Source organism: Neopsephotus bourkii, unplaced genomic scaffold, assembly GCF_033783945.1.
Source record: "Neopsephotus bourkii isolate Nb327-2 ecotype Australia unplaced genomic scaffold, CSIRO-AGI_Nbou_v1 NB_1080, whole genome shotgun sequence".
Lineage (NCBI taxonomy): Eukaryota > Metazoa > Chordata > Aves > Psittaciformes > Psittacidae > Neopsephotus > Neopsephotus bourkii.
The window spans coordinates 1,869,053-1,930,000 of NW_026901568.1; the positions used below are offsets into that span (position 1 = coordinate 1,869,053).

At 39.8% G+C, this 60,948-nt stretch overlaps 1 protein-coding gene across 2 annotated transcripts; it reads right to left on the minus strand.

The window, feature by feature from the left end:
* Positions 1-10,615: 10,615 nt before the first annotated feature.
* On the minus strand, positions 10,616-60,694 carry SHQ1 (SHQ1, H/ACA ribonucleoprotein assembly factor). Of its 2 annotated transcripts, XM_061362105.1 has the most exons (12): positions 60,563-60,694; positions 58,934-59,106; positions 57,594-57,658; positions 56,606-56,728; positions 55,697-55,848; positions 54,052-54,164; positions 52,305-52,432; positions 44,185-44,339; positions 42,383-42,436; positions 39,703-39,826; positions 33,234-33,354; positions 10,616-11,680 (listed from the first exon to the last, which is right to left on the minus strand). In XM_061362105.1, exons 2-12 carry the CDS (start codon positions 59,074-59,076, stop codon positions 11,035-11,037), a joined length of 1,824 nt encoding a protein of 607 aa, XP_061218089.1. In that variant the 5' UTR covers positions 59,077-59,106; positions 60,563-60,694; the 3' UTR covers positions 10,616-11,034. The 2 variants fall into 2 exon arrangements, 1 of the variants encoding a protein (XP_061218089.1); XR_009726774.1 differs by lacking the exon at positions 39,703-39,826 and having other exon boundaries at positions 11,541-11,680.
* Between the last annotated feature and the right edge of the window lie 254 nt (positions 60,695-60,948).

Genomic DNA, 60,948 nt, shown 5'->3' on the forward strand with positions numbered 1-60,948 from the left:
ACAATGCGGTGATTGAGGACCTGGACTAATCACGCCAATTGATATAAATTACCATGTCAGCTATATCGCTGCCACAGCCTGCAGGTTTACACCTCATTAAGCTTCCAAGTGCCAAATGAATCAACAGGGTTCAGCAGAACCATTCTTAATTAATTGTTGTAGCAACAGGGAGAAACTAACGGAAAAAGAGAATCAGAACTCGCAGCGAGCACTGAACACGGGCGGGTTTGCCCAAACTGAAACTGCTTCTCTGATTTAGCATTTGAGATGAAAGACACCCACGTACTAATCTCAGCCAAGAAATAACTGCCAGGGGCTGCTTTTGGACTAGGGTGGAGTGAAAATACAGGCTGGCAGCCTGGAGAAGTTTTTCATCGGGCTCTTAGTTTGTTTTGCATAGCTCGTCAGGCCCCAGCGTCTTGCTGCCTGTGAAGTCTCCAGGTTTGGATTTCCCACCCCACCCGCTGCTGGGCACCTCGGCATCTCCCGGTGCTGATGGAAGCTGCAGTTCAGCAGCTTAGTTTGAAGTCTGAGCCGAACGTGTCCATTTTTTCCTGTCCACATTCCGCAAAGCAAGATGCAAACTTACCAGTGAGGGAAGAGGTCAGGGAAGCTGTGGTCTCACCTCTGGCAGAGCTCCCAGCTTCTTGCTCTATTGAATCTGCTATGCCAGGTTGCTGTAAGGACTCGAGGCTGAGCTCAGGGGACAAAACAGCAGCAGCCACAATCAACTTGGGAAAGGACTTTCCAGTCCCTCAGCTGAAAGGATGCCCTTGTCCTCACAGGAAGCTGTCCTCCAGGACAGGGCAGTGCCAAGTCTCATCAAAGCCTGGTAGACCTGTAGCTTAGAGCTGGTCACAGAAAACACAAGCACAGCCCATGGGACTGCAGCATCTCCTGTGGCTGAACATAGAGCCAGCCTTCACAGACACTGTGCTTTAACACCTTCTTGTTGCATCTTCTGAGTGGATTAAACACAGCCCCCGTGCTCCATCCCAGGCTGCAAACCCACACCGTGCCTGCTTGCAGAGCCCCATGGCTCCAAGCACGAGCAGCCCGGGCTGGCAGAAGGCAACATCCAGCTCACTATAGCGGAGTTACACCATCACACCAGCATGCTCATGGACCAAATCCAGCCAGGACTCCAGCGTGTGCGGCTCGTGCTCTCCAGGGGAGTTTTGTGTATCTTCTTCTGCCTGGCCTCACACATGCATTACACCAGCTTAAAACCTCCCCGGAGTTCACATCTGCCTACCACACAGCTTGTAATTGCTTGTGTAATGCAGTGGTCAGTTTAGCACTCAAACCACACTTCCAGTGTTGAATGCCTACAGGTACTTACATTTTCCCTGTCACTGTCAGTCATCCAGCCCGCTTTCCCTAATCTATACATCCAATATTTGTATCACAGTGGGGCTTTGACAGCTACAGCTTGTAGCTGTCAGTTTTTCTCCAGCTTTCAGGCCCAGTTAAACTACATCATTCAGTTATGTTGTACCATTGATTAACTTGTAATTTAAGTAAGTAAAATAAAAGTTTACGACAAAAATAGAATCTGAACACAGATTTCATCTCTTTCATGCTTATAACTGGGAACACTGCAGCACAGCAAGCAAGTGTTGCTATGTCCATTTCAAGGGAAGCAGATGCCAGCAGGTGCCTGTGGCCACTCAAGAGAATGGCAGCCAAGAAATGAGTCCAAATTACCTGTCTCCTATCCCGCATCCTCTCCTCATCAGCCCCTGTTTCCTTCTTTTGTACCTGGGCTTGGATCCAGTGGAAATACCGGGGCTGTATTAAAACTCAGGGCCCTATTAAAATAACAGTCAGGAAAACCTGATACTGCAACTCCAGGCCTTTTTGCTGGACCTGGTTAGGGAGAGGCCCCCGGTGAAATCAGGTGTCAATCCCTCAGCAGCAGCAGGCAACACACTCGCAGTTCAGGGCTGCCAGCACAATGCCTGCTGCATTCCCATGCACACAAGCATGTGCAGCAGGGTCTGTCTCACATTATCAGTGCAAATATCTTCCCGTGACTTGCCAAAATCCAACTGATTCTCTTAAAGGACTGGGGCTTCACCTGCTTCCTCAGATTAATTTGAATCTTACCTCCTACCACCCTAATACATCATCATTTTCTTTAGTTTCTCTTTTTCCCCATATAAATCTATACTAAATTAATACAGCTAATGATTCGTTAAGCAAAAAATGACCTTAAACTGTATTTCTAAGCCTTGTAATTCATGTTCTAGTAACTATTGGTATTAAAAAAATAACAACTGCAGCTTGGTTTTGATAAAGTTGGGGCCAAAAATAGTTTCTGTTATAAATGTTTCATTCTCTTACATTTATTACCTCAATTGGCATGCTGACGTTTCCATGTTTGCTTTATTTTAAGGGATTTAAGGTGCATATCAGAGAATTAACAGTCCAAACAGAATAGCAGTAATAGGAATAGGCTCCCAAGACCATTTATAAACAGCCAATTGCCAAAGAGCCCCCGCTAACAGCATTCTGCAGCAAGACAGAGGAGCCCAGCACTGGAAGGCAGGTTCTTGTGTGGAAAGTCACTTCACACCTCAATTACAGCTTCTGCCAGGCACTTCAGATCTGAAGTAGGGATGCTTTCTCTGGTGAGAGGATACCATTAGTGTAAGAAGCAGCACCAAGGCTGCAAACTGAGCAGCACCTGGGGAAATCACCTCACAGGGGAACCCCTCAGGCTTGATTTTAGCCACTTTGGAAAGCAAATTGATTAACACATGTGCACGCACACACACACAGAGGCTTCCTTTGCTGCCTGTGCTTACACGTTCATTGACATCCAATCAGATGTGCAGTTAATAACAATAGCAAAATTTAGGAGTTTTCATTAGGGTCATTAAGAGCATGGATTAAGGCTGCACAAGCTTACTACTTCTGCAGTACAGAATAGATTCAGGAAAGACGTATAGCTGTAATTATTCATAACTCAAATCCCTGTGGATTTGAGAGCATAATCACGTTAGCATCAGTATCTTCTTGGAATAAAGATTTTTCCCAACTTTTAGAACCGTTGCACTCACTCTCAGTCTACATATCTTTCACTACCATGGCCAATGAAGTCTGCTGTCAGACATCTGAAGACAAAAGGCAACTTCCCACCAGCGCCCCATGCCAAATCCTTGCCTAATATTTCAGAGCAGGGATGAATGACTGGAGCGCTGCCAGGCACCTTGGTTCAGTTTCATAACTCTCCTACATGATCCTCACACAACTCCGACTTTCGATCCAGCCTGGTGTGTCACTGCGGATGGAGCCGTGGTCCTTCCCACGCCATGCCACAGCAATCCTTCCAGGAACGCTGTTTCTGCTCCTGTGCCTTTGCCTCTGCTGTTTCCCACAGCAGCCCAGATGTTGCTTTGCTGGCCTGAGCAGGGCACAGGTATGGCAGAGTTAGGAAGAAAAGCAAAGTGTTGTAACTTACACCAGGTCTTGAGGAGAGGCAGCTTCAGCTCACTTCTTCACCCCAGCTATAGGGACCAGGCACAGAGCAGTCACTCACGACAGGTATAAAGCAGCGTGGGAAAGAACTGAAGGATGAACCAAAACTGGAAAGGGCATGATGAACCAAAACTCTCAACTTTCTAATGCTGTCTTAGTTATGTGATCATTCCAGAGAGTTCCTAAACTGATGTCAGGGCTTGCAGCTCCGGAGTAATGGGCCAGGTACAGCAAAGTTAGGATACAGCCCATGGACACAAACCTGCACAGATGCACACTGTAACTCCTCACAGCACTGTTCCAACTGTTAAGGCAATTTAAAACCCAGAAGAATACACACCACAACTTTAACTTAATGGTAGTCTCTTGCCTTCCAGATGCATTATTTCCAGGACATTTCCTGTGCATTAGTCCTTACAATGGCACACAACACATCCTGGCCATCTTTTATTCCTCAGGTATTTTCCAGTTGGACTAACAAACAAACTGATCTGACGAGTTACCTGCTTCCAGCTGTTAGCAGCCTAGCAGAAATCAGCAGGAGAGTGAGCAACACGTTACCCTATTACCACTATTGATCCATCATCAATCCTCAGTGTGGGAAGGGGAGGAGCAGCTGGAGAGGCATTAAGCTGCTTGTCCAGGACAGCAAACCCTGAGTCACAGTGACAGCTTGTCCTTATGCTCTGCCTGTTACTCCCAGCTCCGCTCTGACAGTCCTGAGCAACTTCTTCCTAAACCCACAGAACAAAGTATTGCACTTTCTTTTGGCATATCATCACTGAAACCCTGATTCACAGGCTCAGGTGCTTTGACCTTGTCTGCTTGTACGCTTCTACATTCAGATCTTTAAATTAACCACCTAATTCCAGGGAACTGCTTTTAAATCCAGCCGAATGGGGCATGAATCTTGCTGAATGAGAAATGCAGGTCTCTGTAGTGAAATAGATTAAGCGCTGATACACTCCCCATTTTGTTTCAAGACTCCAGTTGCAATTGCCTGCTCTAATTTGAGATGGGAAGTCTCGCTATAGGGTAATTAAGCACTCGAGGAGCTCAGGAGAGCTGCCTGCCAGCACCTGGCAGTGGGATTCCCCTTCCAGAGGCACCTGCACTAAATGGTAATTCCTCCCCTCCATTTCCCACTTCACTCTCCAACGCTTCTCCCGGCGGCTCGGAGGAACAGATGGAGCAATCACCCTCCTCCTCTCCACAGTAGGGACCCCTGCTGCTACCCAGCGCCTTATGCAGTTGTAATACACATAATTAGGCAAATCAATGGACAATGCAGCATATTAGAGGAGGAGGAGTTACATCAAGGGAAAACACAAATCCCAATTTAGTTACTACAGGAAACGGGATATTTTTACACAGTTGCCAAAAACTGGGGGCACAAGATGAGAAGTAATCACAGCCCTGGCAGGTAGGGTGCTGCAATCAGGTCAGTACCTGGACTGTGTGGAGCACAGTTGAGGGGAGTTTGTTCTCATCTTGATATGCCTTGATTTATGCCTTAAACATCTCATTACCATTTACGAGTTGTACTCCCAAATCTATCACACGTCCATAATTAGAGAGAACGATGTTTACTGCCACTCACCCTACCACTGCCTCCAGACAGAAAAGCACAACTGCAGGTTGCAAAACGCTTGTTGCATGCAGCATCCCTCCCATCCCCTTCATGGAAAGCCAAAGCTCGCATGGCAGAGGCCGAGCACACACAGCTGCTGTCTCCTGACGAAAGTGGCTGCTGAACTTCCTCCTCCCATCGCTCCCCAGGCACAGATTTGTTTAAGGTCAATGCTGGCCCTGTGCTCCCTGCACAGCAGCTTCTCTCCTCTGCTCCTTCACTCCCTGCAGCTCCCACCCCATGAAAGGAGGTGGTGCAGACTCACCGCATCCAAGAGACAGAAGAGAGGTGTGAGAAGTAGAACAGACTGACATAAAGAGTAGGTAGGTGTGCTGCAGACACATGCCCTGTGAACAGGCAAAGCAGCAACAGGACTGATGTACAGAGGTACACCGAGAGCACCTTAGCACATGAGAAGCGGGATTCTGTGCTCAGAGTGGGGCTGTGCACAGGGAAAGCAAATCAGTGATGAGAAGGGGAAAGGCTATTAAATTTCTGGGCTCTTCAAAGAAGGTGCTCTGCCTGCCAAGAGGAAACCCCAGGGATCTGTTTCCAGTGCTAGAAGCAGTCTCGCACACACACAGTAGGTTTTATCCTCATCTCTTGACTCGAAGCAAGGCTATGCTTGGGGATCACCAGAGATCAGGGTCTATCCAAAAGACAACCACTGAAGCATTGCTCAAGTAGTGTGAGGCCTCACAGACCCCGCTGGGCAGAGGGCTAGGAGGTCTGCTTTACAGAGGTATCAATACACAGCAGAACAGGGAGCCAAGCCTTCACACACGCTTTTGTTGTGTTTTGTAAGAGGTTTCTGGCATCTGCTTTTGGCCAGGTTTCTCTAATTTTCAGGGATTCAGAGGAGCAGTGACTCCAGCTGGTGTGGCTGAGAACCACAGCTCCCAAGGCTCTGATGGCCTGCGGTCAGACACTGCTACTGACACATAGAGAGGTATTGAAGGATACATCACAAATCGTAGATTTTAGTCTCTTGCCCTTGCTCAGTCCAGGCCAATAGCAGTTTCCACTGCCAGATTTGAGCTGATTCCTTTTCAATGTATCTCTGTCATCCTTTTCCAAAGCCTGGACTTTCCTGAGCTAGGCCCGATACCCTTGTGAAACCAGGGAAAATGATTTGGAAGTCACTCAGAGCATCAACAGTAGAGAGAAGGACCAGGCACTGAGCTCCTGGGGTCACTGGTTAGTAAGGTTAGCACCTTGCTGACCTGAAACCTTCTGTCCTTTTCCATGCAAATCACTACGCAGCACAACCCGAGTAAACGAAGCGTGAAGCTTCTCCCACAGAGATGTTGGGGCAGAGCTGTCCTCCCCCATGGAACTCTGCCAACATCTTAGTCCTCACCTAAGGGACACAGCTTTTGTTCTTGTCCTCAAGCATCCTCGAAATGCCGCCAACTGTGCTCAATTGTACTGCAGCTTTTGAACAGGAGAGAACATTTAATGCAATGCAAACCAACATTACCAAACACATTTCAAGTATGATCTAAGTCAGGTCTCCATCTGCAGTTTTTGTGGAAGTGGTACTGTCACCTCTCCAAAACCTAAGGATATAAAAACAGCCTGATTTATGGGTACCACAATACTACAAACAAATTCATTGTGTCAGTGCAAAATCATGCCTCACACATGCCCACATAACCACAGGCTGCAGCCCACTTACCACTAAAAAAAGAGGGAAACAGACCCATGACAGGCTCAGAAAATACCTTAAAATTAGTGACTTGCTAACACAACTGACACCAATACCATTTGTTTGTGTGCTACAGAGGTGTAAATATCAGCCATTGCCAAAGCCTTAAGAAAAGCCTTAAGAGTTCCCATTAGCTATTTCCCTGGGTGCTGCACCCTGCTCACTGCAGACCCCCAGGGTGTGGAAACCAGATTTGCTCCATGTAAAAGCCCAAGTCCAACCACAGCAATTCCACATTCATTTTGCTCTCCCAGCTTATCTTCTCACAGTTTTGGAGTGCATTCTTGCTTATCTCAGAGACAAATGGCCTCCAAGGGGAGCTCTAAACAGCAGAGCTATTTATCTGTTTGACATGTGCTTCCCTGTTTGTTTTCTCCAGCCTTGAGACAGGAGGCTCAGGCTTTGACAATATTCAGCTGTGTCAATGGCAGAGGGTTGCTGGCTCCTTCGCTCAGTGCTGTGAATCAATTTCTTTGCCATATTTATCATTTACTGTAGTAAATCAAGTCTAATAGATGCTTTCTTCTTTTGATATAGAGCAAAGCCTTAGCAGACTTCAGAAAGCTGTTTGGAATTAAGAAAAGCTGGGGGGGTGTGGGAATATTTAATCAATTCAGCACTGTTTTTTGATTTGTGGAACATCCTGTGGGTCACCCTGTCCCTGTTGAAAAAAGGAGAAGACAATCAAACAGTTGTGTTTAGCTACTTCTGATTGTTTGCAGTTCTTACAGCACTGTATGGACAAGTGTCTCCCAAACACAAGTGCATCCACACTCTTTCTGAGCCAACTCCTGGATGCAAGGGCCTCCGTCCCTCTGCACATGCATCATGTCCTGCCAAGCAGCAGAGCCAAGGTTTGAGGGCACCGGAATCACCTTCCTTCGTCCAGGGCTCTGTTACACTTTGGCAGGTCAAGAGAGCAGGGCTGCCACCGAGAGCACAAACAGGTCCTGCAGATCCCTCTCAGCCATCCTTGGCAGGAGCAGCACTCCAGGCAGCAGAGAGGATGGAGAACAGACTCCCCTGCAATCTCAGGCATGAAGCCAGGTTGCTGCCATTTACTTACCCAGGGTTACTTACTCTCTGTAAGGACAGCTCACAAACATCTCTGCAAGGATGTGGGGCTAGGAAAGAGACCTTGCCTTCACCAGGGTCCGAGTAAGAGTGGAGATCGGTGCTGTCCCAGCGACAGTCTGCTGCAGTAGGGGAGTGCCAGGACATTAGCTGGAGCCATCTTCTCACAATCACCGTAGCTGGCTTCAGGGGAGCTCCACACCACTGACACAATGTAAGGTTGGGACAAAATGCTCTATTTAGCCCAAATCTCTAACATAAAGGTAACTGATTAATAACAAGACATTCAATAAACTGTATTCCCAGCTCTGCCTGATCTCTCTCCCAGAGCACTCCGTCCACCTCAGACAGCCCACTTTCCCCTCCTCCAGCAAAATGCCACAGCATTTCCCCCCTCAGGCTTAGATCACATTCCAACTTATTTTCAGTAGGAATTTTGTCCAGACACTGCAGTTCTGTTCCCTTCAGACTGTTTATGATGACAAGGAATAAAAGCCTTAAAACAAAGTACTGGCTGTGCTGTGAATAAGCTTGGGTGGATAAGGTGGGCAGGGGCACTAGAAAGGGAGAACTGTAAAACCAACAGAACAGACTACACGAGTTCCACATGTATGAACCAATTTCCAGCCTGGAAAAACTACGTAAGAACAATCTGTATAGATTCATCCAAATAGCTGCTCTACATAAATTTGACTCCCTTCTTACAGAACCCACAGGAGCGTAAAGGATTGAAGCATCAGGGGTGGTGGAGTTTGGGTGGGTATTTCCCCCCACAAGTGGTTCATGGATTCAGCAAGCCTCGGTTTTGCCTAAACAAGGTTGCAGAAGTAACCTTTTAGAATTGTCTCTGTGCATTCTTTTTGGGGAAGCAAAGCTGCTCTTTCACACAGACACTGCCCATCTGCGCACTCTGGGTGCGCTGGATAATGCAGCCACACATGACATTCTTGTCACCCAGTATGGAAGAACTTCCCACCCCACCACTACAAGAGTCACGTAAAAGTGCTGTTGATGGGTGTGTAACTGTTCACATTCATTATCAGCTCCACAACCACTAAGTGTGGAGTTCTGCAAAAAGGCAACGCTGAACATCAACAACTGGAGGAAAAGTGGAAGAAAGCTGGGAATGGGCCTGAGAGTACGCATCCCACAGCACGTTTCCCCAAGTGCAGATGTGCAGAGGAAGAGCAGGGCAGCAGCAGAAGGAAAGACAGGACACTGCAGATTTGCAGGAAACGAGCAGGCACCAGGATGTTTTCAGAGGCAGAAACAGAGCTCAGTTACCCAGGGTCTCAAAGGTGAGGACATCACTAGCAACAAAGTTAACATCTGTGTGCATTTACTGTGGCATCACATTGTATGGACACTGAAGATACACCCAAACGATACTCACACAGATGGAAAAGGCTCACTAATGGCATATAGAAAGCATGCTTCTAGGCACACAAAGAGCAAAAATATTAACTAAAGATGATGTCCTCACTCCAGAAGAGGCAGCCAGGCCTGCAAGTAAGAAGGTCTGTTGGAAAGAGCTCTCCTCAACAGTCTGCCACAAAATGGGAGAGCGAGGAAAGGAAAGAAGAAATAAAAAGTGCTCAAGAGCTGGGCTATTACAAATACCTATCAATTTTCACAACATGTATTCCCTAACTCACGCTGTATAGTTTCTCCAGCCCATGTTCAGCTGAAGGAAGTTTCAGAGTTCACACCTGTAATCTGGAGACAGTGGGAGGAGGGTTACTTTTTCTTAAGCACATTTCTCCCCCTCTCTCAGGCATATGCTGCATAATTGCAGCTGCAGTGTAGGTTTTATTGCTACCATTTAGAAGAGTAAGTGCTCACTGACACGCAAGATGGGAAAGGTTCCTCCCCTGGGGAACAGAACACAGAGACTGATTAAGCAACCGGTGGGTATTTAAGAACATAAAAAATATTGGCAGATCAGGGCTGCAGCTCTCACTGAACAGGAGCCGGCACAGGAACAGAGCGCGCCTGCTGCTTTCCAGCAGGGTGTAGCATTGGTGAAGAATAAGTCTTTAAGCTTAGGATTTTTATACACTTTTTAACAGCAAAAAGGTTGAAAAGTAATTACATTTGCTGCTCCAGGGGCACAAATCAGGGGCTCTTGCTCTGGCAGGCAGGTGAAGCAAACCTGGTGGTCCATGTCCCATCCTGTCTCCCTCCCAAATCCTTTTGTAGAGACTGAATAACAGCATAGAATTTGCAGCAGCCACCTGATTTCAGTAACTTATTTACAGTTAACAGAAATCAGCACAAAATATATCGACTGATTAGATTATTTTAACATTATAGAGACAAAAATGAGTCAGCCAAAGCTACATGAAACAGTGGTTAACACAGCTAGGTCTAGACAGTACTGGTTTGCTTTCAGTCCTATACTCAATTACTGTACCATGTTGTTTCTTCCATTTTGGCTAACATTACTGTGGTGATACCAAGAGTATACACAGAAAGAAACAAACAATTAGAATTCCTGGTTTTTGAAGAGCAGTAGTATCATTCACACATGGAAAGCTTTCAAAAAGCATAAAAGAATAAATACATAACAAAACTACTGAAATAATTGAAAAACTGCAGAAATATAAGCTATAACCCTTCTTATACTGATAAATTCCTTTATTTTGTACAAAAAATAGAAAATATACACTTAAAAATATTTTTCAACACTATTTAGGATTTTAAAGTTATGACAATTTTTTAAAGAGCTATGAAGCAAAATATCATAAACAACTTCATACAAACATAATGAGGATATTTTTCAAGTAAATGCCAACAGCTAAAGATAACTAAAATGATGCTACAAATCATTTCAATTGTATTTGATTAGGACATCATTCTACTACCCGATAAGCTTAATGGAAACTGTTTCTAGAAGTTTACTGAAATTACACATTCCCACATGTAGAGATCAAATGTGAGACTGAAAAAAATCTAACTATGAGGGTATCTATCATACAGTCATGTCAATTCTTTTCAAAGCAGTCTTGCCCTCCAAACTGTCAACACAACAAAGAAGAAAAATATCAGCTTCTTTCTGCAGCTCAAGATAGCCTTGGGAGCACCTCATTATAGCAACAAGCTGCATTGCTAGTGGGTCACACTGTGCTCTAACAGTCCTTTAGTCTTCATCTTCATTTGTGCCATGAAGAAAAAGCAATGGGTTTGCGTTTGAAGACACCTCTAAGTAATTTCCCTTCCCATCAGTATCTTCTGAAAGTCTGTCAGGTTCAGATACATGGTTTTCGTCTTGCTCCTCTAAAATGCAGCCCAGAGTAGCCGATCCTTCAGGCTGTTCTGAAAGTCTAATTGCAGTGTGCATTTGCTTTTCTAATTCCGCTATCAATTTTCCAGAAGGAGTTGTAGATCGCAAAGAAACCTTTGATTTTTCATCACTAACCTCAAATGTCGAAGTGTTTGTGCCCTGCCTTAATCCATTACAGTCAATAAGTGGAGCTGTCCTCTCCTCTTGAAGCGTGTCTTGTACAGAATTTATTTCCCCATCTTCACTGGTCGAGGACTCTGGCTCATCTGAATCAGAGCCTTCTGTCTCAGATGAAGTACTGCTTGATTCTTCAGAGTCACTTGTCTCCGACTCAGAGGAAGGCAGCTGTTGCCTGGAAACTCTGCCAGCAGCTTTTAACATGCTCTCTTCCTCTTGTACCAGCACTGCTGCTGCTTCCAGCTCTTCTAGTTCAAATCCTATGTGGGACTTAGTGAGCGTGGTTTTCTGCAAGGACTCAGAGAGTGCAGCCAACTTTTTTGACCTTTAACAAAGAAAAAGATACTTTACAAACAGAAGAACTTTACAAACAGAACTTTCCCATCTGATAATGAGAACACAAACCTTAAACATTCCTACTATTTGCTTGGTTTGCAGACAACTTTCTCCATCAATTATAATTGTAAAAGTAGATGCTAGAGAGGGGGGGAGATCAAAAGTATTCACAATTACTGTTATTTTGGGTAACCTTTTCCCACAAGGATAGCCAATAACCCACTGAAAGTCTATGGTGACACTTTCAGAAAAGACAGTGCTTCTTTGATGTTTCAGCAGTGCACAGCAAGGCAAAATAAACCTTTTCAGGAATGCTGATAGCATCAAATCCTGCAGTATTTGGCTTGCTGGATTAAGTTTATATACACCAATATGATCTTGTGTTACTACCCTTCCAGATATGTCTGTTAAATGCAGATGAACTGATAGAACATAACTGATCAGGTCCATCATGGTGATATATTCTCCTCCTTTCAAAGCTAGCTTGGTGCACCCATGATAGCAGGAGAGGTTCAGTGTTGTCTGTAGATATGCTCCCCCTTTCACGTATGACTCAGCTGAAATATAATTCAATAGAAATATCAGGAGCATTTAGATAAACACCTCTGATACAGTAGGCACGCTGCACCAGCTTCAGATCTTTGGTACAGCCAAACCCGTTTCCTCAGGTGTTTTTAAGTCGGCACAAGCTTTACCAGAAATGCGCATCATGGATTTATAAATAGAGAGAACAAGAAGTAAGAGAGTGCCTTGAAATGGGGGAGGGACAGAGGGGAAGGGGAGGGCAGAGGGAAAAAGGGGTATAAAATAACAAACATACATCCTGTTTCTTGTTGTAGAGTTTTGCCTCAGACTATCAATCAACTTTTCACCACTTCCTGCAACAGCAGGTCTACTGTAAATCCTGCAGTAACTGACTGGGTTTCATTTCCTCTGCCAAACCTGCTAACCTGCAAGGCATGACACACTGACACTGGAGCAAGTAGCTGATAATGTAATACATGACTCCTGCGAGGCAAAAGTTAAAGTGCTTGTTCTCTCAGTTGAACGATTTTAAAGATCTTTATATTCTATTTCCCAGGGGGCATAATTACTCAGTAGAACATAGACACGTCTTTTTTTTTTTCTCCTAAAGGAATTGTATTTAACAGTGGGGGAAGGGAAAGTCAATGCAGATTCTTTTTACAGAGACAGCATAACGTTTAATGCTAACCTTGGAATAAACCATCCTAAAACTTCCTTAGTTCAACCCATAGACTTAGAAAACTAAGAAATAAATAACTGTTTACCGGAAGTAACTGAAGCAACAAAGAGAAATTTCTGTTTCTAGGATTTTTCAATCTGAAGCTAAAAATTAAATCACAGCATCATCCCAGCAGCCTCCACTATAAACACGGGTACCAAATCTGAGAAAGCTGCTTACTTCACACTGTTCCAGTTTTTGCTGTTTGAGGATACATTTCCATTTTATTTTTGTCAAGAACTTGAAATTTTTCTTCAAAAGTTACAGAGAACTTGAGAAACTGCCAACCTAATTGGGAACACAGAAAGCATTCCCACTGTTCCATACGTGAAAAGAAGCCAAGTGATAAACAGAAAGGTTCATGAAGCGCTGCAGTAGGTGGTAACAAAGTAAGAGGCTTGCAGGGAAATTTGCTTCTTGAACACATTGGTGAGAAGCTGGTTTATATCCCAAATCGCATATTAATATCCTTTTCAAAAAGGATTTTGTGTTGCTTTTAAAACAGTTTGTTTCCTTCCTTCTAATTATACCTATGCATGCTCACTGGAGGGAAGGGATGTCATCCAGAGGGACACGGACAGGCTGGAGAGGTGGGCCAGTGTGAACTTCATGAAGTTCAACAACACCAAGTGTAATGTCCTGCATATAGGTCATGGCAATCCCAGGCACAAATACAGGATGGGGGCAGAATGGATTGAGAGCAACCCTGAAGAAGGAGGATTTCGGGGTGTTGGCTGATGAGAAAGAAGCTCAATATGAACTAGCAGTTGTGTGTTTGCAGCCCAGAAACCAACCATGTCCTGGGCTGCATCGTAAGCAGCAGACTGAGGAAGGGGATTCTCCTCTACTCTGCTCTTGTGAGCCCCCACCTGCACTCCTGCATCCAGCTCTGAGGCCACAATATAAGAAGCACATGGACCTGTTGGAGCAAGCCTAAAGGAGGCCATGAAGATGATAAGGGGGCTGAAGCAGCTCTGCTCTGGGGACAGGCTGCGAGAGCTGGGCTTGTTCAGCCTGGAAAAGAGAAGGCTCCAGGGAGAACTTTAAGCAGCTCTCAGTGCCTAAAGGGGCTGCAAGAAAGCTGGAGAGGAACATTTTTCAAGGGCCTGTAGGGACAGGATAAGGCGGAATGGCTTTAACCTGAGAGAGGGGAGACTGAAGTCAGATATTATGAAGAAATTCTTCCCTGTGAGGGTGCTGAGGCGCTGGCACAGGGTGTCCAGAGAAGCTGTGGCTGCCCCATCCTTGGCAGTGTTCAAGGCCAGGTTGGATGGGGCTTGGAGCAACCTGGTCTAGTGGAAGGTGTCGCTGCCAATGGCAGGGGAGTTGGAACCAGATGATTTCTAAAGTCCCTTTTAACCCAAACTGTTTTGTAATTCTGCGTGTGTGCACGTGTCCCCTTCCCCTGTGAGAGTTAATAATACGAAAGGACAACCCTTTTACTGTCCTACTGCCTGACTGTTCACAGGTACACAATGATCTTCAAAAGCTGAATGTGCCTTGTGACAGAGAATACTCTTTTGTACCCATTTTATATGTAGTTCATTGAGCAATTAACTGTAAGCACAACCATTTCCTCTAGCAATACATCTCCAGCTCCAGCCACCTCAGTCTCACCTACCTATTTTACTACTGCCATTATAGATAGCAAACAAACTTTGAAAGTGCTGTTTGTTCTCTCTCCTCTCCTGTCATGTCTGTCACTTTGTTTCCAAATCCTCTAGGTATTTTTTTATTTTTCCCTACTTCTGCTGTTCAGTTTTCATTAGTATTTTTCCCTGCTGGGTATTCTCAGTCCTTGAAATCACACCCTTAAAATCCTGTCCTCCTCTTTTACTGTTCTCTTATAATGCACTTAACATGTTAGATATAGAAACATGTCACATAACTGCATCAAGTATTAAGGAGATGTATGGCATCATGTATTTTCTGGCATTAATGAATGCTTCACTGCGCTCCATTTTGCTTAATGCCTAATGTTAAGGAAGAAAAAACAGTGATAGACTGATTTGACTCAACACACATTATGTTACTAAATTAGATGTGGTCCTACTGACAGATAAAAGAATGGCCTCTCTAAAGCAGCAAGTGTTTGATCACTATACACAAATGGGTTTTTATCAACGAGTTCAAAGAGAAGAAGTGAAAAGGCTGGTGCCTGACAGATACAGACATCAGTCCTACTGGGTAACTGTAAATCTGCAGAAGGAATTCTTAGCCTGAAAACCTTGGGTTAATTCCTTTGGTGTGATCAAAATACACATCAAAACAATGACAATAACTGATTTCATAAACCAATTGTGGCTTCCTTTTTTCCCCCAAAGGTTTTGATAGAACTACTGAGAGAGGACATGCTTTTTATCCTTACAAAGGATTACAGGAAAAAAAAAAGGCACTGATTAAACAGTCTGCCCTTCCCTTCTACCAATCACAGCACAAATGGATACTCTGCTTGGATGACTAAACGCCTGCAAAGGCCAACAATCCCATCTGCCCTCTTAACCTCCGTAACTGCCTTACTTCAACTCTCTCACACAGTGGTCCCACGGAGCAGTGTAACTGCCAAAACCATGCACAAGAATACATACAGTCCATGAACTACCAACCAGCATGTTTCAGGACAGGGGAAGAGAGGCAGGCCTTCTTTCTCTCTACACTGTCAATGTCCAACCACAGCAGGAATCTTCTAATAAACAATTTTTAAAATATATTTTTACCATTTTTCTTAGCTCTCAGCCACATCAGGTATTTGATTTATATAGCATGAAAGTCTCCTTTTCTGTTACTCAGATTTCTTAGTAGGCTACGTGTTTCTTCCCAACTTTCACTCTGGCCAGTAAGTCTCTTCCAGAGCTCAACATTTCAGTACTAGAAACAAACTCAAAACCTCATGTTCTTGAACAATTTATACATAAAAGCAGAAAACCCTACTTCCCAACTTTCAAATCTATTAAAAGGGAAAAAAGGATTACTTGAAGAACAGCTTGCTTCCCCCCGCTTTTCCCCTAACAGAATTAGAATTAGCTAGCTGTTCTCCTTGCTTAATAAGGTAATTACCTAAGATCAAGGAAAACAGAGTTTCAGGAGTGCATTTCACACCAGCCTTAAGAAAAGGTGGCAGCACTTTATGGACAAAACCCAAGGCAATCAACATAAAAATCAGAGCATGGAAATACTTTCAACACAAGAGTGTGGGTCTCTGAGCTAATGATTTCCTTAGCTGAAAGACAAGCAACAATTCAGGATACAGAAATGAGACACCAAAAATGAGATATTGTGTATTAGAGAGTTGCAGTAAACAGGTCCTGCTTTTTCCAAAATCTTCTGAGAAGTATTTTAGAAATTAGACAGCAAATACTTCAATTTTTCAAGTATGATTAATGGAACTGCACGATTATTTTCAGACATGCTCATTCAGTAGGCACATGTGTGGTAATGATATTGCATTATTATGGTGCTAGTGTTCTTACATAAACATGCATAATAAGCTTTAAAGGTGCTATACATGATAATTATTAGTTATCACGATATCAGTTGCTTAAGGAAAATGTTTACTTACAGGTTAAACTGAGCAAATGCATGTTTTGTTTAACATGTAACTCTGAGGAACAGACAGCAGCAGCTCAGGGCTTGCCCACATAGTCTGGAATTTAGATTTTCAGACAAAACTACTGTAGGCCTTGTCTAGGCACAGGAGAGAGTCCCTCCAATGTGTTAGAAGAAGGAAAAAAAAAAAATCTTGTTCCAGAGATCTCAGATTATAAAAGAGTAAAACTGGGGTTAAAAGAACAAATAATCACGAGATTTAGCAAATAAAGGGATACGGATAAAACAAGGGATAAAACAGAACTATAGCAACAGTGACTGACTGCAATGCTGAGACATAGGCAGCAGCCTGGGTGGGAGGACAGCAGGACACAACTTCTCCGGTTGAAGATTAATGCTTCTAAGAGCTTTGGTTCTACCTTCTGTTCCAAGGAATAAAGAAGGCACTAGAATCTGATGAATCAAGACAGCTCCTATCTCCAGAACACAGAGCTGTGAGAGAAAGATCTCACAGAAGACACATCAGGGATTTGATTGTTTCCAAGGAAGATTTAGCATGAGCTGGAAGGGAAGACAAAAAAGTCAACCTAGCTGCAGAAAGTAAAAAATAAATGCAGGTCTTGGGGGTACATCCAGCCACAAAAGCCACTTTCTTCCCAAATGTTAAAATAAGTAATCATGCTTCTGTGTACTATGTCTACCAGTCAACAGTAGTACTACAAACCAAAAGGGTTTTAAGAAGGAGTGTTAATGGACCAGGCCTTTCCATCTGCCTTACATCCAATTCTCTTGCTTTAGCAGTTTAATTATATTGAAAAAAGTAAGCAAACAAAACTCAGAGTACTTGAAAATATGGCAGCATTCTGTATGATTGGTGGCACTGCACACTCCATCACTGCATGGGAGTTATGTGTGTAAAACACTGCATAGAGTATTTGCAAACATGGCAGTAGACAGCCAAATTGGCAGCACAGTCTTTCAAAGCAGGAGTCAGTAATATTTCACCATGGAATGAAAAATGATGCTTTTTGCACAGGCACAAGCTCTAGCTTGCTTTTGTTTTGTAAACAATAGAAGGATTATTTCTACTGCCTCCTAAGTTTTCTGAAGTACACAGTGTAAACTAGGTGTAAGACATAGCAAAATACAACAGAACGTTCTCATTATCTCCCCCTGCTCAATCACAATCAAGTCAGGGTACAGTGTGCAAGTGCTGTCATGGCAGATTGAGCTGTTCTTGCCCAAACACAACACAAAAGAAAGCATGGGAACCTGTACATCTAAATCATTGCTAACAGCTTTGGTTACCAGCCTGGTGTTTGAATGTGACCTAACTGGTCCTGGAACCAAGGTGAAGCCTAACTAATCTTGGAGTCAACTTCAGTCTTGTCATTTTATGTTGTTTGAATGTGGTTAGGGCTATTCACTATGTTATAATAATAAGGATGCTGAGGAGGTACACTTCATTAGGAACTGTAGTGACAGGACAAGGGGTAATGGGTTAAAACTTAAACAGGGGAAGTTTAGATCGGATATAAGGAGGAAATTCTTTACTGTGAAGGTGGTGAGGCACTGGAATAGGTTGCTCAAGGAAGTTGTGAATGCGCCATCCCTGGTGGTGTTCAAGGCCAGGTTGGACGAAACCTTGGGCGAGATGGTTTAGAGCGAGGTGTCCCTGCCCATGGAAGGGGGGTTGGAAGTTGATGATCTTAAGGTCCTTTCCAACCCTAACTATTCTATGATTCTATGTAATGGGAATCAGTCCTCCATGCTAGCAGTGCTCTAACCTGGCCCTACAGGGCTGACAAGCCCTGTTTTAAGTGTAAACCACTTTAATTATCTTTATACCTTACAGGCAAGATAAACAAGTCTCCCAGAAACAGCAGATGCTCCAAGTGCAGACATGCCTTTGCAGTGTCATAGGTTCCACCTAATATGAAAATAGATCTGTCTTATTGTCAAGCAGCCATCTCCTGGTAGGCCTACAATTCCTTGAGATGCATTCAAATACCAACTAGCCGGATGCTGCGCCAGTCAGCAGGGCTGATAAATATAAAAATGGCAGCTATTTAACTTAGCTCCACTCAGCAAGAGCTCTTGGCAAGCAGAATCCAGCCAATAGTGAAGTTGTTGCGTTAAGCAAAAGGCTTTTTGTCTGTGGGATCACAAGGTTTTCTCAACTGCCTTAGTTTTATGTATTTACTGAATGAGAAGCTACCAAATTTAAGGAGAAAGCATCAGTCTATAATTAAACTACCTTTCTCAACAAGGCCTGACAAAACTCAGACTTACATGAGGCAAAGTTTCACAGACACCCTCTTCTTGGATAAATCAGATAAGAGTATAACCACTTTAAATGCATTCCAAATAACATACCTGGCAGCATTGCTTACAATTTCCCACAATTATTCTTTTAGCCAGAGGTATCATAAGTATTAGGACAATTCCAGAGTTAGTATCTGATACATCACCAGATAGTTTCCCTAAGTAGAACCTCAGCAGTTCAGATACAGAGAATGTGTAAATTTAGTATCTGCAAGACACTGAAATGACAAACTATAAGGGATAATGAAATCTGCCTTGCCACAAGACTTGTTGAGGACAGGCTGCAATAGGACCTGGCTAATATTTCTGCATGGACTGTCACTGGTGACCAAAAGGGGACCTGCAAAAGGGGCAGACTCTCCAGACCCTTCAGATCATCTTATTTTTCCCCTGCCCAGAGTGGTTCTTGCTGGATTCTATCCATCACTGTCTGCCCACGCACAAGGGGTACCAAGAAACACTGTTCAGTGTTCAGTCCCTTGATAATGCCAACATTAACTTCTCACGGGAACTCTGTCATGATCTTGATGAAAATCAATAATCCTATGGCAGTAAGTCTACTACTTAAGCTCTCTCAAAGCAGAAGGCACAGCCAACCATGATACCAAAAGATAAAACATAAGCTCATACAAGAATGACACAGCTGACAAAGCATCCAACTATGCTTAAATATACTTGAGAGGAAAATAAATTGCTCTTCCATCTCAAACCCAGATGTCCTCTCTAGTTCTGCACAGCTGCTTGAGCAACCAAACTGATGAGCTTTGGGAACGACTCCTGAAGTGAGCAGTTGCCTGTTAGGCAACACTCTAAGTCACTGGAACAGCATATTCTGACACTCAGAGGTGGAAATAACGTGAGGGAAGACACAGATGCTCTCAAACTGCAATAATGTAACTTCTGTTCTTTAAACCAACAGTAAGTAGCGTGCTTCCTTCAGAAAGGCACCTAACAAAGCCAAGCACCCCTCCACACTTGACATACAGCTTCAAACAGCTAGAAAGAAGAAAACAATTCACTGATTGAATTCTTATGACATAGAATTGAAAGGCAATTTGATTTTAATAAAATATTCAAGACTTGAAAAAGTCTAGGTTTGATCAACCCCGACTGGTAAAACACAGAAGCAACAATGGTGATGGCACTGAATGCAAAAGCAGACTTCATTAATGTAGAAACATCTGAAGTCAACATGCACAAAAAAAAGCACAAATGACTGAATAATAGAATTAGGTAAAAAAGAAAAAAAATATGTATCTTCCAGTTCAGAAAAGAATCTTCACAAATGGACATTCAGCTGCAATAATGAGAAACTCATCACACTAAACACATCATCCATTTGACAAAACTACTCTTTAGAAGTCATGGGTTACAAAAGAACATGAGCTTCAGAGTCTGTCTGGAGATAAGAGGCTAAGATTCAATTATACCTTTTAGCATGTGTTTTACAGGAGATGCTGTATTTCACCATTTTTATTTCACTTTCAAGGTTACTCTGAAGGAGTGCTTCAAATCGTACACTAATCCATGACCTCCAACCATAGTGAAGTAGTTTTGAAAAAGTAAGCTCAGGATCAATGAACTAAAATGCTCCAAATTAAGTTCCAAAAGAAATGCACAACAGAAAGCCTGTAGTCTTGGTGCTAACAAACAGTGACAACCACTTTGCCTATCTGCATACAGTGTGCATTACATATTATGACAAGGAATGTAACCGCACACTCATTTTAGTGCAAAGTACCTCATACACACCTTTACCCCATTCCTCACAAGCTTGGGGAAACTTTTATTTCATCTGGCCTCTGGGAACACAGTTATTCTCTATGGTGAAACATGGCTACAATGTAACAAAGCGTAACAATACTACCATGAAGATTAAGGCATGAGGTGGAAAAGAAAATACACATGGCAGCTGAAACACAGGGCAACCCTTTCACTGAAAGAAAAGGCCCTCATTCAGAAGAGCACAGATAATACTCCTTTATACCTGCACCATGAACAGAAAATGCCATACGGTTATAAAGAACAGAAAAGTCTAAAACCTATTTGACACCCCTATTCAAAAAAGGCACCTCTAGCCACAAAGTTCATTATTCCATCAATCAAACAGAAAGATGAACATGCAACATTTACTAAGTCACTTTCCAGCCTTCATTAGCTGGTTAGCTCATCATAATCCTACCTGTCTTATGACATCTGAAAGAATCACAGAATAGGGAGTACATTAACAGAGAGGAACACAAACAGCACCACTCAACAGTTTCACATGCTTAGTTTATTATACATTTTTATAGTAAGCAGCAGAACCACTAACTAACTCTGTTAAAATCTCATTAGCTCTGATCAATGAGTAAGGAAGATAAGAACAAAGCTGAATTCAATGTGTTAGTGAAGGAGAAACAGAACCATTTTCTTCAGGAGTCAGGTAAAAATGGACCTAAACTTTAACTAATCTTCTACATTATCCGCAGCAAGAAAAGAGCCAGATGAGTGTAAACACAACAGAAATAATGCAACATTTGTTCACATGATGTAGTACTAGATTAACCACTGTCCTCATAGGAAAGAAACACACACACACCACTAATGTCTGCTTCATTTCTACACTTCCTTATGAAAAGCCAGCTGCTAAAATAGTATGTGCTCAGTCTATTCAAGGTATTTGATGTAACTGCAGGTAAGAACTCATTCTTTCCACTTCTCAAGAGGATGGATTCTGCTTTTTAGCCTGAATAGCTCAGGTATATATACGTTTATACTGTTGATGTCTATAGTATTATTTCCTTTCTAACAACTCTTGGAAACCAGGCTACTTCAATCAAATTTAAGAGCAACTAGAGTTTACGATCTTCAAATTCCTACATATTTGATGAAAATAAGCAGATGTATAAATAATGACCCTCATAAGAAAAGACAAGCAGAACACAGCTATCATGTATTAGCTTGCTAAGAAGCGATGACATGCACACATTAAACATGATCAGTGCTAAAACCAGCCACTGCTTATAATGCCCCTTGCCTGGTAGAGGTGTCAGACAGTGTGGTGAAGAGATTAGGGCACAAGGCTTGGGTTTTTAGAAGTACATGGCATCTTTTTTTGCTCCCTCCCTTGTAGACATGAGACAAAGTGGGGACTGGAAAAGTGTTAACGCCACACAAAATATTTATCTTAAACATAGGAAAACCACACTATAAAAAAAAAAAAGAGAGCACTGAGTTCAGAAAGAAGTCAGGAAAATACCTCTTCCTGTAAGCAAGATGCCACCATTTCAAATTGACAGGATTAGAAGAGCAGAAATCCAGTATAAAAAGACTATTTCTAACAAGAGAAACCTACCACTTATCTTCAGGTGACAAAAAGCAGCTCTGCGCCATACGCTAATGTGGAAGAACCCAGTGGGTTTAAGGGGAACATAAGATGCTTTCATCTTGAAACTCTGGCTTTTAAAAAGCATTAAATGAATTCTGAAACTAAGAGAATGATATACTTACACTTCAATCCAACTTGCAGCCTTGTAAACATGAACTGCTATCTACATAGCTTAAAGTATTACAGTTTGTTAACCATAAATCAAATATAAAGCACAGCACCATCGTTTCAATTTAAGTGACTCCTTTTATGTTAATAAGTCTGAGTATTTCAAGTGACTTTCCCTCCGTATTTATTCTGAAATTCCACATACTTCTTTCATACTGATCTAAATATTGCATGAGTTGAACTTCACATTTATAAATATTTAAAAAAAAAAGATGAAGCTTTCCAATATAACATCTTACTTTCATTACTTGGTCTTTTTGATAAGTTGAAACCAAACTTTTATAATCACAGATTATAAAAGAAATCAAGTACAGCTTAGTTATGGAGCTGATCCTATGAAAATATTCGTAAAAGAAAACAAGACTTGGAATTAATATTGGACTATAAGAAGAATCCGAATAGTATTTATGTTTTAGGAATACTTTAACTGAGCTCAGAAGTAGCTCAGTGTTGCCAAAATAGCTTCAGAAAGTTGCAGCCAGTCCAAACATTCAACAATGGCACAGCTTCCAAAGCCATATATGATAAATACAAATAATGAAAGATGAATAGATAACTCACCACAATACAGTGAGAAAGGAGCAGATTTTATACCATGATAGAAAGTATTGGCTACGTTACAGAAACTGAACACTGACAATTTTTCTACATTAGCCCTGTCTCCCTCAAATTTCTTAACTGGCATTACCTAGAACTTGGTCTTCGCCATCACTGCTGGTGATCCAGAAGCAGCACTGTTAATACTGTAAATTATACAATTTGTATTACAGTATGGGAATGAAAGGTACTCACACAAAACAGTGCAGAAAATGTGAATTTCAGTGTCAGGATAATGCTACTAAATTCATGTATTACAAAAATAACAACAAGGACAATGGACAGGCTTAAAGGCACAATAACAAACGCATTACTCCAACATGATCCTGCCCCTTTACAATGGAATTTAACCCCCAAACAACAGAAGTCCTAGTCAGGTTGATCAGTTTTAACTCCAACGCTGCTCCATTGCTTCTGACTGAGGCCATTAACATTTGAAGGGAGAACACCACCTGCAGCCTTCCCACGCACAATCCATTTTCAACTCACATAACCCGAACGTAACAAGACGCTGTATCTGAGCATCCTGCAAACTCCTGTCAGGAAATCAGATTTTTTGCAAGGCCATAAACTGAATGGCCTGTTCCCATCCTCTCACTCCACACCCTGCTGTGTTTGTAGGACACCCACTATCAGATACTCTAGTGGATGATCATGCCCCTTATGAATAACAGTTACTAATAGTAATAATAATAGCACCACCCCCCACTGAATTGGCTGCAGATCTGTCTTCCTGACCACAACAGGACAACTTGCAGGCCATGGCCCAGTTCTCGCAAGGAGATGTTCCCAGGGAATAGTGGAGAGCAGACATTAGGCCAGAGGCTAAGTTACCATCTCATTCCACACTTGTCTCCTCTCTCATTCTACCCCTGTTCTGTCTTGAGATTCATGGGGCAATCACTGCAAGGGGTAGGTAGAAGAGACCAAGCAAGCTACTGACAAGGTTAGAAACAAACAGGAAGACATTATCAGCCTGCAGATCAGTTTTCCACTTTGATCACAGCTGTACACTCCACCTGCTTAGAGGCAACAACCACACAAGCTCATCCTTCCCCTAGTCAAAACAGAAGAGGAGTCAGCTGAGATGTGCTACTGAAAAGACATGACACAGATCACTGACCCTTCTGCAGCCATAGAGGAACTGCCTCCCAACAACTTTGGAAAATCAAAGCAGTAGCCTGAGGGGGGGGGAAAAATGGCTTTCTTCTTTGCCTTCTCTAGCCACAGCAAGGTGCACTCAGACACAGCCTGAAGGAGTATGAGCTATAGAAAAGCAATGGAATAAATAGGAAAAAAAACAACAGAGGAAAGACATCAAAGGAAACTGCAGCTAGCAGCTGGGAGGAGAGATTAAATCCCTTGTTAAAAATCCATGTTTTACAGGGCTTGCTAAAACATATATAAAGGGGAACTTCTGGTATTACATCCACCTGTCTATCACCTTTTTCAGCCTTCAGGGCTAACAATGTTTTCCTTTAAGCCTCTTAAGTCAGCGTATTACATTACTTGGGTATTGTTATTTACAAAGTGCTCTACATGCACCTACTGCTTTACAGACAATTGAAGTGACAGCTCAGGCCTTAAATAAGATGCAACATTTAATGTGAGGCATGCCAGCTCAGGATGACAGTAAACAAAAAGAAGCTGTATTAAAAACATGCATCAAAACAATGAAACAAGCGACATACAATGTGCTTGCAAATTATTAGTTGCTATTTTTAAATCAAAGAATGGAGATCTAAGGATTAAGAGCAGATGATTTGGGATGAAAATAATAAATCTGGGCACCAACATCCTACGTACTGTTTGATAGATTGGTAAACCCTTATTTAAGTTTTAAGGAAAATGATAGCATTTCCTGTTGTAAGACTAGAAAAGCCTGTTTTAGTAACATAATAAATTACACAGAATCTCAAATACTTTCTGCACCAGACCCATAGCTAGTGCTGGAATCACGAGGGTTTTTTTAGCTAGGCTATCTTGGTGGAAACAAGTAAGACAGTACAGAACTACCCAACATCCAGGGGAGAATGAGCCACCTCGTAATTCCTCTTCACTAGGAAAACATGAAATCTTATTGCTGCCTGAATTTTTCCCGTTTCCTGTTCAACTACATGGATTTTATTTGTAGTTCTTTTTTGTTATACTAAACAATGGCTAAGAACTGAAATCCATATCCCATCATGTCTGCAGACAAGTCCAAATCAATCTTTAACTTTCTTACCAATGAACTACTGAGTTCATTGGGTCTCTTGCTGTAACAGGTCATTCAGATGTGTACATTCATGGAACCTTTCTTCCCCAGATTCTCTCATTTTTTCAACATCTTTTGGAACAGACACTAGAATTAGTCTGTGGTTTAACACAGTCTCAGAAATCATCTATTTTAAGTCATGCCACTTCCTTCTCCTAAATGATACTACTCTGCTTTTTCAGCTCAAGATTGCACTCACCTTCTTACCTCTTCAGAGATAAACAGGTGATCAGATTCAAACCATTCCCAAGCACAGCTCAGCCTATTTTGCTAGAGCCGCTGCTCTCAACTGTCTTGTATTCTCCAATGTATAACTGTGATCTACAATCTTTTATTGTGAATATGCCATCTTAAACATGGCTGTATTAAAATGCACATTGTTCAATTGCACGTTGCCTGTGCAATTCATTTTCTACTTTCAACTAAATAAAATTTAGTATCATAATTTTTTATTTAAAAAGACATATACTGTATTTTCTTACAGACTGCTAAAGATATTGGACAGCACTCACAGAGACTCTGAAAACAATGGACTATCTTAAGTTTACATAGCAACAAAAGCCTGCCTTTTTACAGGCTTTTTTCATTACCCCCCCTTCCAGTGTTACCTAGAACACTGACATATTAGTAACTCCTACAGTCGGTGGTATGTAAACTGAAATATGCATAAAATGAACCTCCAAGAGAACATTTGAAGTGGCCACTGCCATTATTGGTAAAAACTCAAAAATCAGCTGGGACATCTGAAAGTTAATACAGCACTGTAGGCCACCAAAGAAGTGAATGAAAAGCAAACCTAATGTGGCATGATTACTCAAGGTAGTAAGCAAACATACTGCTGCATGCTGAACTAGCTGCCAGCAATAGTAATGCCAGTTTGTAAAGCCTGCCAAGAAGGAATTACAGTAATTACAGCAAGTCATCACAGGACAGTAAGAGTGAAGCAAGACAACCAGATAAAACACAGCTTTCTTGCTGTGTTTATGGAAAAAATGTGACCACAAGTAGCACCACGATTTTCTGGTTTATCCCTTTTACCTGCGTGGCTCTTACTAAGATGAAACAGCAAAGGAAACAGCCTTCAAATCAAAAATCTCCAACCACCACGAAGTTGGTTTGCAGGCGGTGGGGCAGGGAATTAAGTGGCTCCAGTGTATCCACAATGACAATACTACTGAAGAAGCATATTCAAAAATATAATCCTCTAACTACAAGACAGACTGAAATAATGGATTTTGTGATGGTGGCAATGGGGTACTTACACTATCTGGTAAGTAATAAAACTGGCTACATCAGAACATAATGCTGATGGCAAGGCTACTTTCAAAGCAGTAAGGTGAAAGCAATTCAGCTTTCCTCTGCACCACCTGCTTTGAATACCAAAGTTTTTAATCCAACCTGACATTACCACAGCCTTCACTAAGCCAAAGTTAACATGGGCAGCAGTGAAGGCAAAGTAAAACCTAGAGAGTTTTAACTGTAACTAGAGAGTAGGGCACAGTTGACAATAAAACTAATACACATAAAATAAAATACTACACAAGGTATACTCTGCCTCAAATGTATGAAGTGCTTTAAACATGATGTACAATTCAGTTTAAACCCACTGAGCCAAGAAGCAGGATTTTCATCCAGAACACATTACTGCTTATACCTTTGTTCTTCTGAATCTTGGATGCTGAAAATTAGCATATTCCTTGAGCATCTGACACCACTTTAAAGCACTGATTAATTTTCCTTATCTGTTAATACATTCCCTCCTCCCCCCATTACAGATTGAAAATTTAATAAACATGTTAGCAGTTCATCATTGAAAACCTTTTAGGATAATTTTGTTCCTGCATCATCCTATCTGAACTGAATGATTTCATAGCAGAGGTGCACAGTCAACAAGTTACTGTTCAGCCCTCATTTAGGAATACACTCCTGAGTTTCAAGTGTTACATGGCAATGCCACAGAGTGAATAGGACTGCATGAATATAAACCCTACAAGCAGCAAAAAGATAAAAAAACCAACAGCCTGGTTTTGCTCTATTCCAGTATTTTGAGCTTTATAAAACCTTGAACCACTAAAGACAACAAACATGCCAAGAAACAGCTGCAGAAATGGCACAATGAAAACAGCTTCTACACAGTTTGAAACACTTTGCAGAGTTCCCCAGGTCTTAGCAAATAACAACCATGGTGAATTTCTTCAGTTTGCAGATAGATGATCAGTTTCACAAATAATTTTAACATGCAACTGGAATATATGTTTAAATTCCATTTGCATTAATATAAAGATTGTAATCTTTAAGCTTCTGTAGGCAAGTATGTTATATGCTACAAAATATTTTCCAAATGTAACAAAAGCTTAAGGTAATTCTTTCAGGAAGGCTATAATGCATAAACTGTTTTCAAATGCTTTTTGCCCTACAAGCAAGGACAGCATAGGATAAGGGCAAGCTGGTCATGTGTAACAAGATACAAGGAAAATAAATAAGATGCTCTACAGAGTAGAGAACCTAATGGAAATTAGTAATAAACTCATAAACTCAGTTAGTAATAAACTCATATAGCTATGTAAATACTTACATGAACTGAAGAGAGGCTTTTGAAGATTCAGTGTGGTACAGTGTATTTAAATAGGCACAACCACAGTCAAACTACCAGCACTTCTCTGCTGATCAAATGTATGCTTTAAAAAGTGTTAGAAGGCTGTCTCAGACATTGTAACCCGATCCTTTTTACAAACAGAAAGAGATGGTAACTTGTAAATAAATGTTAAAAGTCAGACAAAGCCAAGAAAGAGGTCAGAATGAACATAAATCTTTCTTCTACCAAACTTTAACCAATGCAACAGACAAACTATGATGCTGAAGGTCGAGTTCCTTACTCCTTTGTGCATTTTACGATCCAATGTGACACAGGCAGTAAAAATCCTGGATCTCAAAGATCTTATTTTCTTATTCTGAAAGACTTGGGCTCCTTAATACCTTTGCAACATCAGGTCTTAACTCGTCAGGCCCACATTACACTATATTGATTAACACAGTAATTCAGAAAACCTGGGGAAAAGGAAAGGGGGGCTGAGCAATCACAGTCAATCTCATCACCTCAGTGACATGCTGTGAATGTAATTAATCCTACATTTAGAGAACTTCACATCCTACACATAAAGCAGCAACTCCCTGCTGGGTTCAGACTAGGTAATTTTGCAACAAGGACTAGGTTTCAATTATAACAAAGAGATGAAAAAGAAAACAGACCTATGAACCTAGCCTGTCTTTTAGGGTATGTTTCACCTGCAAACCAAGACAAGAAAACGTAACACACTTAGGAATATCTTCGCTTTAATTTAGTTAGTTCCAATAAAGACAGCAGCTTCTACAGAGACTATATAAATGCCACCAGGAATCCTGGTTTTTATTTAAATAGTCCATGCTTGAACTGGTATGTTACACCTACAGTCACCCAAATTAGCAAGATGACATTTGTCTTAGGTTGAGGAGCATGTATACTTACACATGTACACAGAGCACACATACACTAAATGAGTCTATATACCAGTATAATAAATCAAGTTGCAGATACAGTTCCAAAGGGCTTACTGAGGCAGGTCATCTCTCTCAACATACAGATCCCCTTTATGGTGCAAGTTGAAGCTACTATGATACACAACAAACAACTCTATAATTTTTTGCAATAGAACATGAATAAAAGGTGAGCCGGTAAGTTAAAAAGTAAAAAAATAGTGATAATGAAAAATATAACCAAATTACATGGGAACGTCTTATCCTCCTGCGTTCCTAATACCCATAAATCTTTGGGAAGTATACAACTGTGCATAAGTAAGTGTATTAACCCTTCGGAAACTGCCAGGAACACTAACAGCTTCACCTCAAATCCAGGAACACAGAAGATATATATTAAATTACACATTTTAAACTACACATGTATTAAAATGTCTAGTAAAGGTACTTAAAATCAGCATGGGCCTAACTGTTCTCTTATGCAGGGATGCAGGACAGCATGCACTCAACTCCTTGCCTGAAGAAGGACTCTAGGAAGCCTATCAGCCCTTCACCTAGCTATTCACGCTATGGCCAGCAGGCATCAAGCAGCTCAGCTACCAGAAGGCACATGTATGCAACAGTGGGCAACAAAAAGCAACATGAATAGAGAATAGCACAAAAGGGGATACAAAACACTGGAGAAAGGCATCAGGCTGCACAAAGGAACCTCAGCACAGCAAGAGTCAGTGGGTAAATGTCCGACTTCTAATAAAGAACACAACTCCTATGGGGTCACAGACATGTTAAGTCCCCTCCAGCAGAAGAAGAAAAGCTCTCCTGCAACAAACCCACACCCAGACTCCCCTGATCTTAGTAGCCCATATTGCAGCTATCAAGACAACCAGGGTTTCCCCAGAACTACTCCTCTCCCTCATCTCCTGCTCAAAGTAAGGTGTGAAAGATGGAGAAAAGCTCAGATGTATAATGCAAATTCAATCTAACTTCTCCTTGGAGAGACTGCCATATGTATAATAGGGGTTTGTAAAAGCTCTGACCTAAAAGGAAAAAAAGGCATGCAAAGCAGACAAATTAAATTTAATTTTATTATGGAAATGAAAGTAATAACAGAAGTGACAGCAGGGTGGATGATAAGCTCACTTAGCAGGGGGATCAAATGAAGTGATGACATGTCATTATGACCTCAGGGGTTAAAGATGCAATTTTCCATCTGGTTGCATCTGGCTTTTCAACACAAATGTTGACACCACCTGCCGAGATTTACTACAAGCTGCCTTTGTCTCACTTTTGTTACCCAGGTTAACATTTACTTCTCCCTCTTTTCTGGCAAGTTTTGCTGAGCAACATGCTCCCTTTTTTCAAAGCCTAATGAACAGTTAAAAGGATTTACATGGCTCTTTATGCAATAGATCAGATTATTAATAGTCACTTCACAAGCAGCTCAAAGAGAGACTCTAGAAACCTAGAAAGCAGGTGAAGTTAGCTTTACGATTACGAACAGGAAGATGGTATTTTAGCTATACTTGGCTAACATCCTGCATTGTCTAAGACTTCTAGTACTTTTCACTTAGTAAGAGGTACCTGAATGAAATACTTTTTCTGAGAGGGAAAAAATATAAATAGAATTAAAGCACCAGCTTGTACTCACCATACCCAAGTGACTACTAGCCACCTGCATGTGTTTTACTCAGCTTAAGCATTTCCAATTCCAGGTACATTGTGCTTAAAATAAATCATCTTTTGCCAGCCCAGTGACACATTCACTTATTCATCTAACTTAGTCACAGCCAAACTATGATCTCAACCAAATTTGTAATCAGCTACTGACACACTGCTGGCTATGAGGTTTGTGTATTTAAAAGCTAGTACCTACCAGCAGTGTTCCTCTTTTGGAGACTGCAACTGGAATAGGACTGCAGCTTCCCACCACTCGATACCTCCATTACCTTTTGCCGTCTTTTCTAAACCTACAGCTCTCAGACTTTTCTCTGCCAGCACAGGTGAGCTAAAAAGCTTGCTTCCAGCTGTTTTTAAAGTGACCATATTCTTCACTAAAAAGAACCCACAGTCTGTTTTAACTGTTTAAGCAAAGAGGCCCCAACCTCCACTAGGACTTGGCTACATAACAGGGAAAGAGACGAATCAAAGAAAATCCCTCCAAAGGTTTTGAGAGTGCCCTGGAACTACAGCTATGGAGAGGAGGAAACTGAAACAAAGAAAGTTAATGAAGCTTGCAGGGAGCAAAGAATAGCTGAGACACAACACAGAGTCTGACCAGACATGCAAATAACGTCACGGAAAGACCACCACAAAAATAGCTACACACAACTTCACCTCCCAAAACTCTTTCTCCACAAAGGCAATTACCAGAGGGATGTTACAGCCTTCTTCCCCTGGAACAAAAGCCATACCACCCTCCTCTTCAGATGCCTTACTCTCCTTGGGGAGATGGGAACCCTTGTCCTTAATGGACAAGCCACCACCCATTTCTGTATCTGTTAAGGTATTTTCTGAATGACAAGAGAACTTCTTGTTACCTTCAACATAAGGGAAAAAACCAAGTGTTCCTGTTCACACATGCTTAACTCAAGCACATGCTTCACTGCTAAACAGAACAGGAATGACTTAAGCATATGCTTAAATGCTTTCCTGATTCAGATCCTAAAAATAGGAGAGGTTTCTGCAGTTCCTCTTTCTCCTGTTCTCCTAATGACAGACAACTATTGTGCCATGTCATTATGACAATAAGATAGCTTAATTGCCCTCTTTCCAGAAGCTGTCAGTTCTGCTTAACTGGTACATAATGTATGCGTCTGGGAGTAAATGTGCTAATGTATCAGTCACTTATATCTACCATACCTTTTCCTCTGCTGTATTTAAAGTAAAGCCATGGTTTTTATGACTGACTTGCTAGATACTATACACACTGATACAGGCAGCAGTAATTTACAGTCTTATGTGAAAGATGCACAAAATAACTTTCTCCTTCCCCATTTACTTTCTCAACTCCTGTATTTAAGGTGTGGCCAAGACCTCCTCAAAAATGACAGTGTAAAATGAACTGGCTATTCCTAATTGTTCCTGTAACTGATCAGGATAGACAAATTAAAATGTTTGGAAATGTCTGTTGTTGCTTTAGAATATTTTGTGTATTGTTATCTATAAGAACATAGACATCGAAAGCATACAAAGAATAGAAATCAGCAATATATACAACATGTAATAAGCAGCTAAGAACTGAAAGCCTTTAATTCTGTAAGAAGTACTGGTGGAGTCACACCTAAGCATAAAGCTTACGCAAGCTGGCTCAATTATGTTTCATATCCCTCTTTCTGATCATGATTATTACCAAGTTCCCTCTATATTCCCTCACTGCTTCTTTTGTCTTGGGCACTTAAGTTATTTTTCCTCCTACAGTCTCTCATTAAATTGTGAGCTAGAATACAAAGACTATATTTAAACTGTTTATGAGTCTGTATGTTGCTATATTAACAAATGCACCAATGGCATTTTTTGTTTGTATTACTAATACCTTCCTTTTGAGAGAAATGTTACTTGCAAGTCATACATGTACTTTTGAAAGCCTTCAGAGAAGGCTGCTGAAGACATAAAAAGGAAGAAAAAAAATAACTGTATGAAAAACAGAATAAATCTGACAAGAAAAATGTAAAGCTTAGTAAGACTTGAACATACAGTTTTCTTTGTTTATTTAATCCATTTCTCCCTGTTTTCCTACCAATATTTCTTTTTTAAATGATTAAACCATGCTGGTATGTCTAACCAGTCTGGTTGCAGGTTCCCAAGACTCTGGAAATAAATGAAGCCATGCTGGCTCCAGTTGACAGAACACAGGTGAGATGCAGAAGTGCTGAATAGGCAGTTAGTCTGGAAGTGGCAGTCACTGTTTCCTCTCAAGTGAAGTGGAAGCCACAGCATACTGCCAGGGAGAGTGAGCTGGCAGCAAGTACAGGGACAAGAGTACACAGTGAACAGAGATCTGCAACACATTCTGCTGTTAATAATCAATTAGTACAACTGTTACAATCCATAAATCAACTGTTTCATACAGATGTAAATGGTTTGCACGTGCCTGACCGGGCACAGGAAGTTGTCATTTCTACTGGAAATCAAGATTTTAATCCCAAACTAGGAGTTGCTTTCAACCTTTTTCCTAATGCTACATGATTGCCATATAAACATTTTTCTTCCTAAGAAAGGTCATAACAGAATGAAAGTTCTCTAGAAGCTGGTCCCCTTATACCCTCCCCCCCCAAATTAAAATATTAATGAAAATTCACATTTTTAAATGTGATTCCTCCCTTCCTCCCCCAATGGTGTCGCTACATACAAAAATGCACTGAATGTCTTTGCTTATGTAGTAAGAATAGCTGGACAGCCAACGTTACTAAATGAAAAGCACCGATCACATTTCCATTTACAGGAGATGGAATTTTACTGATACTTGTTCATAGATGTAGTATGCTAAAAACATTCCCCGCATCAATAACTACCTGAGAACTTACTTAGCTTTTTGAATCCAGATGCAATAGTCTGTAATGAAGAGATCATTCAGGATATAGGCAGGGTCACTCTCCATAAAAATCTTGTGAATGTCCAGCAGACACTTCAAAACTGCAGCTTTTCCTGGAAATAGATTTTTAGTTTTGTAATTCACTAGAAATTATAGATAATCTTTACCACCTTCTCACCTTTGAGACTTTAATAACCATAATATCTACAAGCATCTTCTACCTTTAAGTTGATTCACAATCTCTGAACGGCAGTAATAGGACTATGCCCTTCAGTACCCACATCTATGTGGATGTGGAGCCTCTGAATTCAGCAGGAATCTCTCCTCAAGACTAAAGTCTCAAGGCAGAGTCATGCATGTAATTCCCTGCAGCTGAAGCAGCCCCTTCCCCCAGCCTTTCCACTTCTGAGCTGTGCTGGCCTGAACTCCAGCACAGTCATATTCTTTGTGAAGAATGAGAAAACATTTCGCTACACGCCTAACACAAATACCTGCCTTGGAAAGCAGCAAGGCTGCGAACACACAGCCTACAAGAGGGTCAAGCATGCAGGAGCCACAGGAATCATGTAAGTCAACATAAGCAACGCCATCACCTAACATCTCACCATGGCTTTAAAGTAGCAGAACTTTTCCTGCTTCTGTTAGTTACAGAGTAATTTGGCAAACTGAGCCCCCAGAAAGAAAAACTCACTTCAGGCTCAAGGTGGTGTCACTGGAGCTAGCTGATAAATACAGTAAAAGATTAAAAACTTGCATGTTTTCTCATTCTACAACTGGAAACCTTTCCGTAGCCCGTTTGATTTTCCTCATATGCAAACACAGTTTACGAAGAAAAGAACTGACTGATGTAACTTCCAGTTAGCTGGAATCTCCTCCCTTACGTTTTCTGATGAAAGTTGCTAAAGGGTTAAGCACTGGAACACTAAACAAAAATAAATAATTATTTTCACTGTTTAATGGGAGGGAAAAAAACCCAAACACCATTGAAATGAAAACAGCCACTACTGCAAATGGAATCTAATAACCCTCTCCCAAGAGGCTGCCTCCTCCTAGGCTATGAAACCTGAACACGGATGAACTTGTGTTTTACAGCCTTTAAAAACAACAGAACTCCCCCTGCTGTTCAAGCACAAAATCTGTTTGCTTACTTTTAAGTCCATAGACAGAGAATGAAAGTTAAAGGACGTGGATGGCAATAAGGAGTAAGGACGTGGACAGGAAAAAGCCACCAACAGAACTGAAAACCCCACTGGTTTGGAAGAGACCAACTGAAGAAAAGTCAGGAAAAAGAACATAAAATCCCAAATGTAACTGATGAACTTTTGATTGTATCACCAGCACTGCCTGTCGAGCCAAGCTTGTCAAACTTAACTACTGTGAATGAAAAGTGTGCTCTTTCAAAAATAAATTATATGTGGAATGAAAATTTTGCTAATTTTTTAAGGTTCTAGCTGTCAAGCTGCCAGCCCAACATCCTCTCCTGTTACTCACCTGCCAAGTAACAATGTAAATCAGTGACTAATGCACTAATTCTCAATGAAAAGTAGTCTTACTTCATAAATTAAAGGTTTGGATTACAGCAGCTTAATGGGCCTCTAATCAGAGAGGCTTCAAATCTAGCCAGACTTACTAAGGGAACCTTCTGTTCATGGCAAACACACGAACTGTAGCAAACTATTACACTTCTGCTTTCAGAACATGCATCTTCTACACACACGTTATAAACAAGACGTCCTCAGACAAAACTGCCTTTAACTCCTTACCACAGGAAGAATCGGAGCTGAAAAACACTATTTAAGCCTAATGTAGGATATTCTCACACACAGATAATGATTCTTGGCCTATTTCTGTGAAATTCCATATCACAGGTTCTGTCTGGCTATCTACTTCAGTCTTCAGTAGACAGCTGGTCTTAACTTTAAGGCTGTGGCTATGTTGTCAGTAGTATTATTATTTACATTGGCTTAAGCACTCTTTGTTGCAGTCCTTTGCCTCCCTCTTTCCCACAGCTCTTTACCATGTGCCACTGCAACTATATGTGAACTATACAGTGAACTGGGTCAGAAAACATAAGACACTCTAATACCCTCTGTCTTTTGCGTGAAGATCTGTGTTAAATGTAAAGGAGGTTAACAACCAACTTGCAATTGGAAAATATTGAAAGATGGGATATCAATTCTATGCATTAACCCATCATTTTTATGAGACAAAGGTGGTTTTCTTTGCCCGCCATTAAAAAAAATCGTTGTACTCCTGCTGGAGAGAGGATGAGCTGCAACTTCAGAGGAAAAGAAGCAGAGAGGCTGATCAGACAAGGCAAGAATTATAGAAGTCAGAGCAGATTTGTGCAGATCACAGGATTTTCTGGAGTTCATTGCTACAACAGCTGGTAGGTAACAGCCTGCAACTTTAATTCTACAGTTGCAGAAATCCAGTCCTCTTTCCACAAACTACTTCACTAAAGGCTGTAATAATAATTTGACCCCAGCTCTCTCTGCCATTTGATATAAATAACACACTGATTTTACATCATCATGAAATTCTACCAGCTTTCATACTGAATAATGGGAAGCAAAGGAAATTAATAGCTCCATCATTCTATTTTACAGTAAGTTATTTTTCCTGGAGACTTCCTTATGTTCTTCCATGTTTTCAAGACGGAAGACCATTTATGTAAAAAGAGGAACCGAACTTTATTGTCTCATCAAAAAGAGAACAGCAGCATTCTTAAAACCAAGAGGAAAAGCACTCGATGACTTTTAAATGGAAATATCCTGATAATAACTTACCCCAGTGAAGCAATAGTACTGTTTTTAATAGGGAATTATATAATCTAAAATCTATTAGTATTAATTTCTGCATGGAAAGAAGCAAAGCAAAGCAACTTTTATGTCACAGAAAAAAACTGCAAATGAGTTATCTTCATTACTGGCTCATAGACAATCACTTCAAAATCAGTATTATGCAATGGTTACAGTGTCAGTAAATACAGACAGAACCAACCTACATCACTTATTACAGCTCTTTACAAAAAGAAAAAGGGTTCCATGTATTTACATAAAGACATACCTGACGAAGTTCTGTTAGTCAGCTGTCAAATGCAGTATGCACATCGTGTTGCATATAGCACTGTAGCTGGATGTACCACTGCATTTCTTTTCCTTTATTAATCCTATCCAAAGAACAGGTTAAGTACAGTAGACAACTGCTGAATTTTGAACACTATTGCTGAAGTATTTGAAGTATTATATATCACTAAAACAGCCTATGAAAATATCTGGAGGCCTCAACATTCATCAGCTTAATGCATTCAATTTACAATTAACACTTTGGCAGGAAGTATTAATTCAAAATAAAGTGTTTCAACCACACGCAAGGATCCTTAATAGCTCAAAAATGCAGTATTCTGCACCTTGGAAGCGATCCACCACCACAGCTCTAAGATTTTTAAAGCCAAGTCACATAACTTGAGGCGTAACAATTCAGTCCCATCAAAATTCTTTTGTACTTTAAAATAAATTAGTTTACTGTGCATATTATTATTAAAGCACTGTATTACACTGTGTCCCAGCTTCTGCTACCAACATCCTGAAAGAAACCTCAAGTCAGGATGCGGCTTGCATCAACTCAAACCAATTCTCCCTTTAAGGTAAACACCATCCTCCTGCATCTATACAAGGAGGAATGGTTTTGTGTTAGTATTTAACTGAATTAATTATCCGTTATTTGACAGTCATTTTTCATGTTCATCAGAAATATACTGCAATACAGTGTATTATTTCCAGCAAACAAAGAGGGTTTTGTAAAAGAGGGTTTTGCAAAGGATTTTGTAAAAAACAGAAATTCCTCAAAAGCATGGCTCAACTTCCAGTGAAGTTTGAAGGAAGAAACATCTAGACTGTTTTCCAATAAACCAGCACAGCACAGACACAGAACAAAGCCAAACCTGTTGCATTGCTTAATTTCATCTACTGCTTCTAAAGCATCTGAACCATCAGCTAAAATTTCTTCTAAAGCTTATGGCAGTGATTTTAATGCAAATCACTGAGGCCAAAAAAAACCAGGCTAGCCTGCCTCCTGTCCCACCAAAGAATGAGTGAGCATAAAAAAAATACTCCTTCAGAGAAGACAGGGACCTTGCTGTTGGAGCAAGACCATTATGAGTGACACCAGGAGACCATGATTACAAGCACTACTGGGCCACCGTGCTTTGGAAGCATAGGGTAAGGAGGCAACATCAGCCACATGTCCAGTGTAGGAGGATAAATAAGGAAACCTGACAGAGTGTTGCAGATGCCACCTCCTTCACCAAACTGCTGCAAGTATTTTGTTGGATCACTGAATGTTCACTCATCCATTCACCATTTTCCATCGCAGCATTAAAAGAAAAGCAAACAGCTTACCTCTCATGTGCTCTCTTCTTCAGAAAAAGACCTAAAAGGCTGACAGCTCTGTATTTCTGTTTTGTTATCAGAATTTCATTTTTTCCCACTTATGAACAGCAGTATAAGCCAGTGGAGATAAGTGAAGAGGGAGAGATACATCTTCCCCTTAGAACTTCACTACCTGACTGTTATAACGTAAATGGTACTTTGAATCATCAATAGTCTTTGGCAGTTGTGTTTTGATTGCAGGGTTTTTTCGTTTGCTTAGTTTTTCTGGTTGGTTTGTTTTAATCCTGCAACTCAAAAGCATTGAAAACAAACCGAAGAGCTGCTTCTGAGTGATTCTGCTGTCCAAAAAGTAATATATGTACCTAGCACTTAACGCTTTTATTTGAAAGTAGTAATAAATAGAAAAGTTGCAAGTCACTTTAACAACCCAAGATAAAACATGGCTGTGTACACCTGCACAACTGAAGCTGGAACAACCATAGATTTGAAAACCTGTTCTATTACATGAAAGCTGTCTGGGATAAACAGTGAATATATAAATAAATGTCACTGCTGAAAGGATAATTTGCAGTCATTAAGGTGAAAGCGCCACTTCTGAATGTGAAACAAAACAAAGCTACAAATACATACTGTGTAGTCAGCTTCTTATTCTTCAGTTTTAAATTAAATTTCCATTATTATTTTTATTTCATTATTTTGCAATAGAATGGTTTTCATGGCATTCACTGCTTGGTTTTTTTTGAAAACTCTACTCAGCTGTTACTTACTTATTTTCCTAGTAAAAAGCAGAGAACTAAGGTAACATATGCAGGTCAGATTTTGGCCTCTGCTTCTAAGAGAGAAAAATTATACAGGAAGTGCTAAAAGAACAAGTTTTTTTGCTGATAAAAATCGATCTCTGCTCTTCCCAAACTACCACTGGACTTGCACAGAGTCATCTCAACCATTTTGCCTTATTCCTACAAAGAGCTATAACATGGAACATGAATTACAAATCCACCTCTTGCTCTTAAATGTGTGATTGTGTATGGCACATGCAACAGAAAAGTTTAGGAATTACTAATGCTAATAGTTATTTGAACAGGAAAAAGGAAAACAGTTGATGGACTGGCTCAGTTAAACAACAAAAAAAACAAAACCAACAACCCAACAGAAGATCTAATTCTAGAAAAAGAGACCGGCAAGGAGAGCAGGAAGTCCACACAAGGGTAAGCTTCCTTTCTGGCAAAATCTCATCATCACTGATAAGGGTTAAATTAAAACAATATTTCTTTCAAACATTAAGTAATGCAGAGAAGCTGCCCAGATTTGCAACTACGAAACCATGATGAGGAGACCTTAAGCAAGCAGAACAGGTGGAATAAATGAAGACAATGATGCTTTAAAAATTTCCCTTCGGAGACAAATCATGGAAGTTATCAGAAACCCTTCCAATCTTTTTCAACACTGTTTCAGTCAGGTAATTAAAGAACACAACAACAGAAAACACAGTGATTGCTGCTAAGAGACCCTGCCTTGACATAAAAACTTAAGACACCTTTAGAATAGGGTCTAAAAATTTATACCATCTAACCTATCATAACAAAAGCTTCATTAAAATGTTCTTGTCCAACAGAAAATTCTCTTTACAGACAAATACAGTATAGAGAAAAATACTTTTAAGACCCTTTCGCTAAAGCTTTACAAACCACAGTTCGACAATCTTGATTTATCAAAAGACAAGATTGGATCAAAGATTTTTCTAAAGATGATTAATGAAATTTATTTGTGCCTTTCATTCATAATATTTTCTGGCATGAATAATACAGCTGAGTTTATACCACAACTGCATGCACTATCTGCTGGCTAATAAATGAGTTGCTTCAGGGGCTTTTCCCTGCTAAGGACACTAATTTTGTTCTCTTCTCTCCTTAGCCCCATTTTCACAAAACCACAAGATGTCCAGAAATGTCACTATCTATCAAGTGTGGGTGAAACTGGCCAAAGGATTAGAAAAAATCATTAGAAACCCCAGACACAAACTGAATGTGGGTATGCAGCATCATTTCCAATCCCTAAAAAACTTACCTAGTTGCAGTATCATGACGGTATCACTGAAGGCACGTGTCACCAATCCAAAATGTCTGTATAGGGGATAGCACAGCACTCTTCTTCCAAAAGATACCAGGACATCATGAATGTTAGTGAACCTCTGTGTGTATCAGTGAAAAATCTGAATTAGTCTGTGTGCTTTCCTATACAAGAAGAATTAGGTCTTTGTTTGTTTTCCTTTAAGGAAAAAAATCACAGCAGAATAGAGCACATTTGACTATATTATTTATCTAAAAATGTGTATTTTAATAGCTATGGAAACCAAAATGTTAAATAGAAACAAGACACTGCACATTTAGTTTGCACGGCAGGTTAACTGAAGTCTTATACGTTTTAGTGGTTTTGAACTAAAAGAAGAATTTAGAGAACATTAGAATAAAACATCTAACTCAAGACTTCGCCATACTTTAGATTAAAGCAATATATTACATCTGTCCCACATTATTACATATATTAAGGGGAAACTATAAAAAGCCTTTTAAGAATAAAGAAAAATTAAAACCACATGATATTAACAAAATACATGTGTACATGTAAGATCTTTAAAAATGATACATGACTTCGTCTTTTGGGAAATTACAGATATTTGAGACAGGGATAAATATACCTGCTCAGGGAAAACAGTTCTTTGTCCTTCTTCACAAGCGAGGAAGACCTCAAACTTACTCAGGCCAGAGGCATTAACTTAAGAGAATGATTTCCTTTCCAGCTTTCACTTTTCAAGACAAAATATTCCATTTATGAATGCAAATCAAAACACCTATTTCATCTCAAACTCTCAATTTATTCAAATTAATAAAAACGCTTTGCTGACAGCCAGCACTTTTTTTGCATTATAGAACTACCTCAACCCATTTTTTATTTTAATGGAGCACCAGTAAGCATTTAAATAATTTATGTTTTCTTATTTAATATTTAGACTCTAAGGTGTGTACATGTCACACACAGCAAAATGGCAGTCAGTTCAATCAAACCACAGCTGAGGCAATTTTGTTTACAGATTGATGAAAACACCCGCCTCTACATGGCTTGTAGAACAGATATAGTTATTAACAGCTTGGTGCCAGGAGACTGAATTTTCTGGGTGTGAAATATACTGTTGGCACAGACTGCTCTAAGAACTTATATATTATAGGATAAGCACATGCAGAAAGCTCCTTCACTATGTTCGGACATGGATATGAAAAGAATTCAAGATTCAAGGCAATCACTGCATTTTAACTGCACTCCTTTGTGACTGCAGAACGGTCAATAGAAACAAATTAAAACAGATCTAGAAAACCATAGCACTGAACATAACATTCACCACTACAAGCAACCTTTGAAGGACTGAACGCAAAAAAATCCTGTCAAATTTCATTTTTCATCCTGCAAACTGACAATGGGCTCAGTAATTTCAGGAATGAAGATGAGACAGTCCTTTCTAGCTTACTGCTGTTGTAAGAAACAGTGGATTACAGACCAGGTTAAGTCCCTTCCACTTCCAGGACCATAACAACTAAATGATACAGGCTTGTGTGCTTTCAGTAAACAATGTGAAAGTGCAAAGAAGAGAATTCAGTTTATTTCCTGTAGTCTATGTCAGTTTTCAAAGGGCTACCAGCAACTAAACAAATGGGGATGTGGCAATAATGCTGCAAAGAAGGGGGTGGGTAAAGCAACACACGACTAGTAAGTGCAAAAAACCTGAAACAAAAAGCATTCAGCATCTGAAAGATCACATAATCATTAAACCCTGAGACAAAAGTTCTACAACCACAGAACTGAAGTGTTTTTGCTACAAGAATATGGAATTTGGAATTCAACTTCTCCATGACAGGTGAGAAGAAAAAGAACCACCAATCACCTTTTGATTAAGTTGTAAAAGCTTTTGCCATCGCTGGCTTTCCATTTATGTCTGGGCTTCCCAGTTCTGCTCTCCCAACATATTCTGAAGCCACACAGCAGAACTGAGGAGAAGTCAGAAGGTGCCTCACTTGCAGGCAAGAAAAAGAGTGAGCTAGAAGTGCAGAATAATGAACTAGGAAGGCTGAAGAAGAGTTCAGCAGTCAAAAAACCCAAAGCGAACAATAAGCTTCTTTATCAAGGCCTGCCATCTCTAAAAGTTAATAAAACATGCATCTGAGGTAAGACTTACAGGAGACACAAACACTAAGAAATTACATTCCCTGCTTTTTATGCCCTTCATATGCCCTTTCTACTTTAACATGCTTTCAACTATTAAATAAGAAGGTATCTATGACTTCTGATCAAGGAGCTAGGCAGCTCTATTTTCTTGCCCTAAGCACAGAGCTGCACATGCATATGTGAAGATTAATTACAATTACTTCCTAAATAAAGGTCAGAACCTATGAATCAAGCCCAGGAGCTCAGGACAGTGTGTGGACAAGCAGCTTTTCTGTAGCACCTATCCTCAGCTTTTCCAGAATGGTCCAGAAGGTGGCCCATTCCCAGACAGAGGAGAGCAGCCTGTGGAGGATGGTAGTAGCTGGAAACCCAGAAGTCACAAACTATTTCTCATAGCATTTATTAGAAAGAGAACATATACTTAATTAATCTTCATACTGAAACAGTAAGCTTTCCAGAAAAGCAACATCCACTACCAAAACCAAATAATACAGCAAGCAGATAATGCAAAACTGAAGTCTCAACTTACCTCCAGCCAGCACAATGTTGCACTCAGTTTCCTTATGTTCCAAGACGATTCTACCTGATTTTAAGAGGAGACCTTAAACAAGTGTTATCTAATTCAACATTCAAGACTGCTGGCAAACTATTTAAGGTAACATTCTGACAGCAATTTAAGAACCTTTGTGAATATGAAGCATCAATTATTTTATGTGCATTGAAATGGTCACAGGACAGCATTAAAAATTATATTGCAATGCAGATAGATGTTAAATGACTGGTTTCCATATAGGGAATATGTAGCCTATGCAGAAAGCCTTTTAAATACAAGAGCAATCACAGAAAAAAAGTTTTTCAGTGGAATTCTGTCCTTTTTCACCAAGAAACAAACTTGATTCAACAAAGCTCAAGCTCAAACGCCTTGTTTCGTGAAAACTGCTCAAGACTCTGGCTTTCAAAGAGGCTACTAAAGCCAACAGTACATGTAAAATGTCATTACAGATTCACAGTATTTGTGTGGTAGTGTGGTCTAGTGGGATGATTAGGGCAAAAAGCCAGGAATGCCTGGCTCTAGTAAAGATTTGTATGCCCTGAAGATCTTGAAGCAGTGTGTATAAAAAAATAGAAGATGAAAAAAGACTACAGTGTGTTTTCCACATATACCATACAGTTATTGCGAAGGTCACTAAAGGATGGTACAATTGTGTTCCTCACATATTTGTGGTTCTGTGCAACACTAACACACAATACAACCATCCCAGATTATCCTGTTGAATAAACAGGTCTGGACATTTCTACCATTCTAAAATCCATGCCCCACATGTGAGACTGATTAAGACAGAATGGTTTGGATTATATGTTCTAATATTTTGATTAAAAGCATTTGAGAAAACACTGTATTGGTTAGTATCAGCAGAGATGCCAGACACAAAGCTGTATCTGGGAAGTGAGTCCATTTCAAAAAGGCAAGCTGTCCACAGCACAGCATGGAATCCATCCTAAACTTCCACTCTTTTCTTAATTCTTAATATCCTGTACAAAGCCTGGGATACAGAACATAAAGTAAAGCTGGCTGCTGCTTGTGGAAAAGACGGGCGAACACCAGAATCCTGAAAATGGAAACATGCCTTCCTACCTCCCTGAGTGTTTGAACACTAGAAAAAGAATACTCTGCATTAGCATTTTAACATTATTTCTTTTATGTGTGTCAATTTTAAGAGTTTTAAATGCCTCGCTCTGGTTTCCAAAATGCCCCAGGAAACACCTTTCATGCTCTGTGCATAAGCTTAAAACAAGGTACCCACTGAACAAAGTAACTCTTGGAAAAATCACTTTTTTTAATAATGGTAGCCTAAGTTTTAATCTTACAGACAATGATTTCCCATACTCTTTCAGAATCCTAATCACTAGTGGTAATATTACACATACCTGTTTGTAATAATACTTATTATGTTGTAATTCTCTATTATGGAACTGTCCAAACCACAGAAGGAAGAACCATCAATGTAAAAGAGTAATTATTTTGTGCACTCTAAATTTACATAAATCAAGACATATCACAATATAACACAAATCAGAAACAAACAATTGGCTGGAATCTCCTGCAACTGCAGTTCTCTTCTACAGCTAAAATGCTGCTCCAGAAGAGCCTAAGTCTTGAGAAATCATAATAATCCCCACATGCATCCCAATAGCTAGAGATGTATAATCTTTCATTTTAACTTAATTACGTATTTTTAATGCTTGGAAGTAAATTCACTTTAAAAGGTAAGCTTCCTAAATGACAGCAAAGGGTCCAGCAGTAACTTCCTGAAACTTTTTTTGACTTACATTCTTGTCTCCTTCGTTGACACGGACTTCATAGCAATAGGCCAGAAGGATATCAGTTAAACCAAGATATACATGATAACGGCTTCTTTTATCCAGAAGGTAAGACTTATTTGTGAACTTTCTCAGCTGCTCTCTCTCCTCCTCAGAGAAGACAACTATAAAAAGTCAAAGGATAATTGATTATGAATTTAAAGCTGGCACATTCATTTTAATAGGTGGTAATGCTACTTAAACAGTCTCTTTAAAAAGAAGCATGTAACTAATCACAGGTCACTCATCACTCAAGAAGAAGCCTAAATCATTCTTACTTTCATTTTTAATTTTTATTAAACTCTGTCATGTTCCTTTCAAAGTCAAGTTCCAGCCCTGCAATGTACTGCATGTAACCACCCCAAAAGTGCCAAGGATTTCTGTGGACATCCGGGTATCTTAGCAGAGATAAATTTATAATTAGGATCCAAGTAAATTTAAGTCCACATGGTATAGGATAAAAATAAGAAAACAGGATAAATAAATATATTTTCTTATTACAGAAAAGGGTAGGAGCTAAAGAAATAGGGAAGGTGAAAAAAGGAAAGGTACAGTTCTGCATTTCCAAGACTTATCAATTTTGACTCATGACCTAGACACGATTTAAGAGCTTCATTTATGCTGTGTGATCACATCATTTAAGTGTCTGAAGAAAAAGAAAGATCAAAATCCTAATCTCACCAAGGCTGGTATGAAAGCTGTATCTCCTTTCAAAGACTTACGGTACACTATGTAAGTGACTGCTATATTTTGCTTATCTTCAGTATTTAGAGTGGCTATATTGAGCCTACCCCAAGAATCTTGTCACCCAGTACTTCCTCTTTGAGATGCGTAAGGAAGACAACAGCAACACAGGAGGCACGTTGTGACAATGCATCAAAGTATTTCTTTAGAAAGAGTGGCATAGACACAGATAGCTAGGATTGAATATTGCATGGTAACCTTCTGAAGAGTACTTGAAACACTTCAGAAAGGATGGCATAAGTGCCTTGAAATAACAGTAGAGATTAAGTAGATAACTGAGGAGAAGCCAGCCCTGTACAAACTCACTTATCAAGAAGCCATTTAGTACAATTAAAACAGCCAGAAGCCAGAGGTAAGAGATTTTCAGCCAGGCTGCATGGAGTGCAGGCATTCCATGTCAGCAGGCTCTGATTCACTGAATAGGGCAGATGTAGTGAGCACATTTTGGTCATGCCACAGAAGAAAGTTACAGGCAAAAGGTGACTTGACAGGAGAGACATGTTACTAGCCTGACAGCTGATGCTTTGCTACATTGAGGAAGTCACACTCCATAATTTCTTCAAGCACCAGTAACACTAGAACCAGCTCGAGTTTACAATACCATGACTGAAGGAGATTTCTCTAAGGACAGGAACAAGCCTAAGACAGCACTCGTCACATTTTCAAATGAAAGCCTAAGTGCCAGGAGTAGGTACATGGTGTATGCCTTAACTCGCTGAATTTTAATTACTTATTCTAGGGAAGAGGGGGCAAAACCAAAACTTTACAAGCTTGTAAAAAGCAAAACAACTCCAAGTGAAGTTTACCAAACATAGGAGATAAAGTTTGCTTCCTCTAGAATGTGAACTTTCTGAAGCACCCAACATACACAACTGGACCATAAACACAGGAACTGAAAGTACTAGAAAGCAACATCAAGATGTAGACTAGACAACTCCAAAGGTAAATGTTACAAGATGTTCATTAACTCAATGCAAAGTGCTTGACATTCTAAATAAAATTTCTCTCTCTGAAGAAAACACTTCAATTTTACAAATAGGTATCTATGCATTCCTTAAAGTTTTTGAATAGTAAATTATCTGGGCCTGAAACTCATTATTAACATGCCGAAACCACCACCTACTTTGTTTTCCCAATTCAAAAATATAAGTACATACTATAAGACTGACAAGTAAAACTGCATTTTCTGCTATATTAAGCCAGTTCATTTTTGTACACTTGTGTCACCAATGCTTTAACAGTATCTGTACAATATTAGTCTAGTGCAAAGCAGCATCTGCTGCTACTTATCAAGTACTGAAATTGCAAGTTCTCCTCAAGATTTATTCTTGAATGTTTTGTACATTTGTCAGTGCCAAAATGATGCTCCTTTTAGCCACAGTATAACTGTGCATTAACATATGCATGTCTAAAGGAACCAAATTAATCTCACATCCAGAATTCCTGATAGATGATACAGCAGAGATTAGCCTTACTTTTTAATCATCTCCTCCACTTACTCTAAACTAGCCATTGCTCACGTTAAATGTATTTCAAATTGCCCTTCAGTAACCCAACTGTCAATGAAGTACAGTTTAATCTTTAAAGGGGAGGATGAGGTCTGACAGCCAGAGGGTGTTTTGTTATGGTCTTGCTGATGTTTTACCCTGCCGATAACATCACTTAAATCAAGACAGCATAAGATCCGTATCTCAAGACTACTATGACACTTATGGTTTGAAATGTGTTAGAGGCACTTAGATAAAATGTGCTATCTGGACAGATAGCTGACTTAGTGGTCAGACTCAGAAAATTACAGAAATTATAGGTCAGGAAGGAGCCAGATGATCAGCTGGTCCAGCCTTCTGGTAAAAGCAGAGCCTTGGCTTATGGTCCTGTCAAGCCAAGTTGTGAATTCCAGAGACCTCAAAGGAAAGTAACTGAGCAGATCTACCATCCTCTTACATTAAAAGAAAGGCAGCACTACTCTGACGAGAAAGACACCAAAGGCTTTGTTCAGGATCAGCATTTCCCACAGTGATGGATACTGCCTTAAAAAAAACACTTGGTAACAATACTGTGTACTCCAGTAACTGAACTAATGAAGCCAAATTTCCTACTGATTTATGTCTGGATTTGTTGCTAACTGGTAAGATGTGAAAGGTTGCTGACACTTTCCACAGTTCTGACATGCCAATAACATCTTTCCTGCATGGACTAGACAATATCTAAAAAGATGGCACTAAAGATCCAATAAATGCATTCTTCCCCTTGTACAAGGGCCATTTTTTTAGAACCTGCAGGAAGTGGCCATCTTTAGAATTACCAAATCGTAGAATCAACTAGGTTGGAAAAGAACTTTATGATCATCAAGTCCAAACATTAACCCAGGACCCGCAAGAACTCTGTCAAAGACTGTGATCAGACAAGCCTCAGTCATTCAGGAAGTGAGCCAAAAGCCCTAAAAATATGAAACTGTCCTCCTCTGAACAACCATATTTGCTCTAAACTATGATCAGTCAAATCTGGTTTGTTCATCCCTCCCCTTCCTTTACAATCCTTCCATCCAAAGTTTAGCTTTTTTACCTTTTCTTTCTCTAATTCTCAAATTAACATTTAACAGCATATTTCCTCCATACCAATTCTGGTGTTCTTCCTCCAGCCATTCTCCATAAAGTCACTGGACTTGAACAGTCTTTTCTGGATCTTCCAAGTTCCTTTATACTAATTTTTGTCATTCTTCTTTAACAAATCTGCAGTCCCTATAAACCGTATCAAAACCATACATCATTCTTTCTTCCATGTCTTATTGTTCTTGCCTTTTAAAATCTGAGATACTTTACAACAGAGACCTATCATTTGTCCTACCATATGACATATGATACGTTAAGAATTCTTCAGGAATAAACAGCAATGTTTCCTCACATGAAGAACACTTGCTCTGCAGCAGGAATGTACACATGCTGCAAAGGCCCAGAAGAGCAAGTGAAACAAGTAAACAGAACAATTGCAGAAATCTGGTAAGTGATTCATCTTAAACTTATGAATCTCCAACTAATGGTTTATCTTTGAGCAGAGCCCTTCTGAAAGGCAGATCTTTAAAAAGAAGTTCCTTCCCAATCTACAAAGAGATTAGAAAGACAGAATGGTCACTGGTAAGTCTGACAGGTTACTGCAAACAGAATATCCTTAGAACATATAGATGCAAGATTAAAAACATGTTAGCCTGAGCCTTTGAAGACCCTTGTGCTGCCTAAAAAGGAGTTTTTACAGTTATGCAATTCAAAATAGAATAAAAATTAACTTTGCATTAAGTTGAACGCGACTGTTAGAAAACACAGAACCTTTCATCTGGAATCTGTAGAAGCGAGACTGTAACATAAACTTCAACAGCAGTAGAAAGCAAGGGCTTTCCAACAGCTCTGTTCCCTCATGGGAAGAAAGGCTGTGTAATTAGTTAAGCTAGACATTATAAGCGTGAACAAAATCTGGGCCTTTCAGCTTTAGAAAATGTCCACTCCAAAAATGGTATTTTGCTACAAACATGATGGTGAAACCTACTCTCGTATTTCCTCTGGCTCCTCAGCCACACTGCAGTGGCAGTACTCTCAGCTGCTGGGTGGCTAGTAAGCCGGGGGACAGGTGAGGGATAAACAGAAACCCCACAAAGGGCAAGAAGAGATGACACACAGCAAAAAGTGAAAAAGGACAAAAGAAAGACCAAACACATAGGGACAATAAAAGAAACTTTAAAAAGACAAAATATACCACACACACACAAGCTGGGAGAAAAGTAAAGAGGTTAAATAAAAGTAGATTCAAGGCAAGACAGAAGAGAACTGAAGACTTTAAATGCTAATGAGAAAAAAAATGATTCTAAAGGGAAAAAAAATCTGGTAATGAGACATTCAAAAACCTGATGATGAAAAAATAAGAGAGAATAATCAGGGCTGAAAGTAAGAACAGTATCAACCAAACAAAACATGCAGTTAATTGTAATGCCATGGGAGAAAAAACAATCTGTATTCCTAATTGCTCCTTGTAGCCAAAGGCATTATAAAGACAAAAGTAATCAAGTTTTTGATTCCAAGGAACCAATGAAGATAAAAACCAAAAGGACATCAATATAAATTACCCTAAGGAAGAAACAAAACAAAAATATTCTTGGTTCAGGGTTTCTCAATCAGAAAACTTACTTCTAAGAAACCTGGTAATTTGTGTCACTTTCCAACACTAACCTCACATTTCCACATAGCAATTTAAGTCAGCTCCCAGTAACATTCTTAATTCCACAGACACTTTGTAGATGGGACCTGTCCAAATGGCAGCAGTAACAAAGCACAGAAAACAGGGACTCTAAAGGTACCAAGTGTCAAATTTTAGTCTTAATACCCTAATACTGTGGTACCCTGTACTGTAGTCCACCACCAATGATGCTTTAACATTGCCGTTCCTACCTTCTTGTCTTACCAGTTATTTAACTTCAGTTAACAACCCTTTAAAAAGATACAGCATTTCAGGTTGGAGGGCAGCAGGCTTCCCCAGTACGAGATGCACATCTGACATCTATTTCCACCTTATTTCTCAGTTTTTATGTTTTTGTGGACTGGCTTCAGGAAGCACGTTTAATTAAGAACACAGCCTTCCTGCACACAGGACAGACAGTATTTCTGCAAGCTGGCCATATTACACCTATCACAAGTTGTATACCTTTTAAACACCCCAATATTTGACATTTCTTTACAGGCTATATGTTCGGAAGTCCTCATCATGAAAGACAATGGAAATGGTCTAATTTCAGATGCTGTCCTGAATAGAAAACATGAATTCGCAACTCAGGAAGAGGAAGAAATCTGGGTACTCTTCATTTTATGCCTTTTTTCCAGAAGAAATAAAAAGAAACTGCATGATGGTTTGAATCCCTCCTTTTTATGCCCTTAAACTGGTTCAGAAGCAAACAGGGATACACATATACACAGGCTCAAAGAATTACCACACACCACGAAACATACTGCAATACATGTTTGTGCCCCTAGAGCTTCTGTGCTGAAGTACCCTTTGGCTTTTCCTAGTTAAGCACTAGTGTTCAAAAGCTTCTTACCACAAGCACACTCTAATGCCAATGACAGCCTCCTTATCCTTCTAGCTGTAAAGCACACCTTCCTTTAATGCAGACTTCTCCTCAGTTCTAGTGGAAATAGCATTTCTCAAGTAGCAAAGAAGGCCCTTCACTCAGCATGGTCCGTGTTGCTTTTATGTGCCTTTTTCATGTCACTTCCACTTACCAAGCATGCATACAGGAATACGTGTTAATGTAGATACACAGTCTAACTGCATTCAGCTGGTAAGAATTCCTGAATCTGTAACTAAGATTAGCCAGATCATCCCAATGATTGGATAAAGCATAAAAGCAATACACTCACCCTACTGATAGACTCCAGGTCCAAGAACCCAGACCTACCTTTTGCCCTTTTGCATTCCATTCGTAAGAAACCTTCAAGTAGAACCTGCACTCCCTCTCATGGTGGTTCCTTTCACCACAACTCACTCAGGTTTAAGAACCTCCACTAGTTTCAAATTCCCATTCTGCCCTTTGCCACCCCCATCTGCTGTTGTCATTCAAACATGCTTAGCAAAACTGAGGTCTTTTTAAGGAAAAGGGTGTGTTGTTGTCATTAACATAACCCAGATGGCCTCTCATGTTCCTTAAATTTCCTCAAGATCCACTAAAGTACATGAGCCACTTCATTCAGCCATAGGAAGGTCACACTAAATTCTTTTGATCATTCCTATTAAATGCATCTGTTAAAACAACTGCTTTAGAGAAAGATGATCCTTTATGTAGCTCCATTTTCTGCATAACTTTCATTAGCTTGCCAGGCTTTGAGTAGTTTGTCTGTTGCTGTTGTCCCTGAAAACCAGCAACGTGTGTATTTTTTCTTCAGAATTTCAATTTGGACTAAAAACATTCTTTATCAATAATATCAGCCAGCAGCTCTTCCTTTTCATTATATTCCTCAACACAGTCAAACATTAGCAGTGTTTCATTTACTCAGGAGTAAACAGATGAAAACAAACAGAAGAACCCCTCATTATTCTATTTTCAAGTCTCTTGTACCTTTGTACAATGCTTTTTAAATCAAATGCTTATGGTGGATATAATTTACAATTTCTGGCTTTAGAAGCTGAAAAGAGACCAGTAATGAAGATCAGATTACATTCACAGTGAAGTACACAACACTTACACAGATTCCATTGTTCTGGAGGAAATGTGAAGGTACAGGTATTATTAGTGCACTAATATTTGCTAAGAACCTCTGGTGAAGGGATTATCATTATCTACTTCAGTAATGTCAGATTTTTCTACTACACAGGAAATGAACAAAGGACAATAAAAAATGACGCATAGTAACTTGTAATGCTCTCTGCAGTCACTGTGTACAGACACAGGTACCTGTTAACCATACTGCTACAAGGTCATCTACTAAACCTGAAACCATCCCTTTTAGTTTCTAAAATGACATAAAGATTTTCCTTTGAAAAAAGTCTCCAAGACCCATAAGAATATCAGTAGAGTAATAAATGCCACAAGCCTGCGTGCTACTGTGTCAGTAAAACAAAACACTCTACAGAAGACATGCTCATCAGAGCTAAAGGGCTGATACTAGTACAATCTTCAACAGCTGATTCTTGCAAAACTTGCTGTGAAGTGTCTGCACCTTATTTGGAATTGGGCACCAAACCCAGTTTTGGCTATTTTTTCCATTGAAAATACAAGTAAGAAAGGGAGAACAGTTACTTGAAAAAACCTGAAAAAAGAGGAAATAAGTACCAGCAACAAAGGACCCATTTTCTAGCTGTTACAATCACTAAACAAAGATAGGTTTGATTTGATTTCGATTACTATGACTTACTGACATTCGTATCTCCTTTGAAATCTTAAAGATTATAGTAAACCCTTAAAAGGGAACTTTTTCTTCATTGATACCTGAAATTCTGAAACAGCCTTTATGAACAATTAACTCCAAAATTTGCTCTGTAGATGAAAGAGATCACACACTACACTAGGCAACCAACAGACAAAATGCTTAAGATGAAATGACCACTTTACAATATACTGTTAATTAAACACACACAAGTGTCTCAAAGATTTCAGTATAGAGCTGTCCCTCAGAGAATCTATTTTTTTTACTGGAGGACAGAAGTAACAGAAAACTCTTTTACGAAGAATGGTTAAGACCAAAAATTGTAGGGTTAAAAACATATTTTTTCCCTTAAGAATAATAACCTGAAAGATAACACGGCATCACAGCAGTTATCATTCAAGCAACAAGGGCGTATTTATATATACATATATATATTCTCACCAATTCTATGAGTGTCCTGATCCTGATGACTTTCCCCCTTCAAGGCTGTCATTTTTTTATGAGCCTCAACCCACCATGGTTTGTACTTCAGAACATGCTGAACAGCTTCATCTTCAAAAAAATCAGCACTGGGGGGGAAAAAAGGAAGAAAGAAAACAAACACCAAAACCAGTCATATGCTATTTCAATTTATAGTGTATGTGGGTATATTTTCATGCATATAAAGAATACATCTGACTTGGCTGTAGGCTACTTTCCATACATTAGAAATACTTTCTGACATAAAAGCAGAAAATAATCATTATTAAAAGCATAAACAATATTCTCCTTACAATATCCCTTCCTTACTCCTCCACCTTTCCTGAGCCACCCAGAAACCTGGGAAATTGATGAGCTTGCAGCATGACATGAAGGTGAACAAACCTGACTTGTTCTGGTTGTTAAAGGAAGACATTCCAAAGAGAAGAATTCTCAGACAATGTCACTGGCAGCACACTGCATTTCATTGGGAAGCACTCAAAACTTTGGGTACTTTTGCATATACTTTGGGGAAGGGCGTGCAGCTCAAGGGCAAAGATACAGTAGGGACAGGGATGGACTTCTAGGTAAACAGTGGCCTGCCTAGTGCAGCAAGGTGGAAAAAGAAGAGTTGTACATGAATTCTGGAAGACAGATTACCTCCACCTCAGCACAAAGCCACTGTGGTAAAAATCTCATTATAGTAATTCTGGGAGGATTTATACCAAGTGATTCAAGTTCTAAGCCTCCTCTTATTTTAGCTTTTTCTTCAGAACAAGCAATTGTATAAATATTGAGAACTAAAAAAAAAAAAAAATAAGCAGGAAAATTCCTAATACCTTCCTAATCATGACACAAAACCTATCCAGTCTACTGAACAGACACAATTTGCTTTACTCTCACACTGACAGTTTTTTGTTGCCTTCCTTCAGTATCTTTATAAAGTAACTTAAAGAGATCAGCAAGCGTGCATTTTCCTGAAAGGCAACAAAACACTTGTTTGTCAGTTTCTCCCTGATCTGTCCTCAGGACACACAAGAAAACATTTTTTGTTGAAGAAGGATTGGTATCATCTGAAGCAATCAAAACACAGCCCTTAAACTGAATGTTTGTAGCTCATTTACCAAGCCAGAACACAGGGTCTAAGACAGAAATTTGCAATTACTGTCAGTTGCATCACACTGTAGGTTAAGAACTACTTCAGTTCTAAGTGAAATGTCCTTCCAAGTGATGGTTCAAGAAGGCTTTTCTATGTGCTACAGAAACACATACAGCTGCCTCCGAAATACCTGATGGGAAAAATACCAAGCTTGCAAAGATAACTTCTGAAACTACTCAAAGTGTGTTAAGCCTCCCTCTCACCAACAAAACACAAGTACTAATTCTCCCTACCAGGGACTATGCTCTTTTTCCACCAAATCAATCTTGCAGGAGTCACTGTACATTAATAGAGCTCACGGCTTCACTTTAGTCTACTTACCTGGAAGTCCCTGAACCTAACTTGACCTGAAATACTCAAACTTGAAAGGCATGAAGAATCACTTCCACCTTCATGTTCATGGGATGAAGCAGAAAGAAACACAAAGTCCTGGTTTGGAACTTTTCCTCATTCTGTGGTAAAGCTATAATTTCCAAAAGTAATCTTAAACTCAATCATTTTTTAAAAGAAAAAGTGCATATTTCAATAGAGGTACTTCTACTTGACTAGGTGAAGTAAATCAATACTCACAGGTAATGATCAGGCTCAAACTTGGCAGCCTCAGCTGCCAGACGTTTCCTCCTACGCTCATCTACAGGAGTTTGATCTGGATCCTTAATGTCAATAACATCACTGAGTTCATCCTGAAAATGCAACAAAAATTATAGAATCAGGCCACATGTATCACATACAAGATTTATTCAGTTAAGAGTTTAGGAAGAATGCTTATCAGCGTTACTACACTGAAATCCCTAGATGCTCTTCAATCTCGATTTCAAATTCATGCTCCATTGTGCAAATAAAACATCAAAATTCCAAAGAAATTCAATTACTTGAAGCTCCTTAGAATTCAGGATATTATGAAGTCTATTCAGGCTGTTTTATCATAAGGCAGCAGGTTACTCTGCATTATGATCAAATCTGCAGTGTTTAACAAAAGCAGACAACCACACAGACCGGATAAAACTCATAGATACTGTTTTCATGACTTTCGAGATTACTCTCAAGAGTCTGAAGTGGCCATACATTAATTAATGGGCAACTGTAGTAACATTTAGGCATCATTAAGTAGTGGCATATTAAAGCTGATAGAAAATGTACTTCTTCACAAATTTCACTGTAATAAACTAGTGTACACATCCTAATAGCAAGCAAATACATTCGCCATAAACAGGAATCCTTCTGCTCCAAACTCTGATAATTCTACAATTTATGCAGTAGAGTTACATAATTAGGCTGCTCTAAGGAATTACAACTTAAATTGCTTAACACGTAAGAGCAAAGTAACTGCATTTCAAAGTTCCTATCTTAACAATTAATCTGCAAAAGCGAATTGCAATGCATCAGCATAACCCTCATAAATCCCACAAATACCAGGTGGACAGACAGCCTGAAGAGTGCACACTTCTACAGTTACTGTCTGGTAAGAGTCTAAAATAAAAAGTACAGTGAGAAAATCACCACAAATTTCACAATGATAAAAAATTTTACTGCAACAACCACACAGATTAGCCAGCTTTCATTTGGTTGTTGGTTTTGATTTCTCTTTAACTTAAAAAGTAATTAAAATTCATGGCATCAGAAATACTAATGTTAACACTAATGTTAAAAGAGTTTGAAGTCAGAACAGAAGACAGTACCAAATATAATGCAAAAGCGTTAAAGCAGACTGTTAACAGCCTGCAGACTGTTTGCAGCTTGTCAGAACTCTTCACCTGGCACATGGCCTACTTCATACAGGCCTTTTCCCATGCCTTCACAGGCCAGCTGAGCTGTGCTGGTGACATCAGCACACTTCCAGAGCCTGATTTTACCAGGGACCTATTCAGCCCTTTTCTCCAGTGCTGAAATTACTGCAGAGACAGATCAGCCTCTTGACTCTGCTAGGTGTTCCTGCTCCGGCAGGGGGATTGGACTAGATGATCTTTTGAGGTCCCTTCCAATCTCTAACATACTGTGATACTGTGATACAATTTACTCAATCTTGACCACCCCCTACTTCCACAGGAACAAGGATTTGTCTGTACTACCATATGCAAAAGCAGAGTATTCTCAGTAACAGAATGGGATAATGGAAAGCAGTTACTTAATGATTCCCTCCTGTCCACCGAACAAGCCTGGAAGACTGCCCAATACCCAGTACTTTTATGATAGGAAAAGGCAAAAATGCATTTACCTGCAGCCGCTGGAACACCCCTGACCGCAAGTTCCCAAAGCCGTAACAGTACCGTAGTGATAGACTGCTTTCTGCACTGTCTTTGTAAGGGGTCTGCTCTATTTCCCAGTCAAATTCTTCTTCCTCCTCCTCAGACAACTCAGCAGAGGCAGCTATATGTATTGCATAGTCAGAGAAGGAAAATCATTACACAGAAAATACCTATGTTTTAATAGAAAGTCAAACACTGGTAATACAATAAACCTTCTTCATTTTATTGCACCTCCTAAGAAAGCTTATACAACACTGGGCCACACAGTCAGATGCTAATATCAATAATCCACGAGTTCTGCTCCAAATTCTCCAACTTTCAAAAATGAAAACCAGGAACACTAGAGTTTTTAACTATATGCCCTCAAAGACTGAAATAATTGCTGCCTTGATTTCAGCAAGATCAAAACTTGATGCTGAGACAACACTAACCAGAAGCAAAGCCATGTTATCAACAATTGAAGAAAAGCATAAGAAAATTAACCACAAATAAACATTTTTGTCTTAAATACTGATGTTAAAGTTGTTCACTAGAACCTTAATTAGCCTCTACCATTTGAGCTACAGGTCCAGTTGTGCTAGTGTGTAGAAAGCAAAAACTGTGTGTTGTGGATACAGCCACTAGAGGGGTACAACGATCTATAGAGGATGAGCATAAGCTAAGCACATTTTGGAAAAATGTAAATATAACTAATATGACACGTGTATCACATACAATACTTTTGTTTCTATATTTATTCATACTTTCAGAGCCATTCAAAGCCTTCTTGTACCTTGGACAAGACACTAACAGAAATACTGTAGTTTTCTGCATGTATTGCTACATAGTTCTGTAACTATTTCATTATGTACATGTATAAATAGATTGTTTCATCATACCTATCTCTTCTACTAAAGGTTTTGCTGATCTTGATTTCTTTGGTGCTAAAAGAGATGTCAGCATGTCCAGTCCCTCAAAATACTGGCCAGGAATCTCCTTAGGTAATTGAATTGTAAAAGCTCCTTAAAGGAAAGTCAGAACATAGTTACTGCATTAAAATATCCAAAACAAACAAAAATGTGCATTTTCTTCTAATGAAGGACTCGTAGAAACCAGGACATATGCATTTTATTATGCATCAATTTCTGTACATGTTTTTAACCTTAGTTCACAAGTTTCACAAAACCCAAGTATTTTAATGATAGAATATGAAAGAGAACATTTAACGATTTGTGGTCTTTTGACTCACTTTTATATAAACCAAACCAACGAAATACAAGCTTCATTTTATTTTTAATCCTTCCACCATCAATCAAGCAATCAACAGATCCCAGGAAACTATATTCAGCGATCCATTGTCCTAGTCAAGCATGTAATAAAGACCTTGCAAGCAGCAAATTATAGGTTTTATTGGTAGGTTTTACCAATTTTCACCTAATTCCAGAAGGTGTGTGTTTTATTCCAGAAATACCTTCTGCCTTAAAGTGTGGAGAAAGGCTAATGTCTTCTCTCTCAAAACATAGCCAAGGGACTGCCTCAGGATTATCTCATTTCTACTCAGCATTACCTGACTTCTTTGCAGATTTACTAACAATCTTAGTACAGTAACATGCCTGTCCCCCCCAGGGTTTGAAGAGGATGTGTATACAATTATTTCATTATTAAGACAGTTATGGACACATCCTTTGAGCTTAAGGATGGCCTGAGTACACACAAGAAAGTATGAAAAAAATCTTATTCAAGTTAAGTAACATAGGAGAAACTTTACCTTTATTTACATTATTGTATATTTCATTAAAGTACTACGTAATTCCAGTGCAAAGTATAAATTCTTGGAGAGTTAGTAGAATTTTTATTGACATATACAGTAATAACATTAATGAATACCTTTGTCTGTATTATAAGATGCTTTTTCTCTGCCATCTTCTACAATTCTTCCAGGAAGTGTCAACCTACAAGCAAAAATGACATGCCTCATTGAATGCCTCACTAAATCTACAACTTAATGTCTCAGCCGTTAAAAATGTAAGGCATATTCCAGAAGTAGCACAAAGAACTTAGCTACATGACTCCTTTCAACAGTAATGGAAGTCATGCAGCTAAATCCCCATTTACTTCAAAATCCATTTTCCTAAATATTGGCACAAGAGATCAGCATCTGAGATGAGATTTGTGACTCCTGGCTCCTGGCCTGGGTGAGGTTACAACCACCACAGAGATGACACCCTTTGCATTATATGCAGCACTTGGAAGATACTACAATTTAAAAACTATAAGCTAATCCACAGTGACAGGATATGAGAACTCTCAAGAGCTCCTGTTTTGCTTATTCAGAATAACTAAGTCACTCATTCTACCAGTCCACTAAAATCGCTTGTGGTCTACTAATGTTTAAAGTGGAAGCATGCCCAAGAATACAGGATATAGAAAATAAGAAAAGTTAATAGCTCGTCATGCCAAAGGTTCTCTTAACACTCTCACACCAAGATTGCCTCTTCTTCCTTTTCTAAAGAATATTGGGGACTCTTCTACCTAAAGAAAAGATACAGCTGGAAGCTCACTTCCTACTGCCCCCACTCACATGGCTTTTCTCTTATTAAGAGTGCATCAAAATCAATTCTTCATCAAATGTACCGCATCTCGCTCTCAACCAGCAAAATATACATTTGTTCTACACATCTTACGTCCAGAATTGTCTTCCCATTTTACAATTAATCATAGAATTACAGAACAGTTTTGGTTGGAAAGGACCTTAAGATCATCTAGTTCCACCCCCCTGCCATGGGCAGGGACACCTCACACTAGACTATGTCACCCAAAGCTTTGTCCAGCCTGGCCTTCAACACTGCCAGGGATGGAGTATTTATCATTTCTTTGGGCAACCTATTCCAGTGCCTCACCGTACTTACAGTAAAGAACTTCTAATCTTTAATCATCATCATCTATTAATATTTAATCTATTAAGCTACTAATCTTCAATAATAATCTGTTGTAAAATAAATTTAAAAGAGTATTCCTTTAAACTCCCTTTAACGTAATTTAATGCCTAACAATTAAGTGGCCAGATCCATAAAAACAATCCTTTGCATGAAATGGGCTGTCTGTAGTTGACAGTGTAAAAGCTGCAGATGAGGAATGTTCTGAAGGGGCCAAAATGAAGTTCTTTCGCTACTGAATATATTTACTTAATCAAGTTCAATTTTTGTTTAAATACTTCCACTACTTACCTAAGGAAGTATGGTTTAGCATAAAATTTAAAATCTTCCCCTTCAAAATACACATCAAACTCTGAAGCTCTGGCATAAGGCACTTTGATTACTATTGTAAGAAAGTCAGGATCCTGGGTCAGTTCAAAAGCTGGAGTTATCATGATGAATCCAGCAGGAAAAGCCAAGAAGCCCTATCAAAACAGAAAAACAAGGAAAGATTATTGTAGTTTCCAACTTATAAGAGAAAACAGTATCTTCAGAATTCTCTAAGAGGAACATTTCAGATTCTAACAAAAGTATCTTCCATGTGCTGAAGAAAAAAACACAACAGCAGCAACAAAAGTTATCAAGAATGTGAAGGTACCACCTCTGTGCTTCTTAAATAACTGAATGTAAAGGAATGCAAACACTTGGAGCACAGGAAAGCACCTATTATGCTCTGTTTAAAACCCACTAAAGTCAGTCCTGGAACTTGTCAGCTTCTTGTAGCTGTGGTTTACAGCTATGTTTAAATCTTTACAGTTCATTAGTGAACTGATCACAAATCTCAGTTAGAAAATATGGAAAAAAGGTAATACTTCAAAACAATTAGGGTTGTATTTCATAATTCATACACCTATCAATCAGAACACAAGCAAAAGACTGAGTACAACCCAAAGAGACTATATGAGCACACGCACAAAGGATACTGCTATATTCAATGCATAATGGGATAGCACAGAGTAATTAAAAAATGCTCCTTTGCAGCACGTTCATGACACAAGAGCTTGAACATGAGCCGCTGACACACTCACGATGTCCAGTGTGAGCATGCTTACTATTTTGATCAGTTTGCAGGGGTTTCACAATTCTGAAGAAGCATCCTAAAAAATTCACATGCCTTCCTGTCCTGGGTTCAGCAATAGCAGTCATTTTTCTCCTTCCTAGTAGCTGGTGCAGTGCTGTGGTTTTGACTTTCAGCCAGGGAACAGCGCTGATAACACCGATGTTTTTAGTTGCTGCTCAGTAATGTTTAGTCTGACCAAGGACTTTCTGAGTCTCATGCTCTGCCAGGGTGGAGGGGAAGCCAGGAGGAAGCAGAAACAGGACACCTGACCTAAACTAGCCAAAGAGATATTCCATACCACAACACGTCATGCCTAGGATGTAAAACTGGGGTCAGTTATCTGGAAGGGTTAGATCACGGCTCGGTCAGGCTGGGTATTGGTCGGCGGGTGGTAAGCAGTTGTATTCTCTTCCCTTGTTATTTCCCTTATCATTACTATTATTGTTGGCAGCAGTAGTGGTTTGTGTTACTCCTTAGTTACTGGACTGTTCTTATCTCAACCCTTGGGAGTTACATTCTTTCGATTCTCCTCCCCATCCCTCTGGGAGTGGGGGGAAGAAGGGGGAGGAGTGAGCGAGCGGCTGTGTGGCTGAATTGCTGATGGGGCTTAAACCATGACATTTCCAAAGATTCAGTGGAAGAAAACGTACCACAGTAGCAGTAATGGAATTAAATTCCGTAGAGGATACCTGCCACCTCCTTCACCAAGTGTTTTTTAAGGACAGTTTATGATTAGCATCCATCAGGACCATACACATGTATGTACATGGACATGTGTATATACTTAGCATGAGAGAAGGAACTTACACAGTACTACTCACCTGATACAGAACTTGTCTGACCCTTCAATAGTTTCTAAATGCACGGCAATTCCTCAGGTTTAGCTTAGATTTCAGCTGGGGGGAAAGGAGGGAAGAAGGGGACTTAAACAGAATCACACACCTTTGAAAACTGCAAATTAACGTTTTCAGACAAAAAAAATCTTACAAAAAATGTAAAATAAAACTATTACCTGGGAAAACGCAGGTTGTCACTAACTTTCACAGTTATCTTTATTAAACATATCCCCCTTCGGACAACTTCATGAGAGCGAAATTAACAGATTACACTTTTTTTCCCCCATGGGTAACCTGCCTCATTTGACAAGGATGAAAAATAAATGAACTCCCATTTCACCACATCACTTGATTCCAGGGCAATATTCCCA

Bases quoted from the DNA above. Each gene is read 5' to 3' on its own strand.
- SHQ1 (XM_061362105.1), bottom strand. From the start codon at position 59,076: ATGATAACTCCAGCTTTTGAACTGACCCAGGATCCTGACTTTCTTACA. The intron at 56,729-57,593 runs GTATTCATTAAT...CTTTCCTTTAAG, and splicing joins ATCTTATAATACAGACAAAG to GAGCTTTTACAATTCAATTA. The intron at 33,355-39,702 runs GTAAGTTTTTTA...ATCTATTTCCAG, and splicing joins CGTCATGATACTGCAACTAG to GAAAAGCTGCAGTTTTGAAG.